The 72,089-nt window shown below is 40.4% G+C and overlaps 1 protein-coding gene across 2 annotated transcripts; it reads left to right on the forward strand.

Annotated features, from left to right (window-relative positions):
• The first annotated feature begins 14,345 nt into the window (after positions 1–14,345).
• LOC109933200 (myosin regulatory light polypeptide 9) lies at positions 14,346–49,748 on the forward strand. 2 transcript variants are annotated; one of them, XM_020532262.2, is made up of 4 exons: positions 14,346–14,608; positions 38,465–38,665; positions 41,865–42,026; positions 49,131–49,748. In XM_020532262.2, exons 2-4 carry the CDS (start codon positions 38,482–38,484, stop codon positions 49,301–49,303), a joined length of 519 nt encoding a protein of 172 aa, XP_020387851.1. In that variant the 5' UTR covers positions 14,346–14,608; positions 38,465–38,481; the 3' UTR covers positions 49,304–49,748. The 2 variants fall into 2 exon arrangements, with proteins under 2 accessions (XP_020387851.1, XP_020387784.1); XM_020532195.2 differs by lacking the exon at positions 14,346–14,608 and adding an exon at positions 17,130–17,244.
• Positions 49,749–72,089: the final 22,341 nt, after the last annotated feature.

The following is a 72,089-nucleotide window of genomic DNA, read 5'->3' on the forward strand; positions in this document are numbered from 1 at the left end:
TATTTGGAGACGTCAAAAAAGACAAAGCAATAGACTACAATGAGCCGATACAAAGAATTGTAGAAGAAATGCATGCCCACAGATCCTTGAAGATAGCAGGATAAATGAATAAAGTGGTTAAAGTAGGCATATGATGCACATTAGTTTATTAGCCAAGACACACAATAACAGAGCACGGAGTTTATGTCAATGCTATATGAAATACTACTTAGGCCAAATCATGAGTATAGCATGCAGTTCTGACCATCTCATTTCAAAAATGATGTAACTCACTAGAAACAGTATAGAAGAGATTTACGAGGGTGTTGCTAGGACTGGAAACGTCCAAGTATGAAAAAAAGATTAGATAGACTGGGGTCGGTTCTCATTGGAAGACTGGAGACTGAGGCAGATTTGATTGAGGTGTACAAGGCTGTGAGAAGATTTGACAGATTGAATGGGAATGACCCATTTCCCTTAGATGATGATGTCATTGACTAGGAGACGGAGGTTTAAAATGAACCGTAGAGGAGTAGAGACAAGGAAACACTTTTCATCTAAAGGTGGCAGGAGATACTGGAACTCACTGCTTGGAAGTCAGACAAAAACCCTCAACTCATTCAATCTGCATAGTCCCCTGAAGTCCCACAAACTCCAGAGCTACGGACCAAGTGCTGGAAAATGGAATTAGGCTGGGTGGTTCATGTTTTTGGCAGAGTGGCCTCTTTTTGCACTGAAAGTTTTTATGCATTTTCAAAATAAGCTAACTACGTGAAAAGTAGGCACATGCAGAGATTGAGGAGAGGACTGCAGAGTCCTAATACATGAAATGCTCCTCAGGAAACAAAAACACAAATGGGTAGAAATGTCTGTGCAGTTACAATTCATAAGTTTTTTCCTGACGTTCTGTAAAATATCATTTGATTGAGTACTAATACAGCATCCCTTTTTAACATGCAACAAAATAAAATGCTATGAGGTAGTGAACTTTCAGTCTATTCTCTTTTAGGACTCATCTGCCAAGGAATCCAGTTTTGCATAAACATGAAAACGTGCATTTGCAGAACATGGTCCTTACTAGAAAGAAAGTGATGAAATGTTCAATGCCAAGTATAAGTTAGGTGTGTAAGCAAGCTATCTTGTGAAGACACAGTATTACACATATATCATGACACTTCTGACCCTAAGTTTGCACAAAATAATGATGCTATGAGAAGCACTAGAGTAGAGAAGTCACGACACTGCTTCACAACATCACCAGCAAAATGAGCAGCTACTGCTGAATCAGGACAGTTATCCATCCCAGGAACAGTAATAGAAAAAGTCAGGAAAACACAGCAACTAACTGATTCTTTTCCCTGTCTCTTCATTTTACATAGGAACTGCACAATAGTGGCTAGCGGCCAAAATACGTTTCTACAGTTCTATGATAACAGATCTTTTAAAGCTACACCTCAAAAGCAATTAATAAATAAGCATTGTCTTGTCCAACTTGACCTCAGTAATACATTTCCCTTGTATATTATCATCCATGAAGAATATGCACTCAGGGGACAGAAGTGATTCTCAGATTCTCTCTAAAAATGCCTAATGTAGTCTTTTACAAAACAAATAATGTATTCTCATTTATTGGCAGATATTCCTTTGCAACTCATTTTGAGAATTATCCAGCTGGTCCACATTCTCTAGATCAGATGGAGTGGCAGACCTGCGGGTGAATCTGTCATGTCTGTCACTGTACCACATTTCTTCCTGGGAAATTAGGTTAGGTTGCAGATGGGTGGTAATGTGTAACTACAGTCTATCATTTAAAAAAAACAGCAGCTCTGGTGAAACAGCAGGAGTGCTATACCACAGCATGCTTCTCAAACATTATGGAATGATTCACAAGAATAGGTATTCTACACCAGGTCAATGCCAAATGACTATAGAAAAATACTGTTTTTCTAAAAAAAAAATGGAAATGATAGTTATGCTACATGTTAGGCAGCACAGGTTCTAAAGGTTTTTAAAGTATTGCATCCTGTGTGAGAGGGCACTGCAATGTATTTTAGATGAAATACTGTAGCCAAAATTTAAAATATTCAATACGTACAAAATGGTCAGGATAAGTGTAAACTTAAAATACAAGCCACAGCTTAAAAAAAATTCTGTGCCAGTGCCAATTAACACATGGCAATATCATCTGGGCAAACAGAATGGTGACACAATCTAGGTTTCACTGGCTTCTTTAATTCAGAAAGAAATCCAAGGGTTGTTTATACTTGTACTGGAAGTGAGGATGGAGCAGGTGGGGAAAGGTATTTGGGCAGATGGTTAGTCTTGGAAAAAGAACCTACAGTTCCTACCCAGGAGAAAACTCAGTAGCGATCATTATGACCATGATGACTGATATTGGGCTCTGTCAATAATGCTCAAGTTTCTGCTCCTGACTTAAGGCAACAAAGATGAGGGCTATAACAGGGCAACTGTCAAGGGTAATAAATAGTGACTGATGCAAAGGAAACAAGGAGTTCGAAAGTAGAGACAACGAAATAGTTTATCAGATAGAGATGATTTTTTAAATTCCTCAATAGGAGAATGGTGAGGAAGCAGAATTGAGGACACGTGAAGGTAAAATGCAATGATAATAAAAGGGCAGAGTAGGAGAGAAAGTTAGTGGAGTTTGAAGTAGACCACAATCAGAGGCAGAGGGGGAAGGGAAGCACTCAGTAGAAAAGTCAAAAACTGATGAGAATTCTGAGTGAAAAGTATAAAGGATAGAGTTGGGCAAAGTACTTGAAGAAAGGGGAAGTGCCATATATAGTCTGGCAAAAGTGGCTATAACACTGCAGTAATTAAGGCAGGATAACTCTTGCAGAAACAGGTACAGGCATTTCAATGTATTTGCTAGTATCAGGGTGTAAACAGATTCAGCTACAAAGATAATGAATACCAACATCACTGTGCAAGGATGTAAAAACACTACTAGATAACAAAGAGGCACAGTGATCCTGTGGTAGGGCAGAGAGGACTGAATTGAAATAAAGCAGCATTGCAACGTGGTTAGTAAAATTAACAGTACGGCACAAGATTGTCATGAGGAAACAACATAGGCTGACAACAGTGATGGACGGCATGGAGGAATATGCGAGGCAAGGTTACAATGAAAATGGAGTTCAAAAGGGGCAAACGTGAGAAAAAGTGAATAGAAGACAAGATGCACATACTAACAGCTACAAAAGGAATTTTAAATTTGCCAGTTATCAATGGTCTTGACAAAATCTTTAAGAAGAGAATTAAAAAGTATATCTAAGTATGCCTAATATAAATACATAAAATAGTATCACTTATCACAAAATTACTTTTATCTAATGATTTCGACAATGTTCAACAAAATGGGAGGGTGAAATTGGGCATATAATTTGCCAAAGAATAAGCTGGTAAACATAATTTTTTCTTCAAAACGAATGTATCTCAAGAACCATTTGGCTTTGTTACAGAGCACTCCATAAGGCCTATAGCATTACCGGCACGGTTACTGAACAAAGTAATCCATGTACTATAACATCTTGATTTATTACTGAAGTAAAAAAAATCCTCAAACCTCTCATTTTGAAATAAAGGCCTCTATTTTAAGTGAGTCGGAGTACAAGAGTAATGAAATTTCGGCAGACGTTGCTGAAGAATATACAGGGCTTTTGTAAGCAAACTGTTCGCAGTTTTGATCTCCATACTGTGATGAAAAGTGTCTGAATTGTATCTTTAATAAGATGTATTTTAGAGTTTGGACTTTTAACTACTGGCATGTGGATTTTCGTCTACATGACAGAGTTTAATGATTAACATCAGTATTTCTAGAGCCATGACTTCGTAAAACCAGTATGAGTGGCAGTCCCTGGACTAATAACAGGATTTGTTTGCATTGGTAAAGCTTTATGAGGGACAGAGTAAACACTAAAAAGCATCAGCTTGCTTTCTGTCCCAGCATCATAATTTTTGTTTTGCTTAGGGCTAAATTCCATAGCTTTAAAAACTTTTTATTTCAGTTGACAGAGGTCATAGTGGAAGGTAAGAGTATGAAACAGTTTTTCTCTTGAAGATAGGAAACTAATTAGAATTGTTACAAAATAGGCTCAGTGTAAGGGTTTTCATTTAAAAGTTCCAGGTTAAAAGTATTTGGTTTGTGCTCCAAAGCTTATTTGAAGTTGAGAAAGTCTAAGCTCAGTTGTGTGAACAATTAACAAAGAGGCTACAAAACTCAAGGCCGGGAACTGAAAGAAGCAGTTAAGTCAAACCGAGAGATGTGAGACAAAGGATTTTCTCTGATGTTTGAGTACTATAACATGGTAGTGTTGAAATAGATGGAATTGTATTTTTTACTGCATGCTTCAAAATCTTTCAAAGGGTCTAGGCCCGAAACGTCAGCCTCTCTGCTCCTATGATGCTGCTTGGCCTGCTGTGTTCATCCAGCCCTGCACCTTGTTGTCTCTTGTTTACGTAAATAGTTTGGTTTATTCTACAATTTTTTTGCACAATAAATTTCCATTTTATTGTTAAATCTACAGCATTGCATGCTTGCGTTTCAGTGAAAGATCACCTCGTTTAAAACAAAAGAAAATGATCTATCAAGTCAGATTTCAGTCTAGGATCGGACTTGTCCAGTAATGATATAAGATCCGATCATAACAATACAAAAGAAAGAGATTATTTCCAGGGATAAGAGGATTGTCTTATGAGGAGAGATAGAACGGGTCTGTGCTCTCTGAAGTTTAGAATAATCAGAGATGATCTTACGCAAAATGCAAGATTTTATGATAGAATTTAACAAGGCAGGTGTTGAGAAGCTGTTAAAACCAATTGGGGAGCTTATACCTCAGGAGATGGGGTCTGCCATTTAGAACTGAAGAAGAAACTTCTTCAGTATTGTAAAACTCCATCTACAAGAAATATCAAGAAAGCCGAGTGTATGATGCCATGTTTGTCACTTACTTAGATAAGTTTAATGATAAGACTGTAAAGATAAGACCATAATAAACGAGAGCAACAGTAGGCCATATGTCACCATGCATATGCTCTGCCATTACAGATCTGATTGTGGCCTTAACTGCACTTTCCTGCTCAAGCCTAAGAACACTTAATTCCCTCAATCAAACATCTATTCAATTTTTTTTTCTTTATTCATTCACGGGATGAGGGTGACGCTGGCTAGGCAGCATTTATTGCCCATCACTAATTGCCCAGAGGGCAGTTAAGAGTAAACCACATTGCTGTGGGTCTGGAGTCACATCTAGGCCAGACCAGATAAGGATAGCAGTTTCCTTCCCTAAAGGGCCTTAGTGAACTCAGCCTTGAATATATTCAATGATCATTGGTCTCTGCAGAAGACAATCCAAAGACCCACTCAAATAAGAAATTTCTCTTGATCTCTGCTTTAAACAGGAGACTCTTTATTGTAAAATGTTCTTCCCAGTTCCAGGTTCCTCCACAAGGGAAAACATCTCTCTAATATCTACCATGTCAAGACCCCTCAGAATCCTGTATGTTTAAATTACATCACCTCTCATTCTTGTAAACTCCAACAAGTATAGGCCCAGTCTGCTCAGGTTTGATTCAGAAGACAACCTGTTCATACTTTGAATCAGCTGGTGAACATTCCATGAACTGCTTCCAATGCAAGTATATTCTTCCTCAAGGAAGGCAGTGCAGTCCACAGTATTCCAGCTGAAGTCTCATCAATACCCTATACAGATGTAGCAAGACTTCCCTACCTTTATATTGCTTTGCCTTTGCAATAAAGGCCAACATTCCATTTGCCTTCACAATTACTTACAGTCATTGTATACTATCTTTATCATTCATGTTCAAGGACACCCAGATTCCTCTGTACTTTTCTGCAGTGTCTCTTTATTTTAATTAATATTCTGTGTTTCTATTTCTTTTCCTGGCAAAGTGGATAACCTCATATTTCACTCCATCCAAATTCTTGCCCACTCTAACATTTTTATATTGCTTTGCAGACTTTTTTTTATGCTCCTTACAACTCACTTTCCTATCTTTGTATCATCAGTACATTTGGCTAAAATCAGTCCCTTCATCCAAATCACTAAAATAGAGTGAAAGCGATTGCAATCCTCTACCCACACAGGTATATCAATCCTAAGGCGATGAACTCGTAACTTTTGTGCAGTAACCTTTTAAATGGCAAGTTATTGGATACCTTTTGGAAATCCAAATATACTATATTATTGTTAGTTCCTACTTATCTGCCCTGATTGTTACATCCTCAAGAGAACACTAATAAATTTGCCATAGTTTCTCTTTCACAAAACCACAGTAACTCAGGTCAAATGTATTTTGATTTTCTAAACATCCAACTACAACTCCTTAATAATTAATTTTGGAATTTCCCAATGACAGGTGTTCATCTAAATGGCTTATAATACCTTGCTTTCTTGAACAGTTGCGCAACATTTGCCAATTCTCACAATCTGTTGAAACCTTTGCTGAATCTCAGGAATATTGGAAGATCACAACAAACATATCTACTATCTTCAAAACATTCGGATGCAGGCTGTCAGGTCTGTAGCTCATGTTGCTTTTAGTCCCATTAATTTTTCTACTTTTTTTCCCATCAGTTATTACGATTGTTCTTTTTCCTCCCTCCTTTTTCTCCTGCTTTTTGACTATTCTTGCGTGTTTTTCTGATTTCTACTATGAAGACATACAAAATTTGTTCAAAATTACTGCTATCTCCCTGTTTCCCATTATTATTCCCCCAGTCTTACCCTCTAATGGACTAGTATTCACTTTTACATTTCTTTTTATCTACTTGTAGAATATTTTACAGTCTTTCATTTTTTCTCATTTTCTCTCATACTTCAATTGTCCCTTTAATCCTTTGCTAGTTTCTAAAAGTTTTCTAGTCTGCTAGCCTGTCCTAATTTTTGCAGCACTGTACATCTTTCTTTCAATTCAATACCATGGTCGGCTTCTTTAGCTAGCCACAGGTGATGCACTCTCTCATAGAACCATAGAATCCCTATAGTGTGGGAACAGGCCATTCGGCCCAACGGGTCCATACTGACCCTCCGAACAGCCTCCCACCCAGACCCATCCCCCTACCTATCCCTGTAACCCTACTTATCCCTTAATGCTGCATTTCCTATGGCTAACCCACTTAGCCTGCACATCCCTGAACACTATGGGCAATTTAGCATGGCCAATCCACCTAACCTGCACATCTTTGGACTGTGATAACAAGGTGTAGAGCTGGATGAACACAGCAGGCCAAGCAGCAGCAGAGGAGCAGGAAGGCTGATGTTTCGGGCCTAGCCCCAAGAAGGGTCTGGGCCCGAAACATCAGCCTTCCTGCTCGGCCTGCAGTGTTCATCCAGCTCTACAACTTGTTATCACAGATTCTCCAGCATCTGCAGTTCCTACTATCTCTGAAACATCTTTGGACTGTGGCAGGAATCGTGAGCACCCGGTGGATACCCATGCAGACACGGGGAGAATGTGCAAACTCCAAGCTGACAGTCACCCGAAGGTGGAATCAAACCCAGATCCCTGGCGCTGTGAGGCAGCAGTGCTAACTATTGAGCTACCGGGCCGTCCTCAAGCATTTTGACAAGGCAAACCATTCACTTAGCAAAACCATTGCATCAAGGGTAATATGGTGGGACTGTCATATGAATAATGCCCCAGTTGACATATCTATGATGGGCCTGCTTGCATATTGTGGACCATTGTCAGATAACTTTTCAGATGTACCAAACAGACTGAATATTGCAACCTCTTCTTTCTCGTGGCATCTTTTTTCCAAATGGGATATATTTTTGTTGAGAGTTATGAAATTTCAACTTAAATGTCTACCATTGTTTCCCTACCATTTTACCTTTTAACCTATTCTCCCATTCTTTGTTCAACTCGGTCTTCCTACCCTTGTAATTGCAATCAGGTTTAAATCTCTTACCCTCAAACTGAATGTAAATTCTATCATCAGAAAATTTCTGGAAAAACTCAGCAGGTTTGGCAGCATCTGTAAAAAGAAAGCAGAGTTAACATTTCAGATCCAGTGACCTTTCTTCAGAACTGATTTTCAGATTTCCAGCATCCGCAGTTCTTTGGGGTTTTTTTTTTGTAAATTCTACAATGCTGTGATCACTCTTACTTAGTGTATGCTTTACTATAAGGTCATTAATTAATCCAGTTTCATTACACATGGTCTAAAATATTAAAATAGCCAGTTCCTGGATGGTTCCAGAACATGTTGTTTTAAGAGACTGTTCCAAACAAACTTGATGAACCCATCTACAAGATCATCTTTGCAAATTTGATTTGTCCAATCTACATAAGGATTAAAATCTTGCTTGATTATTACAGTACCTTCCTTAGAAATATAGAAAATAGGAGCGGTAGGCCTTTGGCCCTTCAAGCCTACTCCATCATTCAAATCAGTGCCCTGTTCCTGCTTTCTCCCACATCCTTTGAACCCTACAAGCCATCATTTCTCTATTTATATTTTGTCCTACAACATAGTTGTCAAGGGGGCGATAAACCACTCCCCCAGAAACTTCTTTCCTTTTGCATCTATCTTTACACAAAACAATTCTATACTTTGATCTTCTGAAGCACGATCATTTCTTTGCAGCGTACTGAATTAAACCTTTGGTAACAAAGCTACCCCATCAGCTTTTCCTTTCTTCTGTCCTTCTGCAATTTAAAATGCCTTGAACATTCAAGCCCCAACCACAGTCATTTTGCAAGGATCAGAGGCTCTTTTCTTAATATTGGATCCAACAGCCTTTTAAGAAATCATGTGATTTAAGCTAAATGTCTAAGCAAATCAGCTGGTAAGATAGTTGTTTATGTTTGCTAACTTAAGATTTGTGGCAAGAGAGGGGCAGATGGAGGGGGGGTCACATCCAGGTCCAGTTCAGAAGAAAAAAATTCTATTCTAGCAGTCAGAGGGCATTACAGCTGGAAAGAAATCTGAAGCATTTTTAGCAGCCTCAAAGTAATGAGAGAGTTAACCACCTGTGTCTCTCAGAAAAGATAGAATCACATTTCGTGAAGGTAGAGAAAGTGCCCAAAAGAAAACACTTGCGACCTTATCAAAATTCACATTAACAACAGTATTGATAAGCCATTGTTTAAACTGCAGACACATTTATAACTTGTACATTTCTGTACATTTCTTAAACAAAAAAAAGGGGTTAGAAACCTATGTTTTGGTCAGGGCAGGCAATAAGTGGCTTTTAAATCTGGCAGCAGGTGCACAATTAGAAAGTTAGGCAACCTAACAAACTTAATCAGCACTTTCCTCCTGTAGGCTAAGGACACCTTAGTTAACACAGTCATCAGCAAATTCCTCTCCAAGTTGCACTTCAATCAGATACAATTCATTGTCCCTGAGTCACTTTTCTGAAATTCCCTATCACCATTGTGACAACATCATCACATGGACTTCTGCAATTCAAAGAGAAGGCTGAACTCAGGGCAACAACGTTGTGGAAATAAATAAAACATCAGCAAATTCACCCACATCCTGCAAAATCAAAATAAAAAGTCACAAGTTATAAACCAGATAATTAGGATCCTTGATCACTACTGGACACCATGACTCCAAGGACTCAATCAAGTCACTTTCTACATGGGTAACTAGTTGCTCTTACCATGAATACAGTTCTCAATATCAAGACCCCATAAACCAGAATCACCACATTTAAAAGCCAGGTCACCAGTACCAAAACAATGATCGGGACACTAGCACCACTCAAATTGCCCAATTATCAACCATCTCCCCACTTCTCCAGTGATCTGGCACAAAAGGTCAGAACGTTGCATGTATAAAACAATTTAACATTGTCCATGAACACTATAGAATATTTTTGATAAATAAACAGAAAATGCTTCCCCAAATCCAATCCCTTAAACCGCCCCTCCATCATCCTCATCCATTGACCCACCCAATTAACTCTGTCCCTTCATCCCTCCCAAACAAACCCATCCATTTAACACCATGCTGTCACCCCCTCCCTCCAATGACCCTTTCCCTTGATCTTGCCCGTCCCTTAGCACCTCACTCCACCCACCCCGTCCCTTAGCACCTCACTCCACCCACCCCGTCCGGTAACACCTCCTTCATTGACCCTGTCCTTTGACACCATCCTCTATTGACGCCGTCTCACCATCCTCATTTACCCCATCTCCGGACTCCGCCCTCCCAAAGGCCTGTCCTCTGGCCGTCTCCATGTTGTTGCCCTTTGTTTACAGACATGGACAGTGTGTTGTGGTGGGGAAGGGCAAAGGTACAAAGTTACTCCTGGAGCCGCACTTACCGCCCCACAGCACGTGACACCTCGGTAGAAGTTCCTTCAACGGTGCCCCAGGTGCACAGAGAAAGAGAGATGGCCCGTTCGCCGAGTTTGTGAGCCTGTCGCCGGGTACCGCGACCGATGAACGTTGACAGCCCGGAACCCGAATCCGGTCACGGGAGAGGGAGGGGAACCGAACGACGGCCAGACCCCACGGGCACGCATGCGCGAGCGCCGCCGTCACGCCCGTTGACGTCACCACGTCGTAACGTATCAACCTTAGTTCACCTTCCTTGTCTACACACGTGGTTTCTTCTTCAAGATCAGCTTATGCATGAGGGTCACTTCCTCCTCCTGCTGTTTCCCCCACCTTCACCCTACTCACACCAAATCTCTGACTCCTCCAACTAACGACCACGATGACAGAAAGTGCTTGAAAAACTTAGCAGGTTTGGCAAAGAGAAACAGTAAATGTTTCAAGTCCTGCATAACATCTTCACTTTGTTTCTCTCTCCGCAGATGCTGTCAGACCTGCTGTGTTTTTCGAGCACTTTCCGTTTTTGGGTTTCATTTTTACAGCGTCTGCACCGTTTTGATATTATTTAACTACTGGCGTCAGCACAGCATTTTTAAAATTGCCCTTGTACGTTCTGTTCTTGAAAATAAGTGTCTTGGTATTTTACTAAATGTCCAAAAGCAGACTCAGCAAGTGATTAGAAGGATAGCTGTAATGACATTCATTAATTGGTCATGGAATAAAGAAGTAAAGATATTTTCTACAGTTTGATGGGGTATTGATGAGAGCACATCTGTGGTAGTCTGCCAATTGTTTTGGTCAATTATTTCAAGAAAAGACATAATTGCATGAGAAGCAGTTCAACCCTCAACAACTTCTCTTTCAATTCCTCCCACTTCCTACAGACAAAAGGGGTGGCCATGGGTACCCGCATGGGCCCAAGCTATGCCTGCCTCTTTGTAGGTTACATGGAACAATCCCTCTTCCGTACCTACACTGGCCCTAAACCCCACCTCTTCCTCCGTTACATTGACGACTGTATCGGCGCCGCCTCGTGCTCCCACGAGGAGCTCGAACAGTTCATCCACTTCACCAACACCTTCCAACCCAACCTTAAGTTCACCTGGACCATCTCTAATACCTCTCTCTCCTTCCTGGACCTCTCTGTCTCCATCTCTGGCAACCACCTAGAAACCTATATCCATTTCAAGCCCACCGACTCCCACAGCTACCTAGAATACACCTCCTCCCACCCACCTTCCTGCAAAAATGCCATCCCCTATTCCCAATTCCTTCGCCTCCGCCGCATCTGCTCCCAGGATGAGGCATTCCACTCCCATACATCTCAGATGTTATTGTTTTTCAAGGATCGCAACGTCCCCCCCTCAGTGGTCGAGAATGCCCTCGACCGTGTCTCCCGCAACTCATCCCTCACACCCCCTCCCCGCAATAACGACCAAAACAGAATCCCCCTCGTCCTCACGAACCACCCCACCAACCTCCGGATCCAATGCATCATCCTCTGACACTTCCGCCATCTGCAATCCGACCCCACCACCAAAGACATTTTTCCCTCCCCACCCTTATCTGCTTTCTGGAGGGACCACTCTCTCCGTGATTCCCTTGTCTGCTCCACACTCCCCTCCAGCCCCACCACCCCCAGCACTTTTCCCTGCAACCGCAGGAAGTGCTACACCTGCCCCTACACCTCCCCCCTCACCCCCATCCCAGGCCCCAAGAAGACTTTCTACATCAAGCAGATGTTCACCTGCACATCTGCTAATGTGGTATACTGCATCCCCTGTTCCCGTTGTGGCCTCCTCTACATTGGGGAAACCAAGCGGAGGCTTGGGGACCGCTTTGCAGAACACCTACACTCAGTTCGCACTAAACAACTGCACCTCCCAGTCGCGAACCATTTCAACTCCCCCTCCCATTCCTCAGACGACATGTCCATCCTGGGCCTCCTGCAGTGCCACAACGAGGCTACCTGAAGGTTGCAGGAACAGCAACTCATATTCCGCTTGGGAATCCTGCAGCCCAATGGTATCAATGTAGACTTCACAAGCTTCAAAATCTCCCCTCCCCCTACCGCATCCCAAAACCAGCCCAGCTCATCCCCGCCTCCCTAACCTGTCCTTCCTCCCACCTATCCCCTCCTCCCACCTCACCCCCACCCCCATCTCCTACCTACTAGCCTCATCCCGCCCCCTTGACCTGTCTGTCCTCCCTGGACTGACCTATCTCCTCCCTAACTCCCCACCTACACTCACCTTTACTGGCTCCATCCCTGCCTCTTTGATCTGTCTGTTTCCTCTCCACCTATCTTCTCCTCTATCCGCCTCCCCCTCTCTCCCTATTTATTTCAGAACCCCCTTCCCCTCCCCCATTTCTGATGAAGGGTCTAGGCCTGAAACGTCAGCCTTTCTCCTCCTGTGATGCTGCTTGGCCTGCTGTGTTCATCCAGCTCTTCACCTTGTTATCTCACCTGACAGATTCCTGGGATGAGGGGGTTTATCCTATGAGGAAGGGTTGAACAGCTTGGACAAACATCCATTGACATTTAGGAGAATGAGAAACAATCTTATTGAAATATATAAAGTCCTGAGAAAATTTGACGGGATGGAAGCTGAAAGAATGTTTTTCCTTGCGAGAGACTTAAGCACAACAGGACATAGTTTTAAAATGAGACAGCGATGAAAATTTATTTCTCTCAGAGGGTCATGAGTCTTTGGAACTCTCTTCCTCAAAGAAAGGTGGATTCAGTGTCATAGAGTCATAGAGATATACAGCACAAAAGCAGACCCTTCGGTCCAACTCATCCATGCCGACCAGATATCCTAAATAAATCTAGTCCCATTTGCCAGCATCTGGCCCATATCCCTCTAAACCCTTCCTATTCATATACCCATCCAGATGCCTTTTAAATGTTGTAATTTTACCAGTCTCTACCACTTCCTCTGGCAACTCATTCCATACACACATCACCCACCCTCTGCATGAAAAAATTACCCCTTAGGTCCCATTTAAATCTTTCCCCTCTCACATTAAACCTATGCCTTCTCGTTTTGAGCAACCCCCCCCCGCGACCCTGGGGAAAAGACCTTGTCCATTTACCCCATCCATGCCCCTCATGATTTTATAAACCTCTAGAAGGTCACTCCTCATCCTTCGACACTCCAGGGAAAATAGCCCCAGCATTTAATATTTTAAGGCAGCGGTAGTTACATCCTTTACTAACCAGGAAGCCAAAGGGAGTGGGTGTTGACACACAGGAAAGTGGATTGAAGGCTACAGTCAGAACAGCCAGTAATTTTTTGACTGGTGGAGTAGGTCTGAGCTGTTGAATCGCATCCTCCTGCTTCTAAATTTCATGTAGCTCTGTATACTTATACACTTTAGCAAAGTGACTCGATAAGGGTCGTGAGATTTGATGTTATCACTTTAATTATGAAATACTGCAGTTAATTATAGATGTAGCTTGCGAATTCTGATTGAAATCTTTGTGTTTAGTTCAGACTTCAGAATTCAAACTATTCTGCAAGGTAAAGTTACTCAATGGATAAATCTACTGTGGACAATCAAAGCCAATGCTTCGATAAAAAAAAACACATCGAACAATCATTTTGCATAGTTTTTAAACTCACTCTGAACATGTTGATTAGATGTTTTAAAATGAAGTGAGATTGGTTTGAGGTTGGTAAGTTTGGAAACGCATTCTTATTTGCTAAAATGTCCGGTCAATTAAGTCCTTATTGTACATATTGTACAAAATCCGCTTGTTGAACATTTATAAACTGGACCGCAGTTTGTATAACATATTACTAATTATTTATTCTAACAGCGCTTTTATCAAAAACTTGCTAAATCAGTCCTAATTGCGAATATTATAACGTACACTGTCTTGTTAAATTCAAAGTTTCCTGACACAGATAACAAAGTTGGTGGAGATGGCGGCTAATTGTTTCTGCTCCATTCCCGCCGGAAGGGTGGTAACAACGTTCCCTTTCACTGACTCAACAACTAGAGTCAATCATAGTGTTATCTACGGCTAGCTGAAAGATTGTGGATTGTAATATAAAGCTCGAAGTGAATTCGGTTCTGCACGCTGATCAGTGAAGGCGAAATTGTAACCGATTGTTCTCGGAGTTTTTGCTCGGGTTTTGTTTTTGAACTTCCAGCACACAGCAGCAGACTCTGTGTCCTGAATTGATCCATTCATTAAGTCGGTCGGAGTTCGATGCTCTGAGGTGTACTTTACCATTCTGTGCACGGATCAGTTTCCAGGCTCTCATCAGATCGGGTATCTGCTCATGTAAGAATGAATAACCTTAACCAAATCGGACAATGCAGTATCAAGGACCGGATATAGGAACATCAAAACTGAATTTCACAAGATTGCTTGAGATTGAGAGAGGAATTGTAATATAAAACTCCTTTAGTCAAAGATAGGAACCTCAAAATTGTAATCACTTGATGTCAAGAATGGTCCAAATCTAAATAGTTTCTTGTCATGTTTTCAGATTATTTCCACACCTTAAATGGAATCAGATTCCAACAGTGTCACTTTATTTATGTATGCATCAGTTCGAACTATTGACTTAGCATAGCTTCAGGGAAATTTTTTTTAACATTTAGAGCGTTTTGAAACAAACTAGTACATTATACTTTTAAAAATCTTTTCTGATATCAGATTTAATATTATATTAAAAACAAGCAGAATTTATTTAAATTCCTCTTTACATTAATAACAAGTGCAAAACTAGGAAGCCAGTGTGTAGACATCCTACTAACCCCAATGTAAAAACAGCCAATAAGATGTAATCCATGCAATCAAAATTGGCCTTTGCTTATATAGAAAAGATATGTGATGCAAAAGTAGGCTTTTTAAAATTTATTTATGGCATGTGGTCACTGACTGGTCCACCATTATTACCTATTCCTAGTTGTCCTTAGGAAGATACTAGCATGCTGTTGTCTTGAACCACTACAGCCTATCTGGTGTAGGCAAAAACACAATGTTTGCAGTTCCAAGATTTTGACCCAGTGACAGTGAAGGAATGGCAATATATTTCCAAGTCAGGATGCTGGGTGGCTTGGAGAAGAAATTGCAGCTGGTGATGTTCCCATGCATCTGCTGCCTTTAGTTATTCTCAATGGTACTGTCAGAGATTTGGAAAGCGCTGTCTAAGGAGCTTTGGTGAATTTCTGCAGTGCATCATATTGGTGGTACACACTGTAGCTACAGAGCATCAGAGGAAAGAGTCATTTTTTGTTAATTTGATACCATTCAAGGGGGCTGCTCTGTACTGGATTAGTGTCAAATTCTTGAGTGTTGTTGGAGCTGCATTCATCTAGGCTATTCCAACACACTCCTGCCTTGGGCCTTGTAGATAGTGGGCAGGCTCTGGGGACTCAGGAGGTGAGTTACTTGCTTCAAGGTTTAAGCCTCTGACCTGCACTTGTAGCCACAGTATCTATAGACTAGGTTAGGGAGAATAGTGAATTGTGAGGATGATGCTGATTGACTTCAGAGGGACATTGACAAATTGGTCACATGGGCAGACATTTGACAGATGAATTTCAATGCAGAGAAATATGAGGTAATGCATTTTGATTGAGGAAACACAGGGAGATGATACAAGCTCAATGGTACAATATTGAGGGGAGTACCGGAGCAGAGGGCTCTCGGGGTTCACCTGCATGATTCTTTGGAGGTGGTCAGGCAAGTTTAAACAGTTGTTAAGGCAGCTTATAGAATCCTGTGTTTATCATCACAGTCATGAATTATAAAAGCCCAAGGAAGTAATGCTATGCCTCTACAAATCATTGGTCAGACAACATTTGGAGCATTGTGTTCAGTTCTGGGCACCTTATTGAAGGAAGGATGTTTAGGCCTGGAGAGAGTTCAAAGGAGATTTACAAAAACAATACTAGAAATGAGGGACTTTAGATACGAGAAAAGATTAGAGAACTTGGGTTATCCTCCCTGAAGCAGAAAAGATTAGGAAGTAATTTTATTGACATGTTCAAAATTATGCACAATGTTGACAGGATAAAGAAGGACATTCTATTTCCACTAGTTAGTATGTCAGTAACTAGGGGTCACAATTTCAAGATTGTCAGCAATGAGAGCTAGGAGTGAGATGAGGAGAAACTTCTCTGCTCAGAGAGTTCAGAATCCTGAAGGGGGAAGGGAAGACGGGTTTAGAAGTGAGATCATGCTGGAGATGCAGAAATAGTGGGGGGTGACCCATTGAATGGTGAAGGCTAGTGGAGTGGAAGGAAAGGACGAGGGGATTGCATTCAAGAGCATGGAGAAGAGAGAGCAGAACATTGGGAAATGAGACGAACACAGTCAACAGTCTTATCAATCATGGTAGAAGAGAATTGAGGATAAAATAAGACATTGGAGAAAGTGGTTGAAAGGTAGCAACATCAGAGTAGAAGTGACTCAAAAATGCATCTTGGATGCATCTGATTTCCAGTTTTTTTTGATTTATTTTATATTTCCAGCATGTATAGTAGTTTGCTTTAATAATCATACCATATCCTTTTAAAGCAAACAGGACATTTTGGTGTTATATTAGTCTGTGAAGCATAACTGTCTCTGTGGTACATTTCTACATTACAAAGACTGGCTTGGCTTGGCTTCACTGAACAGTTTCAACTATATAAGGCATGTTATCTGTTTGTGTAGATTTCCTTGTGCTAATATGCCAAAATCCATTGTACAACAAGCTATTTGGCAGGAATCCAGTCAGCATTTTATTTCCTTGTATGGACAAATGCCTGGAATGGGAGGGGAGGGAACTTAAACAGCTGTCACTAGACATTGGATGGTGTGAACACATGACTTGTACATCAGTTTAGGCAGAGCAAAAACTGGCATTGCTCTGGCACTTTATACTTGAAGAAAATTTTGTATTTCTCATCTTTTTTTGAATACAGGTAAGAAGTATTTATGGATATAGTATCTATGGATATAATTGTAAGTTATCAATATTTAGCACTTTCTCGCTGTTATACTGAGTTGGGAGAATTTTTAACTTTAGAAACTGCAGTCTTGTGTCAGTTTGCCAAATATGCATCTTTAGAGGAAGCAATACTAAAGTTAACTTTACAGGACAACTCAAAGACTTGTGAAAGGGGACACCAATAAGTACATAAATAGAAACAGATTTTTTAAAAAATAGGATTAGCAAAATGTTTTTACTACAAAATTAGAGCATTGATTTGAACTTGAGAAATGCTTGGGCGGAAACAGTAAGCAGTTTTACAAAATTTAAAACTCATGGATAGTTGAGAAATTTGATGGTCTTCACAACTGTTAATCTGTGTAAACTGTAAACTCATTCATTCATTAACTATTGGTTTTACTCTATATAAACATGTCACATTGGAGAAGATTTTCTCTGTTCCTTTTATAGTGGCATCAAAAGACAACAGGAAGATTTCTTGCAGCAACGTACTTCTGACTATGCTTGATACTGTTATCACGGGACTTTTCTTTCATTGTATGGAATAGTTAGTTGACTTTCCCCATTTAAGGTTGCAGATTTATGAAAGAAAGCTAAAGGTTATTATTTATTTTTAGCATGTTGTCAGCTTCTACTATTTAAATGTTGAAAAAATTTGTTGTGTAATCCCATGAGTCCGCTCTGTGTAGTTAGTGATTACTACATTCTTCTGGATAAAAAAAACTGCACATTTGACAATGATTACAGCAATGTTATCTCCAGGCATTGGTCTGGTAATCAGTCTAAAGCCAGAGACTATTGCTTGCATTCCTGAGCTTCCAAGGAGCATAAACATTTCATTGCAAAGAGTGGTTAGCTTGTTAAATGAACTGTGAACTTTTGGGTAGATTTCACTGGGGCGGTTTCTAAGCCGGTAAACAAGATTTCAAAATGGCTAAGAAATGAAAAAAACCTTCTTGGATCTAATGAAAAACACATTAACTTTATTCCCACATGGCAATTCTGAGCAAGGGTTAACATGAAAATATTAGCTGAACAAAATGGAGTTGGTGGGAGTTGGTTTCAAATATCGGTCAAAGTCAGAATAACAAAAACAACCTGCACTTGGGTATAAATAGCATTGTTTTATAGCAACAAAAGCTGCAGCGCCTTAAGATTTAAAAGATACCACATATAACTAGACAAAAGACATTGCACCATTTATTGCAAGTCCCAAAGCAAATTTTTTTACTGAAGCAAAACCAGAAAATGCTATAGATACTCAACAAGTCAGACAACATATGTGGAGAAAGAAAGAATGTTAATCTTGTAAATCAATGACTTTTTGTTTTATCATAACTCAAATGTTCTTCTCTGAAGGCATTGCTGATGTTAAGGTTCAGCTTCAAAGATGGCAGCCATGCTGAAGCAAGCTTTATCTAAATGTCTATTCACAAGTGAATGTCAGGAAGATATCTGACCAAAAGAAGCAATTCAGTCAAGCCCAATTCTAATATCCACACATTGGAAAAGGCACTTTATAGCAAGCAGGTCTAATGGGTCATTTTCTCTTTCCTTTGTTTTTAATTCCATTACTGGGGATTTGGTTAGCTTATTTGGCTGGATAGCTGGTTTGTGATGCCAAAGGTGTGGGTTCAGTTCCACACTGACAGGTTACCATGAAGGACTGTCCTTCTCAACCTCTCCCCTTGCCTGAGGCATGGTGACTCTTGGGTTAAAACACCACCAGTCATCTCTCTCTAATGAGATATCATATTAAAAATGAAAGAACTGCGGATGCTGTAAATCAGGAACAAAAGCAGAAGTTGCTGGCAAACCTCAGCAGGCTGGCAGTATCTGTGAAGAAAAAGTCAGAGTTAACGTTTCAGGTCTGATCCTTCTGAGGAAGGGTCACCAGACCTGAAATGTTAACTCTGACTTTTTCTTCACAGAAGGGACTGCCAGCCTGCTGAGATTTTCCAGCAACTTCTGTTTTTGATCTGTACCATACTTCCCCTACTGTCAACGTTCGCATTTACAGCATAGATTGCAGTTCAACCTGGTCTATTTTCATGTTCATGCAAAATGGTTTACTTTAAAACTGAGCTATTGGGAATCTATTTATTGATTGATTCCTGTTTATTCATTTATTCTTTCACGAATATGAGCATCTCTGACAAGGCTAGCGTTTGTCGCCCTAATTACCAAATTATAGTGAACCACTTCCGTGAATTGCTGCAGTCTAGCTGGTTTTGCTACATTCACAGTGCTATAGGAATAATTGCTTGTTAATACATAATTTGAATATTGCTTGTTGCAAAAAGTTGAAGCTTTTTGTCTTGCACTCACCAGGATCAGGACATGAGAAACAGACTTGAAAAAGGGACACCAGTTTATACAATGTAAGAAGAGGGTGCTAGTTGGTTGAGCCATCATTCACATGGAGGTGCAGCAAGAACAGTTAGCGGTCAATCTTAGCTCTCGTTGCAGGAAGGTAGACTCCAATTATATAAGGTATTGTCATGGGAGCGCAGCAGAGATTGGTAGTTCCCATAACCCTTTTCTTCCATGAAAAAGATGTAATGTATGTCAACCTCCTCTTAGACTACATAAAAAAGGGTCCTGTGTATTAATATATGTAGCTACTGACATGCAGAAATGCATCTCATTGTGAGCCTGACTAGTGATCTTAAATTGATTTCCAATGTAATTATTAGAAAAGAATTTTATTCCAGACTATTTAATAAATTATTCCAAACAGCAGAATCTTGTATATGGTGGACTTACTGTTCTGAAACTTGTAAGCATGGGCTGGTTGGACATGATCAGCATTCTGCCTGCTTTAAATGGTCAATGGGACTTGTGGTTTATTTGGGTTTACCAGACATACCTGGCATCACACTGCCACTGAAACTCATATATCACATAATTCATTTGTGTGGTAGGCAAAATGCCATTTTAGGCTTGACCTCAGCATTCTGTGAGTGGAGAAAACCATTTGAGTTTATGTGACACTTTACCTTCCAGGAAATCTGAATAGATTGGGGACCATTCAGAGCTTAAAGGGGTGGGCATAGGCCCTTTCATGAGTTTTGTGATATACTGCAAATGACGGTTTGATCAGGGTAGCCATTATCATGCAGGACAGTTTTCATAGACTCTGTCTTGGCACCAAGCTTACACAGTGGAAAGATGGTTAGGACTCTACTCACAAGGATGCCAAATAAGATTGATCTTGTAGTGTGTGGAACAGTAAGAATAATAGTGCATATGTTAACCAATGAATTTGGATTTTGGTACATGATAGTAGGGAATACAGGCAGATTTCTTGAGTAATATGTGGAAAGAAAGACCATTTGATTGCTCAATTTTAATGGCAATTTTGAGCACTTGAGTTTATTAAGCAGTGTAAAGAAATTCTTTGCAGCTACAGATTCAAGGATCACAAACATGTCATTTACGTATCAGAAGAATGGAAGTGAGAGGCTAGTGGTCAAACAACCAAAGACATGTTTGTCATGGTAACCAACAAAAATGTTAGCAAGAGGCGATACCTGAAGATGCTCTTTAAACCTTACATCTTTGGTCAAGGTTTTTGGTCACCTGTTCTAATATCTCCTTCTGCAGAGGTGTCAAATGATAAAGTCAGAGATAGAAACAGACCCGTCGGCCCAACTAGTCTGTGCTGACCATGTTGCCAAACTAAACTAGTCCCATTTGCCTGCATTTGGCCTTTGTCTTTCCAAACCTTTCCTATTCATGTCTTTATCCAAATGTCTTTTAAATGTTGTAACTATATCTGCATCTATCACTACCTCTGGCAGTTCATTCCATGCACAAACCACTCTCTGTGTAAAATAACTTGCCCCTTATGTCCTTTTTAAAATGTTTTCCTCTCACCTTAAAAATATGCCCCCAGTTTTGAACTCCCCCAGCCTAGGACAAAGACTCTTACTATTCCTATTCCTATCATCTGTGCCCCTCATGATTTTATAAACCTCTATAAGGTCACTTCTCAACCTCTTCTGCTCTAGTGAAAAAAAACCCAGCCTATTTTTATAACTCAAACCTTCCATTCCCAACAACATCCTGGTAAATTTTTTCTGAACCCTCTCCAATTTAATAATATTTCTCCTATCACAGGACAACCAAAACTGCACACAGTATTCCAGAAGAGGCCTCACCAACGCATTCTGTACAACTTCAACATGATGTCCCACTCCTATACTCAAAGGTCTGAGCATTGAAGGCAAGGGTGCTAAATGTCTTTTTAACCACCCTGTCAACCTGTGACACAAATTTCAAAGAATTATGTACCTGAACCCCTAGGTCTCTCCATTCTACAACATTACCCAAGACCTTACCATTAATTGTATAAGTCCTTCCCAAAATACTTTAAGGGGGTTATGTATTGATGTGACTCTGTTGCACATGATGGTTTTACCTGATGTAGCAATTCTTATGTTATCTTCCATAACATAAAACATAACATAACAGGCGACTGTCTGTGTGGAGTTTGCACATTCTCCCTGTGTCTGCGTGGGTTTCCTCCGGGTGCTCCGGTTTCCCTCCCACAGTCCAAAGTTGTGCAAGCTAGGTGGATTGGCCATGCTAAATTGCCTGTAGTGTTCAGGGATGTGTAGCTTATGTGGGTTATAGGGGGATGGGTCTGGGTGGGATGTCCCAAGGGTCGGTGTGGACTTGTTGGGCCGAAGGGCCTGTTTCCACAATGTAGGGATTCTATGAGATTCTATGAGAACATAAAAAAGGGTTCAGATATCATGGTATTAAAGAATCTGACAGATGTTTATTACGGCTAACCGTTATACACAAACAATAGATTAAAACAGAGGAGCATGGAGCAGCATGTTTCTAGTGGGTATCATGCTTTAAGATGGAGAAGGAGACCTTTAATATCTCAGGTCACATGCTATGATACATTTATAATATTATAAACATGTCTCTTAAAGGTATAGAAATATACTGGCAGTGATACTTAATACAACATCGCCCTTTTTACAAAGTTAGAAAGTGATCCCAAACAGATATACGTGCTCATTAAAACAAACAGAAATTGCTGGAGAAACTCAGCAGATCTGGCAGTATCTGTGGAGAGAAAGCAGAATTAACATTAATGTTTCGTGTCACTTGACCCTTCTTAAGAACTATATGTTCATCTACAGTACTGTACTTGTAGTTGTTAGTGTGACTATGATGTGATTTGGTTCACTCTCCACTTAGTACACATGTGTTGAAACAGTTTGCCAGTGTATTGAGTCTATTGTCTTATGCTATTTAACAATTTAGCCTTGACAATGAATAAACTGAAATTAGCCCTCAAGCAAGCAAATTTGGTAGAAATTTAGTTCACATACTGAGCACGCTGATAAAAGTTATAATCCTGTAAATGTGCTGCCTATGTTACAGTATAGTTAACATTTTCTATACATGCTTGAAAACTATTTCTTCAAGATGAATTGGACCAAACGTTTTAGTTAAATAATTCATGTATTGTAATATGTGATGGCATAATCCTTTGCAGAACATATGTACATGCAATGGCATAAATGACATTGGTTCAATTTTCTCTCCTTTCCACTGCATTCCAGATTTCAACTCTGCTCATGTGTGAGGCATCACTGAGGCCTTATGATACTTGACAGCTATGGAAAAATTCAAAGGGAGACTCATGCCCAATTTATTCTTGCTCACCTCCCAGACTATCTTCAAATTGATTGATTGTTTGTTTTCTTTCCTCGACTTGAAGTGTGGCCTGAGGTGATATGGAAGGGGGAACTGGAGAGAAAGAAAGGATTTTGGTGCTGACAATGAAATGCAATTAAGAGATGCAGAGGGTAAATAGAGATCTAAGTACATTGAGGTTGTGTTACCCACTGATCAAATATGTTTTTTGGCAAATTATAGTTATTTTTATATTGCGGGCAGCAGGTATACTCTTCACCCACATATATGCCGAAACAGTCCAACCAGTTTTCCTGTAAATTAGCTGCAGTGGTATTTTATGCATGCACAGACAGGCATGAACGTTTAGGCCATTTTTAAATGTGTGAAGTATTTGTCATGACATGCACTGAATGTGACTTGAATATAAGGAATATTGTGCTGCTGCTGGTAGATCAGTGTGCTTATAGAAAGATTGGCAGCAATCATGCAGAACGAGTGAAAACTTTGGCGATTACCAGCTTGCTGTACAAAACCTGCATGTTGGCAGCTGACTGCATAGACACAATGTAAAAGCAGCTGAAGTGATATTAGGTTCTTCCATAGCAGGTAATAATTTACATTACTTACTTACAAATGAAATAAACTAACACAAGGCAAATTTTATATATTAATATATGGTAGGATTATGCAGGTAAGCAATACAAAGATTTGTTTGAAATGACATTCAGATCTTCAAACCAATTATGACATGGGTATTCTTTTTGTAATTAACCTAAATGCATGCCTCATTAAATCCAGGTAATGTGGGCGTGCATGCATAGTTTCACTGTTTACATTTAATAACCGAAAGGTTGATAGTTGTGATTTAATGGACTCAGTAAGACTGTTTGTAACATGCTGCACTAAAAAAAATGGTAAATTAAATGGTAAAACATAAACTCCACCTTAGAACTTCCCACATGATAAGTTAAAATCTGTTCAAACTTCTCATGAAATTCATGTAAAATTCTTCCTAATGAAGGTAGGTTTTCATTGTATGGCATTGTAGCAGACAGAATAGATGGGAATGTGAGATAGTAGGAACTGCAGATGCTGGAGAATCCGAGACAACAAGGTGCAGGGCTGGATGAACACAGCAGGCCAAGCAGCATCATAGGAGCAGAGAGGCTGACGTTTCGGGCCGAGACCCTTCATCAGAAAAGGGGGAGGGGAAGGGGGTTCTGAAATAAATAGGGAGAGAGTGGGAGGCGGATAGAAGATGGATAGAGGAGAGGATAGGTGGAGAGGAAACAAACAGGTCGAAGAGGCGGGGATGGAGCCAGTAAAGGTGAGTGTCGGTGGGGAGTTAGGGAGGGGACAGGTCAGTTCAGGGAGGACGGACAGGTCAAGGGGGCGGGATGAGGTTGGTTGGTAGGAGATGGACGTGCGGCTTGAGGTGGGAGGAGGGGATAGGTGGGAGGAAGAACAGGTTAGGGAGGCAGGGACGAGCTGGACTGGTTTTGGGATGCGGTAGGGGGAGGGGAGATTTTGAAACTTGTGAAATCCACATTGATACCATTGGGCTGCAGGGTTCCCAAGCGGAATATGAGTTGCTGTTCCTGCAACCTTCAGGTGGCATCGTTGTGGCACTGCAGGAGGCCCAGGATGGGCATGTCGTCTGAGGAATGGGAGGGGGAGTTGAAATGGTTCGCGACTGGGAGGTGCAGTTGTTTATTGCGAACCGAGTGTAGGTGTTCTGCAAAGCAGTCCCCGAGCCTCCGCTTGGTTTCCCCGACGTAGAGAAAGCCACAGCGGGTACAGCGGATGCAGTATACCACATTGGCAGATGTGCAGGTGAACATCTGCTTGATGTGGAAAGTCTTCTTGGGACCTGGGATGGGGGTGAGGGAGGAGGTATGGGGGCAGGTGTAGCACTTCCTGCGGTTGCAGGGAGAAGTGCCGGGTGTGGTGGAGCTGGAGGGGAGTGTGGAGCGGACAAGGGAGTCACAGAGAGAGTGGTCCCTCCGGAAAGCAGATAAGGGTGGGGAGGGAAAGATGTCTTTGGTGGTGGGGTCGGATGGGAATGTAAGTTGTGGAGAGGCAGCAACGAGGTTTCAAGGGGATTTAGACAGACTAGGTGGGTGTGCAAAATCATGCAGATGGAATATAATGTGGAATCATGTGAAGTTAACCATAGTCATAGAGATCTACAGCACAGAAAAAAGGCCGTTCAACCCATCTTATCTGCGCCAGTCAAAAACAACCACCTAACTATTCTAATCTCATTTTACAGCACTTGGCCCCATAGTCTTGTATTCCTTGGCATTGCAAGTGCATGTCTGAATACTTTGTCAATGTTATGAGGGTTTCTGCCTCTAACACTCTTACAGGCAGTGAGTTCCAGATTCTCACCACCTTTTTTGCGAAAAAGATTTTCCTCATATTTTCCCTAAACCTTCGGTCGCCAGTCATTGGTCCTTCCATTAAGGGGTAAAGTTTCTTCTTGTCTACCCTATTTATGCACCCCTAATAGTTTTATACTTCTCAATCATGTTCCCCCTCAGTCTCCTCTGCTCCAAGAAAGCCAACCCCAGTCTGTCCAGTTTCCTTCATAACTGGAACTCTCCAGCCTAGGCAACATCCTGGTAAATCTCCTCTTGACCGTCTCCAGTGCTATCACATCCCTCCTGTAATGTGGATTTCTTAAGTGTTGGCAGATTGGAAAGTTTTGATATGCAAAGGGATCTGGGTGTCCTTCATTAGTCACTGAAAGCTAACATGCAGTTGCAAAAAGCAATTGGGAAGGCAAACATTATATTATCCTTTGATGTAAGAAAATTTGCAGATTGGGTAAAGCAGTGTTGCTGTAATTGTATAGCAGTGCAGTGAGAACCCACTTGGAGTATTGTGCAGCATTTTGCTGATCTTAAAGTGATGCTTGCTATGGAGGACATATAATGAATGTTCATCAGGTTGATTCCTAGAATAATCCTATGAGGACAAATTGAGGAGACTGGACCTAAATCCTCTAGAGTTCAGAAAAAATAGATAATTGAAGTGGACAATGCTCATTCAAGGCTCAATACAGCAGTTAGAGAAATGATGTCTTCCCTGGCTTGGAGAGTCCAGAACCAGGAAATGGCATACCTCTTATCCTGAGGCTATTTAGGACTGAGACATGGAGGAATTTTTCACTGAGGGTGATGAAACTGTCAAATTTTCTAACCCAAATATCTGTGGAAGCTCAGTCATTGGGGTGTATTCAATCGTCAATGGTATATTCAGAGGTCAACAGGTTATTAATGATATGAAGGGATATTGGAACAGAGCAGAACAATGTGTTAAGTAGAAGATCAACCATGATCTTTTTAAATTGTGGAGCAGGCTCCTATGTTCATGTGACTATTCAACAGTAACACAACATTGTACAATATCCCAAGATGCTCCATTTTTCACACTGGTCCATGTAAAATGCTTGATTAACAGATTGAACTTCATCTGCTCCTTAAAACCAAAGGGAAAAAGAGGAGAATGAGGAGAAGAAATTTCAAAAGAGAATTGCGGAACTTAATGCCTCAGTAACTGTAAGCAAGGACATCAATATTGAATCAGTTAAACCCCAGGGATGTCCGAGAGGCTAGAATTGGATGAGCACAGATATCTTGTGGTATTCTAGAGTTGCTGGAGTTTTGGGTATTGGGAGCAGCAATGCCATTGATGGATTTAAAAACTAGGAAGATCATTTTAAAATTGAGGCTATGTTAAATCGGGAACCAAAGTAAGTCAGGGAGCATAGGATTGATGAGTGAACAGGACTCAGTGCCTGTTAGAACACAACAGTTTTGGATGATGTCGAGTTTACAAAGTAGGTTGTTGGCCAGCACCCAGAAATGCATTGGAATAGTCCATTCTAAAGTTATGTAAATGAATGGGCACGGGTTTCTACAATGGGTGAGCTGACACAAATATGGCATTAGTAAGGTACTTAATGTTTTGTTTAAAAAGGCTCCAAAGTACATATCCTATAATTATCCATTTGATATTTGATGCTTCTAGCTATTGTTCGATATTGTAATGTGAAATGTGTTGGAACAGGATGAAAATAGTTTACTTAAGTGTGGTGGAAAGCTCCAGGAGCAACACTTACGTATGTATTTATAACAGACAACAAATTAACCACTTTCAATCAGACCTGTAGCAACTATAATAGCTTTTACAAACTCACCCTTGGTAAGATACAATTATTTTGGACTTTAAAAATTCAGGATTTTATCTTGTTTATTAGCTGGTCTCAGACATCTAGATCAATATAAGCATGAATGGGCTGTGGTGTATGAATGAATCTGTTCAATAAACTACACAGCTAAAATGTTAAAAATCCATGGAAAGAAAATAATAGAGATAATTTTTTTTCATAGTATCAAAAGGTAAAAATGGAGAGCTATTGATTATATAGTTGCTTTAAATTATTTCTCATTCATCATGACATTTGCGTTCCTTTTCACTCAAGGTTCAATAAATGCAAGAACAGAATTGTACATTCTGGTTGCAGATGTTTTAATGATTAATACTTGGTCTCCTTGAGTTTATCCAATGAACAACTCTGTTCTGCAGACCACGAAAGTCCCATATTTGTTCATCTCACCCATGATCTCAGGATGAGTGCTGGTATTGAATTCAAGAGGAGAACAAAGTTTAGGATTCACTCTCCTGATCAATGGCCTCTGACTAATGTTAGATGTATCATTGTGTACAGTTAAGTCAAGACAACCTTAGCTTTGGCAGTACTGCTTTCAGTTGTCAAACAGTTTGCCAGTATTATCCATGTTTACAGATGAAACATGATGATTTGGGTAAGGAAGTGCATGAAATGCTTATGGAAATATGTCCAGAAAAGAATCAATGACTTTGGAAGAGGTAGTCATGGGGAAAAATTGCCAACAGATAAAAATGAATAATACCTGGACCAAAGTAGTTCATAAGCTAAGCATTTCATTGAGGTCTGAAAGTTTGTATTTATAATCTCATTATCCAGTGATGTAACATTTATACGTAGTTAAAGATGAAAGTAGGGAAATTTCAGTTTGTATATATTCCAATGTTGATAAAAGTGACGAAGAACATGATTAATGTAACCCAATCCATATCAGTGATTTGAGTATTTTCCTAAATAATGCTATAATTATTGAATGTAAAACTTTTTACTATCAAGACAGCTATGTTTTTCATGTTAATAGTTATGAGACCAGTATTCCTCTAAGACAATAGTAGTGGCCAAGGACAGTAATGGCGCATGAGCTTGGATTAGATGGAAGGTACCAGTTTAAGACAGGAAACTGTGCTTTTTTCCACTATGAACTGATTTTTCTAGTTTTGAAGATTTGAATTTATTCATGGAGGTATTCTATTATTTAGAACAATTGTCTCAACTGGAAAGGTTCACAATTGCAGTTTTTAAGGCAACCAGTAAACAGAGTTTTGAACAAGTAAGTTACATTTGAAGAACCTGTTTTAGGGAATGCTTCTCAATGAATCCTTAATGAACTCTTGCCCACAATGTAGGATTATCACACATAGGTTTAACTCCATTTGGGCACTGCTCCAGTAAACATCAATCTCTTAAGAACTTAGAAAACAAGTAAAGCACCATAAAATATCACAAATAACTTTCAATGTTATTTAATACTCACAGAATACCTCCTACAACTTCCATTCAGGGCTTTTACTACCAATTGACATTACTTATTACACAGCTGTTTATGAATTAAGGCATAACTCAATGGGAATTCCAAAATGCAACACTTTTCATTCTACTCCAAATGATCAGATTTGGAGACAATTATTCAAAGATTTATAGGGAATCCAACCAATCTGTAATCTGGGGAACAAAAATAAATGCATACTTTGATGGTGATTCTAAAAAACAAACGTAGATTTTTCCTTTGCATTCTCTTTAGTTTTAGGTTATCTGCACATTAAACCAGAATCAATGTATGACAAATATTAATTTAGTAAAATGGGGCATTTTGTGGAAATATATTTTTGCTCAAGTTTTCAAATCAAGAATAAGCACATAAATAAAGTTGATACTTTTGTGCTACTAAGAATCAGCAGAAGATAACAATTTGTCTTAGTGTGACTGTGTTAGTATTAGTTCTGCAACAAAGTTAGAGCTAGCTAAACTTCATAATATTGCCCCTCTTTCTTTGGATCTTTTGATGTGTTTTTTTTTGCCCCAACTGTTTTGTGCCTAAAGGACTTATCAAAAAGATGCTACTTCCCTCAGTACTGCACTGCACTAGTGGGCTAGATTGTAGGCCTCTTGAGTTTCAAAACCAAAACCTGCTGGCAAGAGTAACCACCTAAGAAACAGCTGATGCCACTTTTCACTGTACTTCCTTTATACTTCTAGTACTAATCCTGATAATATTAACTTTTATCATTTTACTGATATTGGGTAGAATCTTTCATTTCTGACCTTGCGAATATTTTCATAATTTCCTTTTTGTGTAAAATCCCTCTTTAGTTTTAAATGGTGATGAAAGCATTGTAAATACTCAGCAAGTCAGGATCTATGAAAACATGGTTAATGTAAGTGGCAAAAAATGCATTACTAATGTACTACTATGTGACTTCAGTTACTGCTCCTTTACAAATCCCAAACACACATATATTCATGAATATGATTTACAAAAACCATTCAACACAGATCTTATGGATGGAAAAATAAAGATCAGAAGACAATTCAGTCGATAGAAGCTCGGATCAGAAGAGTGGGTTCAGTTGAATATCACTGTTCCTTTGATTTTCCTTTTTAAGTGATGGCTACATACAAAGCGACGGTCCATCTTCAGTTCAAGAGGTGATTGGGTAGACGTTGGTTTTTTTTCTTGAATTAGAATACTTTCTTTAAAGACTTTAGGTTTTTCTTTTGCTCTGTTTTCTGTTTGCTGAATTCTGGATTTTTCCTGACTGCATTGCAGTCTCAGGTCTGTAATAAATTGTAACAGGACCAATCAAAAAACTATAGTTGGGCAGGTTTACATTAACTAAAAGACTCCTGTTGCCACTGTGTCTCAAAGTTTCCACCTCATTGCTTCTAAAATATAGGGCTCAATCTTACCAGAAACTGGCTGTGTACTTTCATTGAGTTTCATGGAAGGTTTCTTTCCACAAAGCCAATCTTTGCTATCTTCCCAAACTCACCTCATCAGCGAGGTACCATGCCTCCTTAACTCTCTGGTCATCTGATGCTAGCCTGATTCTCCAACTCATCATAAGTGGAAGTACTCACCACTGCTGGGAACGCTGGCAACAGTATTATATTTAAAACTCTGTTGCACCCAATCAAATGCTGGCAATCTGGGGCTACACTACACAATTTGAGTTTCTTGCTCTGGAAATGACAAACAAAGGGAAATTAGTGCCTCACTTTGAGGACCAGGATCTGGATGTCCTCGTAGATGGGGTGGTGCAGAAGACTGACAAGAGAGGCCACTGCTCTAGACAGTGTCATCCTGAAACCGGTTCAATGCAGTACCAGCTGGCCAGTGAAACACTCAGCAATGCTATAAAAAATCAATGACCTTCTGTGCTCTATCAGGGTGAGTGCTGCCATCTTCTCTCTGCTATCTCACACTTAGCTTATCTGAATGTGATGCCAAGGGTCATGCTCTATTACTCTCATTATTGCATCCAGCATTTTCCCTCACTCCCACTTTCCCACCCAAACCCACCACATAAACAATACTGCATGGCTTCTGCACTGCCTACTCAGTCAATCAGGACACCCAATCACCTTTCCCTCACCTGTACCAGCATGTACAGCTCTATCAGCCAATTTCGTCCCACTCACTCCCAGGAGAAAACAGGCCTTAGTGGAGCAGAAAGAGCCAGGATGGCTGGTGGGATGCCTGACATTTAGACCCTCAATCTATAGGAGAGGATCTTGACCCTTGCCAGTTAGGACCGGCATTGGTCCTGTGAAGACACAGAAAATCCATGCCTTGGCAACCAAAGGATTGCCAATTACTGTCCCATTGCACATACTGTCAATGTATTCTTAACATGCCTGAACGACTTCTTTTTGTTTACGATGTATCCTCTCATTTGTCTCATGCAGATAGGAGCAGCATTGTCCATAGTGTCCACAATCAAAAGGGCAGCCCCTCCTCTAGCTCTGAGGCAGAAAGTATGGATGCCTCAGAGGATGCACCAGTAAGGCTGCTGCCTGCACCCCAACCAGCCCAGAACCTGACACCTTGATGGTTGTGTTAGCTAAGTTAGAGTCAAGAGCATCTGCTGGTAAACACATCACTGCATCTCTAAAACTAGTCAAGAGAGATCCACCACAGGTCGCTAACACTCAAAAGGACTGCTGGAGACCAGGTATCTACTCAACTCCAGGCAGGAGATAACCCCATGGTGTTGACTAACAAACACAAGCAGACATGGGGCAGCAGTTGGCTTATCGGGGCACTGGGCAATCAAACACAAAGCTATAGGACTGTGGCAATGCCATTGGGACCTTGCCTCAGATATTCAAGGCTACATCCATGGATAGGTTGACAGCTGCCATGGAGAGTGAAGTCCAGCACACTCAGTGTCTGCTGGACATGCGCACGCTCCAGTGCTCCATTGATCTAGCCATTTGTGCTCAGCACCAAGGGCAAGTTGATGGGGGAACAAAGTACTTTGGCTTCAGTCCTGGTGCTACTTTCTCACAAGGAGACAGGACGGTGCCAGGAGACACCCAGCTGGAGGAGGAATCACATACAGGCCTCCCTAGAAGTCTGTTTTCAGGACAGTCCAGAGGTGGCCAGGCCTTCCACCACTACCCTCCACCCTGTGGGAGTTGAAGCCAAGGAGGACATATTTAGCACGACTGACTCCTCCATCCACAAACAGCACCAAAGTCACCCAAATAAATCTTCAAGACAAATGGGCTCCACTCTAGGGCAAACCCCTTCCACCCCAGCTGCAGAACCCAGGATTCCACCGAGATGTAGTCCGAGATAAAGAAAGAAGAAAAGCTTCTGAGACCACATAGGTGACGTGGGTGACACATCACTGTAAATACATGATTGGACTTCTAAATATATGCTTACATCATCAGCTGAGTTAGCAATTACTTCCTATCCCTAATTGCTCAGAGGGCAATTACAAGTCAACCACATTTTTTCTGGGTCTGAAGTCACACGTAAGCCAGACCAGATAAGGATGGCAGATGTCCTTCCTTAAAGGACATTAGCGAACCAGATGCATTTTGATGACAATCAACAACGGTTACACAATTGTTATTAAGCTCGCTTTTAATTCCAAATGTTTTTAATTGAATTCAAATGTCACCCACTGCCATGGTGGGAGTCAAATCCATGTCGTCAGAATATTAGCCTGGTTTTCTGGATTACAATCCAGTGACATTACCACAACACCACCACCTCCCTGTTTGTGCTGTTTATAATAAATATAAGTATCACAAATACTTAATCACAAATAGTGCAAGAAATCCTGGACTGTAAATATCTTAATGTTAGCCACTTTTCACAAGCAGAGGAAGAATCTCTTTTTCAGGGAATAAAAACCTTGGATTCTGAAAATGCGGTTAGGTACCATAAGTCTCCATTATCCCTTCTTAATAATATGTTGCACTGTGGAACAGACAACGTGTCTTCCATATTGTTTTACCCTTCTAGAAAGGCATTAAATCATGACACAGTGTGTTCTCGATTAAACTGTCTGATCTTTAATTCTGTTGATGACAGTAATAGTGCGTGTTGGACAGGGAGTAAACGTGGCAGCCAGTGTGATGCTTAATTTGTGTTATTGTTCAATATGAATTCTATTCCTTTACGTCAATATATACTATTAATCTGAATGAAATTTTCCTGGAACTTCAATTGTGCTACTCCCACTTTAGGGCTGTTGAAAGGCTGTTAAGGGACTTGTATTTTTGGACACAGTCCTTGTCCCATCCTGGCTGAATTGTGCTGTGCATTGTTTTGGATTGGACTGGTCAGTTTAATGTTTAAATAAGACTCCTAGGCTAGATCCAGAAGTGTTAAAGAAAATTAATCTAGCACCTGATTAGTTGGTAATAAAGAGCACTAACAGTCAGCAAGGATTCTGTAGAAGTACCAATTTAAGGTACTTCATCCAGGCAAGTTGCTACTTTGTCTTCTGGGGTTACTGGTTATATTTTAGATCTCTTTTTTTAAGGGACGCAGCAGGGAGATATCAGTGCGGTCCATTCTGACATCTGGGAACAACATTGTACTGGTGCGGTGTTTATTCCGCAGAAGATCTTGTATTGTCTCAGGAACTTGAGGGGCAGCAAAGATAACAGGAACAAGATAGGCTGGGAGAAGAGGGAAAAGAAGGAGGTGCAGTGTACTGTGTAGGGGTTATTTCCACAATTGATCTTTGGGGGAAACACAGCAGGCAACTCCACAAAGGGGTGATATATAAGGCATCTTCATTTCATCAAGAAGACAGTTGTGGACCTGTGTCAACTGCAGCAGCCATGAGAGAAGCAACAACCTAAGGCACAGACAGCACTGTGTCTGACCAAGAGCAAATCTATTTAATCTAGGTGGAACATATACATTGCACGCCCCATCGAAAATGCCACATCTAGATTGCTGACTTCCTCAGGGTCGAAGTTGCAGTTGACTGCACGCATATTGCTGTGGGTGATCCCCATCACAAGTCGGAAAGCTCATATATTAGAAAACAATACCACTCTTTCAAGGTGTAGGTTGTTTGCAATTACCACTAATGCACCTTGCAAAACTATGTAGGAGCTCTGATGAAAACTTATCAGGACTCAACAATAGTTTGCTCTCCCTCCACGGAAGCTGTCCGACCCACTGTGATCTCCAGCATTTGTTGTTTTCCTTGCAAAACTATGCCTGGTTTCATAAGATATCTATGATTTATCCATCCCATCCAGGTCTGAATTGTAACCTTGAGAAAAAATAAGCTTGGGTCAGTAGAATATTTTCTCTTTTAAGCATATGATTGAGTGCTTCACAGAATTGTGATATGAATGCAACAAAGACTACCCAAAACTTGCACTTGCAGGAGGGAAAAGAAACAGTATGACGGGAATTTACTGATCATGGCTGGAGACAACCTGTCATGGCTATTTTTGGGACCGTCATCAGGATTAAGTCCCTATTACATATCCCACTGGCTGCCATCAGGATTTCTGACTCCTGGAGGAAATCTCACACTGCAACCTCTAAAGTGGGGTGGATGCCCTGCCTTAGCAGCTCTCCGATACTGACAATGCCCCCAAGGAGCAGTGGCCACTCTCGGTATTGCCGGAGAGCCATGAATGAAGATCATTGCCAGAGCCTCAAATGAACTCCAAGAAGAAAGGCCATCTTCGGCTCTTCTCGCCTTTGATGTTACTAACGGGAATCGGAAAGGTGACAGCATCTTCGTTACACAGTCTGTTCATCCCCTCCCACAGGAACATTAAAACCTGCCCTATAATCACATCCAGAAACGTGCAACATAAAAAAATTGGTTTGATACTCTTATCACCATGTGATCACTTGTGACTGACAGAATGAAATAGGTTTGATGGGATGAATGGCCTCTTCCCATCCTGTAACCATTTTATGACATCATAACTAAGTCTCAATGAGGAGTAAGGAAATCCAAGGGTTACGGGGAAAATGGAAGCAAGAAGAGTTGCGGATTATTAGATCAGCCATGCTCTCATTAAATGGCAGAGCAGACTCAACGAGCTAAGTGACCTACTTCTGTTCCTACGCCTTATGGTCTTAATGGTCCAATTTGGCAGAAGGACAAGGGTAATATAGCATGTGGTTTGGATACTTGTTGCATTGAATATTATGATCACAGCAAATCACCATTCGAAATACAATATGACATTTTACAGGATCGGTTATTTGTAAAATTCTAATAGTTCTTAGTGAATTCTGCTGCCACTGTACTCTTATCATGACCTGCACAGAATGTGCACAAAATAGCTGATTTTTTTTGGCCTGTTTTCTCCCCTAAAGGCCTTGGCGCCTTGTTTTAAATGTGGCTTCAAGTGCACTTTGAAAGCTTACTCAGTTTGTTGTTCTTGTGAGATCAAACAATGAGAGTCAGCAGGTGATTCAACTACACTGTGAATTGTAGCCCTAGATCTGATTTTGTATTTACGTGATTTCCACACAGGTACACTTGCAGCAGAGATTAGTGGAAAGTGATCTGGAGCAGGAACTGTGCTCGATTTTGATTTGATTTATTTTTTCCTCCTGCCGAGCCAAGTGGCTTTGAGGCTAACTGAAGCATTCTTTTGTTATCCACATAGAGATCAGCTAACTAAGTGCAGCCCAGGAATTAAATCTGGGTGGTATGTCTGAATACCATATATGGTTCATTTACCACTCCAAGCCACCAGGAGAACATCAATGTCTGTTTATACCCAGTTTAGAAAAATTTATTGGAACACACTGGTCATAAATTAATAGTTTCTGTTGCAAAGCTGAACCACAATTTAATTTAGTAAGTATTTCATTATTAACAGGATTTTTGAAGTCCAACTTGTTCAGTTTGGGGGCTTCAAAATGCACACTAAGTGAGTTGATCTTTTTATTTCAGATTTTTAACTCGTAATGGACAGTTTCAATCATGAATAATGAAGATAAATCAAGTGAACAACAGCTTCTTTCTGACTTTCTTTCTGGCTTTCAGTCTTGGCCTAGAGATAGCTGATTAATGCTTGATTCTTTTTGACATGAAGTAAGCCACTCTTTCAAAGTCTCTTCTAATGGGAGACAGCTGTAGAATTGAAGTGAAACTAATGCTGTAATAAATAATCCTGGCAATTTCATTTGAAACAAATTACTGTTAATGAAAAGTGCAATTGTATATGATTAAAAATTGACCTCATACCCAGTCAGGCTCCAGAGCTGTTACCTAACTTGACATTCAAAATGAATGTTCTGCTTTTACATTTTGAATGGCTTAAAGGGGAAAAGAAAAACAAATATATATATTTTTTCAATTAATTAAATATGGAAGTCTAACAACAACAGAATAGGCTTAGGAAGCACCTACAACCAACCTTAGTACTGAAAGCTGGACTTTTTAGTTTTCCCATTGCTTTAGCCTACATTGATCAGACAGACCCTGTTCAATCCTAAATTTGTATTATAGTGATGGTGGGGCAACCACACCATCCCATTTCTGGAGTGAAATATAAAGGGCCAAAGTGTCCTATTACGATTGTCTACTGTTCAAACTGCACATGTGGAGGACAGGATGAAGCACATTTGGGTAGGTATCTCAACTGATAATTAGCCAGTCCACCAGACTATGTGGGAGTGAGGAGTAGATGAGAACTTTCAGAAAGAAAAAAACAAAACAAAAAAAAAGGGCAAAATGTCTGAACAGAATTGCTTCTTCTATTTCCACCCCTGGACTGTTGGGTGAAAAATGTTGAAAAGTGATCTATAACTTTATAGATGACCACAAAGTGAAATGTGTTCCCTCTGTAACTACTCTTAAAGATTTGACTATGGCAGGGAGGCTTCACTCAACTGCTCTCCACTGATGCAGTGCCAAGAACTATTATCCTGATAACCCGGAAACTCTGCAGAACCCTCCCTTCCCTCAGACAGAGATGCAGCAGCCAGCTGTATCCCCTACTGCCTCAGCTAACACTGTAAAGCCTCAAGATCAAATCTTGACCTAGGTCAGGATGTGTCAGTCACAGACTTTAGCTCAGGGCCATCCAGGAAACATGAACGCACAACTGAGTGTTTCTCCATGAATGTCAAAGTGAACAAGAAGCTGATTGGAGCTGAATAACTCACCTACGATGTGGAACTTTTGACACCGTCAGTTATTTTAATACTATATGAATTCTGGTGCTGAAATGGATAGTGGCTATAATTCGACAAATTTGAATAGAATGTTCCAACAATGTGTTACATCTCACAGGGGTGGTATGCTGGGAATCAAGCCCCACTATTCCTGGAATTATTTTAAAATTTAAAGATTTTAAATAAAACACAAATTTCCCATTGTCTTTTAAACCCAGGTTGACAGAAAGTATGGGCAAGTTTCTGTAGGTAACAAGAATTAATACTTTTTTAAAATAAATACATTCTAACTACAGGGAAATAATTATGAACCATCAACACATTATCTTGTGAAACTCTAACCCCACTCCTTATAAACTCCCCCTACATACACATACATATAGACATAGACAGGGAAAAAACATGTTTATTTTAGGCAGAGGGGTAAAACTGAGAAGGTAATTCAATGGTCTCTGTCCCCAGCTGAAATTATCACTGAATCACACTAATTTGCACTGAAATTATTCTTTTGGCTTGTCAGAACCAGCTGCTGCTTGATCACCCTTCTCCAGGTACTCTCACTTGCTTACAGGAGGCTCAGGATGACTGGTTCACATTTGTAAAGTCTCTAACCTTTTAATTGAAAGACACAGGCTACAGCAACAGCTAGTGGGAGATAATCTGACATTCCCTGGGCTTGAAGTGTTTTTTGCTGCAGAGAGGGGGACCGCTCCTTCCCCTCAGAAATTTGATGGCGTCTCCCCAAATATTCACACCCACAACTGCTCAGCTATCTCGGAACCAGTCTTACAGTTGTTAGCAGGCAGAAGGCTTCTGTCATCGTTACTTGGTCACCAATTCATTGACCAGTGATTTGTTGCTGGCCAAATCCATTTGTACAGCCCCTCAGCTCCAGTTCGGCTGTACTGACTTTCTCCGCTGTGTAAACAGCACTTACAATGAGTAACCAGTAACTTGCTTTCCAAAATTGCAGCAATTCTTCAATAATCCTGGGCTTTTAAATCAGTCTTTTTCCCATTTCAGTCCACAGTCAAAAATCCAGAAAACTAAAAAGTTACAGTATTTACAAATGTAACAATTAATTATCATGAGTTAACGTGTACTTCTCCAGATTGCAATTTTTTAAACTATGTATTAAAATATCAGAAAGTAAATTAATCTTTTAATCAAAATCACAAATCTGGATCCAGTAAAGATGACAAAATTGTTTTTAACAAGAAATATGTTCCAGCTTTAAGTATTTTGATGTAAAATCAGCTTTCTCAACTCAATTAGCATCCCACCGAGTTTCAAAAAGATTTGATTTTAAAAGTGAACATCTTTCTGATAACTCAAAGAGTTTAATAATGAATCAAAAATGAAACAGGTTAATTATTTTCAGCAAAACCTTTAGTTTCTGGGAGAAACAAAAAGTGTTTTTAATTGTATTGTGTAATCTTATGATTTTAATATGGTGAGGTTCGCTAATTAAGAGATTAATCCTAGTAATTACCTTCCAGAGAATGCTACTGAATGAGTGTATAGTGTGTTTAACTCCTTTATGGATTCAGTGATTTAACAGCATTCATACATTAATTCTCTTCTACCCATCAAACTGATCCAGATTTACTAAAACGTGATGCTGATATGCCTTGTAGCCTGGCTATTACTTCAGATGTTTTCCTTAAAATGAAGCTTTTACCTTCTGCCCTCTTTATTTAGGTCACTAAGACATCAACATGTCCAGCAAAAGAGCAAAGGCAAAGACCGCAAAGAAGCGCCCTCAGCGTGCGACTTCCAATGTGTTTGCAATGTTTGATCAGTCTCAGATCCAAGAGTTCAAAGAGGCTTTCAACATGATAGACCAAAACCGTGATGGCTTCATTGACAAGGAAGATCTGCATGATATGTTGGCTTCTCTCGGTAAAGAAATGAATTGTCTCCTAAAATTCACAGCACTTCCATGAGAATTATGGTCTACATTTTGGTAATCAATTTATGAAATAGGAAGTAACAGCAGGCCATTCAGCCCCTTGAGCCTGCTCTGACATTCTATGAGATCATGGCAAATCTGATCTCATTCTGATCCACTCTGATAACCTCCCATTCCATTGCCTAGCAACAGACAATCCACCTCTGCCATAAAACCATTTAGTGATCCCACTTTCACTGCCTTCTGTCACAGAGCGTTCCAAAATCACTCAAACCTGTGAGAGAAACAATTCTCATCCCTATCCTAAAAGAGTGACACTTAGTTTTAAAAGAATACCCCCAGCTCAGGACTCATACATCCTTTTCAAGTCCACTCTATCAAGATGATTCGGAATCTTACAGACTTCAATCAAGCAACCCCTCACTCATCTGAACTCCAGTGAAAACATGCCCAGCCTGTCCAACCTTTCCTTATAAAGACAACCCACTCATTCCAGGTATCAATTGAATAAATCTCCTTTTGAATTGCCTCGAAGAAATTTATATCCTTCCTTAAATTAGAACAGAACTGCACATAGTATTTGAAATGTGGTCTCACCAACACCCTGCATATTTGAAGCGTAGCATCCTTATGTTTATGTTGAATTCCTTTTGTAATGAAGGATAGCATCCTATTTGCTTTCTTGATTGTGTGCTGTACCTGCATGCTAACTATTTGTGACTCGTGCACTGATTTTTCTTTTGTTTGATTCATTTAAAGGATGTGTGCTTTGTTGGCTGAACCAGCATTTATTGACCATCTCTAATTGCCTTTGAGAAGGTGGTGCCGAGCAGCCTTCTTGAACTACTGCAGTCTATTTGGTTCAGGTCCATTCATAATGCTATAAGGGTGTAAGTTCTAGGATTTTGACTTATTGACATTGAAAGAATAGTGAAATATTTCCAAGTCAGAATAGTAAGTGGCTTGGAGAGAAATTTGCAGGTGTTGGTGTTTCCATCGATCTGCAGCTCTTAGGCCACCAAAATGTTAGCGGTCATGGATTTGGAAGGAGCTGTGTAACCAGCCTTGGCGTATTTCAGCCGTGCATCTTGTACATTGTACACATTGCTGCTACTGTTCTTGATTGGGAGGGCATGAATGTTTGTGGGTGTGTGCCCATCAACCAGGCTGCTTTATTCTGGATGGTATTGAGATTCTTTTGTTGTTAGAGCTGCATTCATCCAGGCAAGTGGGGAATATTGTATCACATTAATGACTTGTGTCTTCTCACTCAGCCTATCTATATCGGTCAGTGAATTCCTTATGTCATGTGCATAACATGTTTTCTTATCTATCTTTATCATCTGTGATTTTAGTTACCATGCTTTCACTCCTCTCATCCAATCACTGATGTAAGTTGTGAAAGGTTGAGATGCAGCAGTACTCCACTCAGCACCAATCAGACAATGGCCTTTTATGTAGATATTTTAGAATTAACCTGCTCAGAGATTTTAGTACACACTTCTGGAGTAGGTGGGACTTGAGACTCCTGGCTCAGATGTAGGGACACTAGCAGTATACTCTCAGTTGTCTGCCAGATAGCCAATTTTCAATACATGCTAGTATGTTACTACTAAAACATGTACACCTACTTTGTACAATAATCATTGCTGCAGCACCTTGTCAAATGCCTTCTTAAAATCCAAGTACAGTATATCTACCAGCACCCCCCCCCCCGCTTTATCCACATCATATATTAAACAATCAAATCTATTAACTTGATTAAACATCATTTCCTATTCATAAAATTGTACTGACCCTTACCAATCATGTTCAGTTTTCCTAAGTGCCCAGCTAATACGCTTGAATCATCTTTTCAAACCGAAACTTTAAACATCTTTATGTTCCCAACTCTGAATTAAGAGTGTGAAATATAACTAGTAAAAATTCAGACAATTCGATTTACTCCATGTGATATCAAGAAATGGTTGGAGGCACTGGATACCGACAACATTCGGGCAGTTACACAAAATACTCCAGAATTTGTTGCTCCCTAGCCAAGTTGTTCCAGTACGTTTACAACACTGGCATCTACCCAACAATGTGTAAAATTGCCCAGGTATGTCCTGTACACAAAAAGCAGGACAAATCTAACCCAGCCAATTATCGCCCCATCAGTCAGAAATTCAGAAATGCCTCTTAGACAGCATCATCCAAACCTATGAACATTACCACCTAGAAGGACTAGGGCTGCAGATAAATGGAAACACTACCACCTATAAGTTTCCCTCCAAGCAAATCACCATGCTGACTTAGAAATATATCGCCGTTCCTTCAGTGTCCCTGGGTTAAAATTCTGGAACTCCTTCCCTAATAGCATTATGGGTCTAACTACACCAAATGGCTGTGACAGTTCAAGAAGGCAGCTCACGAGCCCCTTTTCAAAGGCAACTTGGGATGGTCAATAAATGCTGGCCCAGCCAGCAACACCTACATCACGGAAGTAAATATGAAAATATATGTTTGTGCTGTTTGTATAGCAAATATTTACAGTTCAGTGATATAAAACTGGTTAATTGTCAAATGCACGTGTTAACTATGGGGTCATTCACAACCATTCTGGGAAATCCAGTAACATACAATCACAAGATACAAATACTTCTCAAATGTTAATTTTTGAAGAAGATGTTTATTTTAAAAACAGCCTATTTTGTTACATTAAGATGCATATTTTCCACGTGCTGCAAAACCTCTTCAGAATAACTCAGTCGCTCCATAGTTTTTTATTTATTTATTCATTCACGGGATGAGGAGGTTGCTGGCTAGGCCAGCATTTATTGCCTATCCCTAATTTCCCAGAGGGCAGTAAAGAGTCAACCACATTGCTGTGGGTTGGCAATCACATATAGGCCAGACCAGGGAAGGACAGCAGTTTCCTTCCGTAAAGGACATTAGTGAATCAGATTGGCTTTTCCCAGCAATTGGCAATGGATTCATGGTCATCATTAGATTCTTAATTCCAGATGTTTATTGAATTCAAATTTTACCATCTGCTGTGGTATAACCCAGAACATTTCCTGGGTCAGTAGATTAACAGTCCAGTGATAATAGCACAAGGCCATTGCCTCCCCACTTAGCTACTCTCAGCTACATGACTTTGTATGAAATAATACAGGTAGTTCACTTTCAAATTTGAACACCTCTGCACAGGAAAGAACCCTACTGATGAGTACCTAGAAGGAATGATGAATGAAGCTCCTGGTCCCATTAACTTCACCATGTTCCTGACTATGTTTGGTGAGAAACTAAATGGCACAGATCCAGAAGATGTCATTCGAAATGCTTTCGCTTGCTTTGATGAAGAAGGGACAGGTAAACAGCTTTTTAATAAGATGCAGTAATCTCTGGAGTCTCTCCTAGAAGCATAAAGAGAAAGAAGCTGCCAGCAGTTCAACAGCTTTGGATCAGTAAGCATCACTGGGCTGACAGCAGATTGCATATAATTTGATTACATGTTCAGTTTGTTTTTTTTTTAAGTCAGTTCAGCTGTATAACATCTTACTCATCCTATAGTATGACATGTGCTACATTTTCCACTTCTCATGCTTAGCTGATGGCAGAAGAAATTGCTTGGGTCCGACAGAACCACACAACCATAATAACCAGGAGGCCCAGGAACAACTGTCATAATTTTAAAAGCTGCTTGGTTATTCTTCCCAATTTAAGAATACTCTTATTAATTCTAACCCTGAGTTCTACTACCTCACGTGGATAAAATGTGTGGATCTAATTGAAAGGATATGTATGATATATGATATAAACGCTGCAAAGATTCTACTGGAAACCACATGCTTGATGTTAAACACCATAGGACAAGACAGGATTGAAGGTACGGTTGAAGATTTAAATTTCGGACGTGCCTGTCCAATATGTCATTTTTTCATGGTTATTGGACCTTCCTATTGTCCTGCATGAAAAGGCAGAGCACTTGAATTGGCATACTTAAACTGTGCTGCACCAATACATTTGAAAGTCCAATTTACAATTCACTACAGCTGCATGGGTTTCTTACAAGTTGGGAAGCCCAACAGTAATAAGGAAGTGGATCCATTCACAAGTTTAGTGCATTGTCCAGCACTCCTTGAGGGGCTTGGAGGAGTAACAGCCCTGTTTTCCAACCTCTTCCCACCACAACCTCATGTGTCAACCTCCTTCCTCCAATATGCATTTTGACCTATATGTCAAGCCAATTGAAAAGCATGCTCCTTTTCCGATTACCAATGATTGTTCCTAACAGTAAGTCAATTTACTGGCCACGTGTTAATTTAGCTGCCTGCCAGATGAAACAGAAGGAGAAATGATAATGGAACCCAGCCATTAAGTTCAGCCTTTAGATATCTTGGACAATTTCAGCTTCCCCATTTGTACAGGAACCAATATAGTTCCTGCTTGAGGGCTCTTGTGGTGCAGTCGTAATGTCCCTACTTCTGAGCCAAGAGGCCTAGGTTCAAGTCCAGCCTGATCCAGACCTGTGTAATAACAAATAAAAATGAACAGAACTGTGGATGCTGTGAATCAGAAGCAGAAGCAGAAACAGAAATTGCTGGAAAAGCTCAGCAGTTTTAGCACATCTGTGAAGAGAGATCAGAGTTAACGTTTTGGGTCCGGTGATCCTTTCTCAGGGTGTGTGTGTGTGTGTGTGTGTTTGTATTTGTGTGTGTGAGTGAGAGAGAGAGAGAGTGAGTGTGAGATAGAGAGAGTGGGTGTGAGATAACTTCTCTGAACAGGCTGATTTAAAAATGTCTATAATTCCTGTTTGAGGTGGTTTTGAAAGAATACTTTACTAGACAAAGGATTGCATTTACTTTGCCCTTGAACTGGCAATCAAGTTACTTGCTTCTAAAGGTGTGCAATGGAGACTTGATTCCCTGAGAACCCATTGCAATTTTAATTCAATTTTACTGTAGAATAATTTAATTTGATATCTTTTGTGATCTAGTTACATATGTAAAGCTTGTGAACCATGGTCCTGAATTCACAAATTACAGACGCTTAACTGAACAGTTCACAAACCTTGAAATTATTAATATACTATTTCTTACTCTGCTACTAAAACCTTTCATCAGAATGAAAAATCTAGGAATTGGAATCCCTGGACTCTGGGAGACACAAGGAGAATTGAACAAATACCTCAGATTACCAATTTGAGTCAAGTTTCCATTTTTCTCTGTATTTAACCTATTACAAGATAAATTATTTATCAACATCACATTTTCCAGTCATAGTGATATTTTATATTGGGTAGTATATATCATCTTGTGAAAGTTTTTTATTGTAATACTTGCATAGGTTTCTTTGGAGATGTTAATATGTTTGCATATCCTCTGTGCAAAAATAATTTAGAATAATTCATTGAGTACACATGGTTAAAACAATTCTACTTTGTGAAAACATTGCTATTGTCCAAATCATTCTAAACTTTTCAATTCAAAAATTGTGATGGCTTGGATATTATAAAATTGCAGCGGTGTGTCGATAGCTTTTGCTTCCCAACTATTGACCCTAAATATTAAAACACAGTAATGTACCTGTAATCTGCCTGTAAAGTCACTATAGTCTGATCATACCATAGCTCTCCTCTCTCATGAGAGAGAAATGCAACGGGTGGTGGTTTAACCTGTGGGTCACTGTACCACAGCTGATGGGAGAGGTTCAGAAGGAGAGTCTTTCATGGTAACCTTAGCCAGTGCAGAAATTGAATCCATGCTGTTGATATCACTCTCTATACTGTGCAAACTGACTGTCCAGCCAACTGAGCTAACCAAACCCCATGCAGCCTTTTGTTTGCTGTGCAATTAAGTATGCATCACCCAGTTCTGCTGTTGCTTTGTATTGTTGGTAAAAAGATCATGCTGTGAATGACATCCAGATGGAAGAATAAACAGCAGATCAGTGTATTCATGCAGTTCAAAACTATGGTCACATCATCAAAGTTGCAAGGACTGGAGTATTAATACACCTAAGAAAAACAAGCTGCTCATCTCATATAAGAAAGGAATTTTAATATAAAAGTTGTTTTCATGCAAGACTAAGTAAAGAACTTGCATTTATATCATGCCTATCACAACCGTAGATCATCCCAAAGTGCTTTACAGCTTAAATAGATACTTTTATCGTTGCAATGCTAACAAGGAACTTTGCTTGCAGCATGTTGTGACTAAATTTTACATCGTATATAGACAAAAGTAGTAGCCACAATAGGGCATAAATATTTCTATTTATTATTTTAAAAAGAAAATCCTTGCCACATAATTTGTTAATTTGATTGCTATCCCTATGGTTCAGTGATTTTATGGAGTCAACAGTTGAGTCTTAAAGTATTATATAGGCTAGAGTCTCTAGTCGTATAGGTCTGTGGTTTGACCTCAATTTTATGCTGATCTAGCAGAGGTCAGGTCATTGAGTAAACTCCATTCAGGCTCCAGATCCCAAATTAAGAAAATAAATAAATTGCCTGACAATGTTATTATCTGGTATCATTTGGTTAAATGGGACCATGGACTGATAAGAGTAGGTAGTGATAAGAGGATTGGGCCATCTAACATAATAACCTTCACAGCTGATAAGCCTGCAGTGTTGACACTATAAATGATCAGACAAGAATTAGGGTCATCTGAACAAGGTACCTGCAAAACTGTACAGAAGCAGGAGAAGATTAAAAACAAGGAAATTGGCCGTCAGAAGGGGGAATAAAATCTTGTTGTGATTACATTTTGGATGGTTTTATAGATTTTTCCCTCTCTCTCTGGTAATTATGTGCAAATAAAGCAAGTCATCTATGATCCAGATGCAGCACCTTTGCAAAATCTAATTTTACTTGATTGTGTGGCCTGAACCATAAGGCCATAAGATGTAGGAATAGAAGTAGGTCACTCAGGCCAACATGTCTGCTCTACCACTCCAATGAGATCACAGCTAATCTGATAATCCTCACCTTCCGTTTTCCTGTCTTGTCCTCATAACCCTTGATTCCCTTACTCATTAAAGATTTGTAGTTTCCAATATACTTAATTACGCAGCCTCTACAGCCTTTTGCAGTGAAAACTTCTACAATTTGACTACCGTTAGAAGGGGGGAAAAAAACCTCTTCCTCACCTTAAATGGGCAATTCCTTACCCTGAGACTATGCCTTTTTGTAAATCCAAATATATGAAGGGTCTAGGCCCGAAACGTCAGCCTCTCTGCTCCTATGATGCTGCTTGGCCTGCTGTGTTCATCCAGCCCTGCACCTTGTTGTCTCATATTATATCTAGGCTTCACACAAGGGTGAATAATCGCTCCAAATCCACCTTGTCAAGCTGCCTAAGAATCTCGTGTTTCAATAAGGTCACCTCTCATTCTTCTAAACTCCAATGAATTCAGGCCCAACCAACTCAACCTCTTTTCATAACCAGAATCAATGTAATGATCCTTCTCTAGACTTATTCCAATACCAGTAAATCTTTCCTTGGATAAGGGGACTGCAACTGTTTACAGCATTCTGGCTGTGATCTGACTAGTGCCTTACATAATTTTAGCAAGATCTCCCTAATTTTATACCCTGTTCCCTTTGATATAAAGGCCAACATTTCATTCACTGCTGTGAGTGACCTTTATATAGGTTTATAAAATCATGAGGGGCATGGATAGGATGAATATCCAAGGTCTTTTTCCAAGGGTGAGGAAGTCCAAAACTAGAGGGCATAGTTTTAATGTAAGAGGGCACAGGTTTAAGATGGGAGGGGCAAGATTTAAAAAGGACCCGAAGGGTAACTTTTTCATGCAGAGGGTGGTGCGTGTATGGAACAAGCTACTAGAGGAAGCGGTGGAGGTCAGAACAATTACAACATTTAAAAGGCATCTGCATGGGTATATGAATAGAAAGTGTTTAGAGGGATATGGGTCACATGCTGGCAAATGGGACTAGATCAGATTGGGATGTATAATCGGCATGGACAAGTTGGGCCAAGGGGTCTGTTTCCAAGCTATATGACTCTATGACTCTATCACCCGCTGAAGTTGGATGCCTTTTTTTTTGTGATTCATGCACAAGGACCTCAAATCCCTCTCTGCTGCAGCTTTCTCCATTTAAAAAAATTCAGTTCTTCTATTCTTTATGCCAAAGAGAATAACCTAATGTTTTCTCACATTAGATTGCATCTGCTAAGTTTTTGCACTTAACCTGTCTATGTCTATCTATAGACTTTTTGTGTCATCCCCACTACATACCTTCCCACCTATTTTTTTTTGTCATCTGCAAACTTGGCTATAGTGCATTCCCTTTCCTTATCCAAGTTATGAAAATATATTGTAAATAATTGTGGACCCAGTACCAAATCCTGTGGAACTCCACCAATTACAGGTTTCTATCCTGAAAATGCTCCCTTTATCCCAATTGTTGGTCTTCTATTAGTTAGCCATTCCTCAATCCATGAGAATGTACCACCCCCAAAGTCATGACCTCTTATCTTACTAAGTAGCCTTTTGTGTAGTAACTTATTGAACATCTTTTGAAAAACCAAATATATTACATCTACTGATCCCCGTTACCTGTTCATGGATGATTTCCCCTTCACAAAGCCATGTTGACTCTGCTTGATTATATTATGTATTTCTAAATACTCCGCCTTTACATTCTTTCTAACAGACTCTAAACATCTTCGCAATGACAAATGTTAAGCTAACTGTTGAACTGTTCTTTTTTTTGTCTTTCTCCCTGTTTGAATACGGGTGTTAAATTGGCAGTTTTTCAATCCTCTCAGACTTTCCACAATCTAAGGATTCTTGAAGATACTATCAGTATCTCTATAATCAGCCTTTAGCCCCATTTACTTCTCTAGTAGATAACAAGGTGTAGAGCTGGATGAACACAGCAGGCCAGGCAGCATCAGAGGAGCAGGAAAGCTGATGTTTCAGGTCTGGACCCTTCTTCAGAAATGGGGGAGGGGAAGGGGACTCTGAAATAAATAGAGAGAGGGGGAGACGATGATGGAAGGTGGATAGAGGAGCAGATAGGTGGAGATAAGATGGACAGGTCAAGGAGACGGGGATGGAGCCAGTAAAGGTGACTGTAGGTAGGGAGTCTAGTAGGTTTTCTCTAATGATAGTTATTGTTTATTTACTCCCTCCCCTCATTTAACTCCTTGATTATTTCAAATTTTTTGATACTATTAGTGTCTTCTACAGTGAAGTCTGATGTGAAGTATTTATTCAACACCTCTGTCATTTCCTGGTTCCCCATTATTATTTCCCTAAGGGGCCCATGTTCACTTCAATCTCTCTCTCTAGCTTTTCATATATTTAAAGAAGCTTTTGCTTTCAGTTTGTATATTATTTGCTAGTTTGCCCTCAGTTTGTTTTCTCCCTCTATTCATTTTTTGGTCATCTTTTGACAGCTTTTAAAACTTTCTCAATCCTCTGTTTTAACATTAATCTTTGCCACATTATTTTTTTTCTCTTTCAGATTGTTAGTCTCCTTAAATTCCTTAGTTAACCATAATCAGTTTATTTGGTCATCTTTCTTATCTGTCCTTCTTTCCTGGGTCATATCTTTGCTGTGAGTCATTAACTATTTTCTTATATCTGCCATTGTTCCTCAACTCCTTTCCCAGTCCTCTCCTGCTAACTTTGCCTTAATTCCAATACAATTACCCTTTTTTTTAAGTTTAGCACAGATTTTCCAACCGAAGTTTCACATTTATCAAACTTAGGATAAATTATGTCTGTGTTGCGTCAAACAAAGTGCATTGCTACTCAACACTCTCTTAACTCGGAGGCATTTTTTTTTGTTTTTGATTGAATGTGGGTGTCGTTGGCAAGGTCAACATTCTTTGCCCATGCCTAAAAACTCTTGAAAGTTGAGGTTTACTAGGCTGCTTCAGAGAGCAGTTAAGATCAACCATACTGTCCGGAGTTACGTGTTGACCAGGTCAGGTATGAAAGGCAGATTTTCTTTCTTATGGGACATTTGTGAGCCTGATAGGTTTTTACAACAATCACTAACACTTTCATAAAAACTGAAAGAACTGCAGATGCTGTAAATCAGGAACAAAAACAAAGTTGCTGGAAAAGCTCAGCAGGCCTGGCAGCATTTGTGAAGAAAAAAATCAGAGTTAACATTTTGGGTCCGGTGACCCTTCCTCAGAACTACTGTTTCATAGTTTCATGTCTACATTATTGAGATTAACTTTTAATTCCAGATTCTATTAACCGAATTTAAATTCCACTACACTGTGGTGAAATTTGAACCTGTGTCCTCAGCTCACTAAACTGGATCTTTGGCATATTACTCCAGTTATATTACCAATAATCCCAAATTAGTTCAGGTTTTGCAAACTGAAGTAAGCAAGTTTTTTTCTAAAATTAAATAGAATATGATACCCAATGGTTGAACAAATAATAAAACTATAATCTGTAAACAATTTTGATTTCCTGTAGGCTTCATTCATGAAGACCACCTGCGTGAGCTGCTGACCACAATGGGAGACAGGTTCACAGATGAGGAAGTTGATGAACTTTTCCGAGAAGCACCAATTGACAAGAAAAGCAATTTCAACTATGTGGAATTCACCCGCATTCTGAAGCACGGTGCCAAGGATAAGGACGATTAAATTTACATATTGTAGCTGCTTTTAATCTCACCATATTTCATTTATAGCACACACCATGCACCACAAAGCAATCCATTTACATTAAGTAGCAACTTTGTTTTCTAAATGTTTTGTATGAACTTTTAAGACGGTGTAGGCTGATATCACATTGTATGAATGTTAGAAAATGTGGCGATCTAATAGGATGAAAACAATTTAAAATATGTAAGTATCCTGTTGACCTTACATATAAATTGTTTTGATAACTGATTACTCATCATGAAGAATAATAATGGAAATTCCTGAAAAGCAATAGAGTGAAAAGAGTTCTGACCAAATATTTTACAACGAAAAGCAGTAACATGATTCTAACAGTATCTATGACAAGATTCGGTACTTAAGTTTTATATGGAACTTTGTACTTTTCCTGAGTATTATGTGTCGTAATAAAGGCTCCATTACTCTTGTGGTGGCTCCATGTTCTGTATTTATGCACTTTTACAATGGATTGATTCAGAGTGCACTCCTTATCTTTTTGTTAGGGTGTTACCCACACATAATATTTACCAAGGCCTTGGGTTATTGGTGTCTTCCTCTGTACTCTGAACCGTTACTCACAATCAGCAATCCAATTTGAAGGAATTATCTAAAAAAAGTGATTCAACATTTTTATTTTAATATTTAACCATAAATTTTGCCACAGCCTCTGAAAGTGCACATATGTTAAGATATCAGGGCCTTCATAGAATATAGCTGGTTTGACTAAGTATTCTATTTCTTTAGATGAAAGAAATAGAATTGATTATGAAATGTTTCATTTGATACCTAAGAATAACTCAAATTTCTAAGAACAATTTGCAATTAAACACAGAATGGTCTATAATGCATGTCATGGTTTGGTGCAACGACTCTTGCCCTCCACTCTCACACTAGCTGGATGCAGAAACAAAGTCCTGCATCTACGTATATCCTGAAATAGCAAGACACTCATCACCTCCAATGTTAGCAAGAATCATATCAGACTTGAAACATTACCTCTGTTACTTTCTCCACTGATCTGCCAAACCTGCTTAATCTCTCCAACATTTTCTGCATTTCCATCAGAAAGTATTCCTAGGGCAAGTTGAAAGGAGAGAATTTTGGGAAGGTCTTATCATCAGGAAGAAAGGGAATGCTGAGATAGGAAGACTTCAGTTTTACTTGTACAAACAAAAAGAGGCATCCTGCTCCTCTTGGCACCACAAGACAAGTTAAAAAATGAGAAGGAACATTCTAGTGCCAATCCATCTTTCCAGGAATTCCACAATGATTTCCATACTTATATGACAAATTAAAAATAGCATTTGGGCCCAGATAATGTCTCCAGGGCCTAATTTATACAGAACATAGAACAATACAGCACAGTACAGGCCTTTCGGCCCACGATGTTGTGCTGACCTATTATCCTACTCTAAGATCAAACTACCCTGAATATCCCACATTTTACAATCATGCATGTGCCTATCCAAGAGTCGCTTCAATGTCCCTAATGTATCTGACTCCCCTACCACCACCAGCAGCACATTCCACACACCCACCACTCTCTGTGTAAAGAACCTACCTCTGACATCTCCCCTATACCTTCCTCCAATCATCTTAAAATTATGTCCCCTCGTAATAGTCATTTCCGCCCTGGGAAAAAGTCTCTGGCTATCCACTCTATCTATGCCTCTCATCATCTTGTACACTTCTATCAAGTCACCTCTCATCCTTCTTCCCTCCAATGAGAAAAGCCCTAGCTACCTCAACCTTTCCTCATAAGACCTGCCCCCCCAATCCAGGCAGCATCTGGTAAATCTCCTCTGCACCCTCTCTAAAGCTTCCACATCTTTCCTGTAATGCGGCGACCAGAACTGAACACAATATTCCAAGTGTGGTCTAACCAGGATTTTATAGAGCTGCAGCATAACCTCATGGCTTTTAAACTCAATTCCCCTGTCAATGAAAGCCAACACACCATACGCCTTCTTTACAACCCTATCAACTTGGGTGGCAACTTCGAGGGATCTATGGACATGGACCCCAAGATCCCTCTGTTGCTCCACACTGCCGAGAATCCTGCCATTAACCCTGTATTCTGCATTCAAATTCGACCTACCAAAATGAATCACTTCACACTTTTCCGGGTTGAATTCCATCTGCCACTTCTTGGCCCAGCTCTGCATCCTGTCAATGTCCCATTGCAACCTAACAACAGCCCTCCACACTATCCACAACGCCAGCAATCTTCGTGTCATCAGCAAACTTACTAACGCACCCTTCCACTTCCTCATCCAAGTCAATTATAAAGATCACAAAGAGCAGAGGTCCCAGAACAGATCCCTGCAGCACACCACTGGTCACCGAGCTCTAGGCTGAATACTTTCCATCTACTACCACCCTCTGCCTTCTATTGGACAGCCATTTCTGTATCCAGACAGCCAAATTTCCCTGAATCCCATGCCTCCTTACTTCCTGAATTAGCCTACCATGGAGAACCTTATCAAATGCCTTGCTGAAATCCATATACACCACATCCACTGCTCTGCCTTCATCAATATGTTTTGTCACATCCTCAAAGAATTCAATGAGGCTTGTGAGGCATGACCTGCCCCTCACAAAGCTATGCTGACTATTTCTAATCAAGCTATGCTTTTCCAAATAATCATAAATACCATCTTTCAGAATCCTCTCCAATAATTTGCCCACCACAGAAGTAAGTAAGACTGACTGGTCTGTAATTCCCAGGATTATCCCTATTCCTTTCTTGAACAAGGGAATAACCTTTGCCACCCTCCAATCATCTGATACGACTCCAGTGGACAGTGAGGACGCAAAGATCACTGCCAAAGGGCCAGCAATCTCTTCCCTCGCTTCCCGTAGTAACTTTGGGTGTATCCCGTCTGGCCTGGGGACTTATTTATTCTCATGTTTTTCAAAATTTCTAGCACATCCTCCTTCCTAACATCAACCTGTTTGAGCATATCAGCCTGTTTCATGCTGTCCTCAAAAACGTCAAGATCCCTCTCACTGGTGAATATTGAAGCAAAGTATTCATTAAGGGCCTCCCCTATCTCCTCCAACATCGCGCACAAGTTCCCTCCACTATCCCTGGTTGGCCTTACCCTGACTCTGGCCATCCTCTTGTTCCTCATGTAAGTATAGAACACTTTGGGGTTTTCCTTAATCCTACCCACCAAGGCTTTTTCATACCCCCTTCTATCTCTCCTATGTCCATTCTTCAATTCCTTCCTGGCTACCTTGCAGCCCTCTAAAGCCCTGTCTGATCCTTGCTTCCTCAACCTTAAGTAAACTTCCTTTAAGCTCTCTGCTGGTTTTCACCAGAAAAAGTGTAGGCTGAAGGAAGGGAGCAAACGTTTGATAACGGTTGAGCATAACGGTTGAGCATAATGATTGATAAATCAGTCTTCCAGCCCATTATAACTGGCCACCCATGCAATTTCTGCCAACTGAGCAGGATTGAACTCACTCCAGTCTACTGAGATTATATTAGGGTTTAGACCTCACATACAACATCATATTCCAATCCTAGACAACATATCCCCAAAAGACTATGCATGTACTTGAGAAACTGAAAGAGGATCAAAATGCAAAGGTGAAGTTATTAAGATGAGAGAATCCAAGGTAGCCATTATCTAGAGAGAACGTTGAAGGGAGTATTAGTGAGATGTGGTGACTGTAATGTGGTCAGCCACCTGGACCTCATAGAATATGGGTTCCCTAATTGAGGCTGCTAATCTGGTCTAATCAGGATGCCTTGGCTGATATCAAAGGGATGAGTGTCAGGGATACTGGCGCCCTGGTGTCTGACTCTTTATGAGGCAGTACTCTCGCCAACGACTGTTCATGTGGAAAGGAAGGGTAACTTGATGATGGGATACTAGCCTCTGTGGAGTTATTTCAGAGATATATGAAGTGTCAAACTTGAGAGATCTGCAAAACTCATAATAATATTGCAATAATAATATTTAATAAGTTAGGTCAGTTCTTTATACAGAATTTTAAGAAAAAGTTAATATCTTTACTCAAAGGGAAATAAATACTAGGTAAAACAGCAGACATAAATGCATTAAAGGCCATTCAAAGAGCAGTTAGACATTGGGCTGAGTGAACTGAAATTACAATACTAGTAAGAGGTTAGTGGTAAAAATGGCCCATTCCATTCTGTGACCTAGAGCTCAGCTAATGATTGGCATTGGCCATGTGTGCACATCAGATAAAATAGTGTCCCTGTGGTATTAAACATATAATAATAAAAGGGAGTTGTTTCATATTATTTTCTCAGAGAGCATCAGTCTTAAATGCTTCCTTTGCTGTAAGCTGATTGAAAATTTAATAAAGAAACCCAAATTATAATGGTTACAATTGTTTGGTTCAGTTAGTCAAACAGTTAAAACAGACACATATGTCCATCATTTTTTGAAGCTGTTTTCGTAGTGGTATCATTTTAATTTTAATTTTGATCCTTAGTGCTAACTCCGCACATTAAGTTGTTAAATCTGGCACTTATCCCCAACAGACCCAATAAGAGGATAAAACGAAGCACGTAGCACCACAAAAATGGGGTCTAGTATTTGTGCATATATTTCTGATAGAAAGTGAACAGTGTACTGTCTTGTTGGGGCACACATGTCAAACCCCTTGCAGCTCAGTGAGTCAATGGGTAACACTGCTGTAAAGTCACTGTAACTAGTGCTTCAGCCTACACCCTGTCAGAAACTTATACAGCTGAACTCAATGTGAAAAGATGGGAAGCATCCCACGATGTCCATCAGTGCTATTTAAGGTGACCACAATGTATATGTAGGTTAGATATGCTGCAATTGTGCCTTTTTCAAGGATTCACATCAATACTCTACAGAAAGCAGTCCACTCAAGCTGGTCTTGTAGTACTTTGGTGTCTTTTAATATATGCTTCCAGACACAGTTAGAGCATTCGCCATTCCTGTGAGAATTGAACATGACTGAGAAAATAAATTGGGGCTACACATGGCTTCTTAATGGTGCAGAGAACATTTGTGCACACACTATCCTACATGGTCTTCATCTAAACTTGGTCATATTGATTTCAATGGCTCAGTGACTGTGTTGACATACTATCCTAAAGTGTGTGGCACATCTGTCTCTGAGCTGGCCCCAACTACAAGCTCAAGTGATATTGTCTCTTCATTATCACTACTTGTTTTCCTAACTTCCTCTGACTAGAATTTCCAGTTCTGTGTTTTTAGAATGAAGAAGAGACGAGGATTTGGTTATGTTGAAGGGAGAGAAGAAAACACATGCTTATGTATTTGTTGGCAGATTATGAATTAGAAGACAGGGTATAGGAGAAGTGGGAAGCAAGAAAGAGGATTAACAATTAACAATTCATAGTGCCATTAATGCATTAAAACATCTGAAACACTTCACAGGAATGTTATTAACCAAACTTTAACTTCGTGTCACCACATAAGGAGATAAGAAGGCAGAGGAAGAGGTTAATCAAGGGAGGTGGTTTCAGGGAGTGCTTTAGGTAGAAGCATTGAGAGGTAATTCTCGAGTTTAAGCCTTTAACAGCTGCAAATACAGTCACAAATAACATACCAAATAAAATTGGGGATGTTCAAGGGCCAAGAATGAGAGGAAAGCAGATAACTTGGAAGGTCATGGGGCTGGAGAAGATTATAGTGAGTGTGGCTATGGCGCAATTTGGAAACTCATGGCAATTTTTTAAAAATGAGGCATTTGAAAATTGTACTTTTATTATTCATTCAATGGATGTGGACGTTGCTGGCTAGGCCAGCAATTATTGTCCATCCCTATTTGCCCAGAGGGCACTTAAGAATCAACCAAAATTTCTGAAGAAGGGTCTAGGCCCAAAACATCAGCTTTCCTGCTCCTCTGATGCTGCTTGGCCTGCTGTGTTCATTCAGCTCTATACCTTGTTATCTCAAAATGCTGTGGGTCTGTTTCACATGTAGGCAAGCCTGGGTACAGAGGGCAGATACTCTTCCCTAAGGAATGTTAGTGAATTGGATGGGTTTTCACAACAGCCAAATGGTCACCATTGGGCTAGCTTTTAATTCCAGATTTTTATTGAATTCCAAACTCATAATCTGCCATGATGGGATTTGAACCCATTTCAGCACAACATTAGCCTGGACCTCTGGATTACTAACACAATGACAATATCACTACATGCTGATCTACATTGGCTCTCAAAAGTAATAGGCGAATGTGCTTGCTGTTAGCTAGGACACAGGCAGTAGAGTTTAGATGTGTTCAAGATTACAGACCGTTGTTATTTATCCCTCTGGCACTGCCAGTGAAAATGACTGCCACCATCACTTCCATGGTGTTAAAAGCATACAAGCACACAGTCTTTTGCTTATTCTTCTTGTACACACTCCATCATCCAGCCAGAAAGAGTGAAGTATGACTCTCGGTTCTCTGCAATACTCTTGGGGTAATGTGGCTGCCGCAGCCGAATAGTTGTTGTGAGTTATAGATGTTAGCTTTGCAACTGTGCTGTGTGAAGTTGAGGCAGACCATGTCAATTAAATGGGTGAGTACTGATTGCTAAAAATTGTTGATAGGCGGATGATGGGGCCGAAATGAATCAATGAAGTTCATGGTGCAGCTGGGGTAATATGCCATTTGAGAATTGCACTCAGACACTTTCATAATTTGTGTCAGGTTAGGTTCTTCTTGTACTCTATCCATGGTCTTGGAGGTACATTCCTAGCATTTACCTCTTCCACTACCTCTTCACAGTGCCTTCTGAGGACATGTCTGGAGTCATCAATGTCTCTCCTTTCTCCAGAGTGTGTTAGCAGAAGCCCTGGTACATTCTTTCTAGTAAGCTGAGCCGCCTTGAAAAAGTTCTTCAAAATCTATTTACTCCTTGACACTGGCATAATCCGCCTGTCTTTATGAGATGCAGACTGCTTTAATGTGCTAACACTGCTGCCAGCCTGTTTTAAGAGGATTCTTGTTTTCAGTAAGTTTTATGAGCACATTGCACTGTCTCTGGTTTCTCCAGACATTGGGTGCATTTTTAAGGTTACTCCCTTTTTTATTAAGCTGCCATTCTTCTAGTATTCTTAATTTATCCTTACCCAAGGGTTAATCACTCTCTTTCTCTTTCTTTCTTGCTTCAGTAGTATAATGTTCTTTATTTACACTTTTATATATATTTACTAGTGTCTGCGTTACAGGTCTCTAGTGTAATTTTTAATCCCACTCTATTACGTGCCTCTCATTGGCTTGTTCTTCTGCTTGAACTTCAACAACATTAGTCATATTCCATTATATTACACTTCCACAGGTCTCTCTTTTGCTTCGTTTATATAATTCCAGTAACTTTTTTAAATGGCATTGTGTCATTATTAAAATTAATACCATTATCATTACCAGTCCCCCACCATTTCTCAAAATCTAGATCTCAGAGGTAGAAACAAATTGAAAATCCGATTGGTCACCCTGACCCACTACCCTTGATTTCCAAATGAGGATGATGGCTCTGCACCATTCCTGGCCCTGCTGTATCATCCTGTACCATACTTGATGTGTTACAGTTATGTCTCTCCCACACCTGTAATAATCATACTTGGTCTTGTTTCCTGGTTCAAGTAAGACCAATGCCTTTTGTTTCATGTATATTCTTTCAGGTTGATGGGCTATATATGACCTCACTCATTCAGTTTCTTTAAGGATGGTTGCCTCTGTTTGTCTGCCCTTATCCACACTTTATGAACTGGTGTCAAAGTTGACAATGTTTTTGCGCCTTCTGTCAAGTGATACCACTTCTGCCACTTTCTTTACTATCTCCTTGACCTTCTCATGGTCCTGAGATGTTATAATTGTCCTGAAATTTCACCCCAACCATGGTATTTCTGGTTAAAGCTTCTTCCCAAGAGTTGGTCTACCAATATTTATCCAATGTTGAATGATGTTCTTTAGCTGCGCCATGCTCATTCCCAATCTGCAATCTTCAACATTAGCAATGTTATGGTCTTGATTATCCTCTCTGCTTCTCGATTTGACTGAGGATGAAATAGAGGACTTGTTGCCTATTGATATACCTTCTTGTCATGAACTTCCTGAACTCCTTATTCACAAATTGAAGTCTATTGTCTGAAACTACTTTCTCTGGAAAACCATGTAAAAATTATTTCAGTGTGCTCTCATCACTGATTTTGCTGTAACTGCATGAAGTCTTCAAACTTCAATCTGTCTCGAGCAATAGCCTACCAGGACTAAATGCGTCTCTCCTCATTCCTTATTCAGGGTAACAACAGGTTTATTCAACATTTCTCAAGGCATTGTTGGAAATTTTAAAGACCTTAATGTCTTGTTAACACCTTAATCTTGATGGCACATGCATGACATAGTGCAATAACATTTTCTATTTCCTTTGAAATGCTGGGTCACCAGAGTGATGAAACTCTGCTGGCCCTCTTTGACTTCAATTAATAATTTTGGCTTTCTTTGTTGATCTTTTTCTGATCCAAACACTTTCCCTCTTTTAGGACTTTTTTTCCTTTGTTGGACCTCTTTTTGTGGTGATGTCGGAGGTGCTGATCTGCAACGTTTTTTGCAGTGACCTACTCCTTCACATTCATAGTACTCAGCTCCCTCTGCTGGACATTTATTGCACTGTGTTGTTGCCTTGAACAAGACATTGAACATTCTGATATGGACAATGATGTTGTTTCCTGCTGTTTTGGTGAACATTTGGGAGGGTGATGTTTCCATCTTGCAAACACCAATCCAACTGAATCTAAAGAATCCTTTGTGACTCCCCTCAGAATTGATTGACTCCAGTCCTTAATTTGAAATCACGCAGCATATTGAATTGCTTACTCTAACGTAAGACCCTCATTTGGCTGAAGAAAATCTGGCAATTTTTCATCTCTGATACCTACAACAAAGTGATCTCAAGTAAACTCTTCAATCAGATAGAATTTCAATTCCCCTTGTCGCTGGGACTATTGATTAAATCTCACTGATTCAATGAGTAGATTTCTCTTTGGACTAAAGAATGTATTGGACACTTTGATTAGGATGTCAGGGTTAGTAGCAATTTGATTTACACCCTGCCTCATCAACCATAATCTAGCTGTAAACAGAAATGTACTGTTATGATGCCATTTCTTCTTAACTTGTATGAAACCGTATGCAGTCCTGCATCTTTGAACTGCTACTTCCAGGGCTCCAATTTCTAGCCTGTTATGGGTGCTCACATTTTCCAATGCTCTGGCAACAGCAATAACAATGTCTTGACAGGAGCTGCCATCGTACTTAATTACTGCACCACAATTACATAGACAAGTACTTGATTTTTTTTTTCTTTGCTCCAAGTCTTTTCTGACCAATGTCATCTGTTCTCTGGAGTCTTCTCATTGTACTGCTCTGACTTTGGAATCTTCTGAAGTTCTGTTTTGTCTGTTGGAGTCTTCCCTCTTTTTTTTCCCATGTGCCTCATGCGCTGTGATCTGACTTCAATTTGATAATTTTGAAGTCTCCTTTACAGTCACTACACTTTATTATTCTAACACCGCAGTATGGTAGCATGTTTTAATATGATTCTTGTTTTCAGTGTGCTTTATGAGCACATTGTACCACCCCTCCACTCTCTGAACATTGGATGCCTGTGCATACACTCTGTGAGACTGTTCTTCTTGGCCTCCAGCTTCCCTATTTCATCCCTATCCTGGAGGAAGACTTTCTTGCTCTTTCCAGTACTGTAGCACACATGATTTATACGTTTTGGATACAGGTTACAGAAAATGGCATTCTAGTGTAATTTCTTATTCCTGCTGCAGCTATGGCAATATCAGAGCAACATCATCAGTTACATGATCATGATTAGCATGTTCCTATCCCCTTGTACTACACAGACTACCTCAAAATAGCTCCAGCCATATGCAATAGTGGGCACCTGGCTGAATTAAGCAGCCAATGAAAATCACTGGCTTCAGGAATTATGGAGATCAGTGGGCAGTACAAATCTAACATGCTGCTTGCATGAGTGGATATGGATCAGTTGCAGCTAGATATCCCTACACCTGTTATGAGGACTGAACCAATCGATGCCCGTAGCATGGAAGGCATTTTGTAATTAATAGGTCTATCATAATCATATTGTGTGGAACATGCTGCATCAGTTGCATATTACTGCAGCTTAGAGGAAATATTGGTCATCAGTAATTAGGAACCCAGAGGTCTGTCTTCTGTACAGTGTGTGGGTCTGTATGTAATGGTCTTGACCCCTAGAGGGTCTCATATTGGCTGGTTCTGCCACCCTCTCTTGCACAGTTCGAGACATTTACCCCACCCACTCCAGGTTTTTTTTTCGATTTCCAACACTGTGGAGGGTAACAGTGACTGCTCTTCAAGCAGTGACTACCAGCCTCTGCCTAAACCTGTTAGTGAGCACACGACACCTTCCCACAAATCCCACAGATTTCTCACCTCCCAAATCCCACCCAACCTGCCTACATTGATCCTCTCCAGCCCACCTTCACCTTCCCACCCCCCCCAACCCAAGCCCCTGGGACAGTGGCTCAGTGATTCACATTGCTGCCTCACAGCGGCAGGGACCCAGGTTCGATTTCACCCTCAACCGACTGTTTGTGTGGAGTTTGCACATTCTCCCCATGTCTGCATGGGTTTCCTCCGGGTGGTCCGGTTTCATCCCACAGTCCCAAGATCTGTAGGTTGGGTGGATTGGCCATGCTAAATTGCCCAGAGATGTGCAGGCTAGGTAGATAAGCCTAGGAAATGCAGGGTTACAGGGATAAGGTAGGTTGGTGGGTCTGGATGGGGTGCTCTTCGCAGGGTTGGTGTGAAATCGATGGGCCGAATGCCCTGCATTCTATGATCTGTGGTGCCCCCTGAATACAGCTCTGTGCTTCCTAAGTGAACTGCAAGTGACTCGGAGAGATGCCTCGAGGATCTAAAGGAATTGGCAAATCTCAGATGCCAATGTTTGTGGATGAGGGGTGCATGTGACCAGTGCCTATGGATCACACCCTGACATGCCGTTTGCTGCTGCTCAACACGGATGCTTTTCACAGCCAGTGGCAAGTTGAAGTCCACAGGAAACCATTCTGACTTTCATGTCAAGAATTCATGACATTGTACTTGTTTAGTGTGTTTGGCAGGTTAGAAAGCTGCATATTAATGAGGCAAGATGTGCAATTAATGAAGCATTTGAAATGCAATAATCCCCGTTTAATAGGCAACTTGTTGCCTAACAAGAAGTTCTCCTCAATGCCCAACTGAGAAAAAAGATGCAGTGAGTTGCACCCCATATCAGGTTACACGTCACTGGACTTCTCAGCCAATTCTGTCACAAATCTCACCATCGCCCATGTCATTCAGGCCGCTTTAAGATTCTGCCTAATTTTTCCTTTCTCCCTGGTGGCTGAACTAGAAATCAAAGAGTTCCTTTGAAGAGCTGTGTTCTCTCATCCCCCAGCACCTGGGAGAAGTGTCCAGGCAGATGAGCTCTCTATTCCCCTCCCCTCCAAACATCAATTCTTTAAAATTTTAAGGGAAGGCAGGGAATACTGGAAACCCCCAATAAATCAGGCAGGATCTGTAGTCCAGGAATATGAACAGAAAAAGCTAGGAACGGGAGTAGGAAACTCAGCTCCTCGAGCCTGCTGCATGATTTGATCCGATCATGGCTAATCTCATCTCATCCTCAACTGCACTTTCCTGCCTGCTCTCCAGTACCCTTCAACCTATTACTAATTAAAAATCTGTCTATCTCCTCCTTAATTTTACTCAGAGTACCAGTATCCACCACAGTATGGAGTAGTGAATTCCCACAGATTCACGACCCTTTTAGAGAACCAATTTGTCACCAACTCTGTTTCAAATCTGCTACCCCATATCCTAAAACTATGAACTGTCCCCAGTGAGGATGAAATCTTTCTACATCTACTTTATCAATCCGCTTTAGCATCTTATGTACCTCAATTAGATTTCCTCTAATTCTTCTAAACTCCAAATGGTATAGGCCTAAACTGCTCAATCTCTCTTCATACGACAAACCCTCATCTCTGGAATCAATCTAATGTGTCCACATAGACACAAAGAAGCATCAGAAAATGAACAGTTAGGATCTGAATTTAATTCATCCAACACCTTAATGAAAAAGTCAAGGATGAATATATATCCAGAGAAGGGAAGAAAGTCTAACACAATTTCCAACTATTTCAGCCCCCACAATATTTAGACTATTTATTCCCTTACTTACTTAGATAACAATGCAACAAAAATTCATGGACTTGAACGCTGGGGTGGATTGCTGATCAGCAGACAGACAAATAGATAAAGGGGCTGATTGGAATGACAACATTAAAACAGGTTCTTAGCTGAAACAATTGATGTTGCAGTCCATTAGATCTTAAGACACAGCAAGAAGTGCAGGCTATTTGGTCCATCAAGTCAGTTCCACCTTTCAGTGGAATCATAGCTGATCTGATAATCCTCAGCTCCACTCTCCGACCTTATTCCCATAACTTTTAATTCCCTTGCTGATTAGAAGTATATTCAAAACGGAGATAAATTTAACAACCCTGCCTCAAAAGTCCTCTGCTGTAAATAATTCATTGGCTTCACCACTTTCTGAGAAAAAGATTCCTTCTCATCTGTCTTAATTGGATGAGCCCTTACTCTGAGATTATACATCTCCATGTCTATCCTGTCAAGCCCCCTAGGAATCATATATGTTTCAATAAAGGTCTCTCATTCTTCTAAATGCCAACCAGTACAAGCCAAACCTACTCAATCTTTCCACAAAAGAAAAGTTCTCTGTATCCAGAATTAACCTAGTGAACATTCTCTGGACTAACTTCGATGCCAGAATATCTTTCCTCAGAAAAGCGGAAGATAAGTAAAATTGCAAACAGGCATCACCACTCACACAGGTAAATGTGCAGCTAATCAGTTAATAACAACTAACACACAGGCCCATTCAGGTCTATTGGCTTCTAGAGTTATCTGGCTATGGTCACCCTCTTCATTGAGAGCTGCTATCAACTCTTATTATCTCCCATATCACTTAGAAGATGTCCAGGAGGTCTAGCTTCAAATCTGAGATGCCCCTGGAAAATGTTCCTGGGTTGCTGACTCTTAAGATGACAATTGACCCTCATATAGGATCATAGAATCCCTGCATAGAATATGACTGCATATGACCCAAGTTCTGTAGTTTTGTTTTATCCTCCAATTTTAAAATTAGTTTATCCAGTTAGCATTATGCAAACTGTCATGCATTATTCTATTCCTATGCTGGTTAAAGCAAAATACTGCAGTTACTGGAGATCTGAAATAAAAACAGAGATAACACAATGTAGAACTGGATGAACACAGCAGGCCAGGCAGCATCAGAGGAGCAGGAAAGCTGACGTTTCGGGTCGGGACCCTTCTTCAGAAATGGGGGAGGGGGAAGGGAGCTCTGAAATAAATAGAGAGAGGAGGGGTGGGGCTGAGAAAGGTAGGTGGGATGGTGATAGGTGAGTGCAGGTAGGGAGTGGTGGGGATTGGTCAGTGAGGTGGGAGGAGCAGATAGGTAGGAGAGAAGACGGACAGGTTGTGTCAGGTCAAGGAGACGGGGATGAGAGGGAGAGTTGGTCATGGGATGAGGCCGGGTTTGAGGAGATTTTGAAACTGGTAAAGTCCACATTGAGACCATTGGGTTGTAGGCTTCCAAGGTGGAATATGAGGTGCTACTCCTCCAGTTTCTGGGTGGCGTCATTGTGACACTGGAGGAGGCCCAAGATGGACATGTCATCCAGGGAGTGGGAGGGGCAGTTGAAATGGTTCGCGACTGGAAGGTGTTGTCGTTTGTTGTGAACAGAGTGCAGGTGCTCTACAAAGCGGTCTCCAAGCTTCTTCTTGGTCTCACTGATGTAAAGGAGGCCACATCGGGAGAAGCGGATGTAATAGACCACATTGACGGATGTGCAGGTGAACCTCTGTCTGATGTGAAAGGTTTGTTTGGTGCTTTGGATGGGGGTGAGGGGAAGGTGTAGGGACAGGTGTAGCACTTCCTGCGGTTGCAGGGTAAGGTGCCAGGATGGTGGGGCTAGTGGGGAGTGTGGAGCAGACGAGAGAGTCACAGAGAGACCGGTCCCTACGGAAGGCAGATAGGGATGGGGAGGGAAATATCTCTTTGGTTGTGGGGTCGGATTGCAGGTGGCAGAGTGGCGGAGAATGATACGTTGAATCCAGAGGTTAGTGGGGTGATATCTGAGGTCAAGGGGGATTCTGTCTTTGTTTTTGTTGCAGGGAGGGGATGTGAGGGCAGGGCGCGGGAAACGCAAGAGATGCGGTCGACCACCGAAGGGGCAAAGTTGTGGTCCTTGAAATACGAGGATTTCTGGGATGTTTGGTAGTGGATCTTGGGAGTAGACGCAGCAGAGGCGGAGGAATTGGGAGTAAGGGATCACATTCTTGCAGGAAGGCTTTTTGGAGGATCTGGATGTTGTGTATGTAGATGTTGTCATGGTCAGAGCCAAATTGGGATGGCCTGAATGTAGATTGGAGTCCATCTTTTTGAAGGAGCTGGTACAACACCTTCCGGTCACGACCCATTTCAACTCCCCTCCCACTCCCTGAGAGACATGTCCATCCTGGGCCTCCTCCAGTGTCACAATGACACCACCCAGAAACTGGAGGAGCAGCACCTCATATTCCACCTTGGAAGCCTACAACCCAATGGTCTCAATGTGGACTTTACCAGTTTCAAAATCTCCCCACCCCTCAGCCTCATCGCATGACCATCCTCCCTCTCATCCCCGCCTCCTTGACCCAATACAACTTGTCCACCTTCTCTCCCACCTATCTGCCCCTCCCACCTCACTGACCAATCCCCACCACTCCCTACCTGCACTCACCTATCACCATCCCACCTACCTTCCCGAGCCCCACCCTTCCTCTCTCTATTTATTTGCCGGCTCCCTTAACCCTCCCCCATTTTTGAAGAAGGGTCCCAACCCGAACCATCAATTTTCCTGCTCTTCTGATTCTGCCTGGCCTGCTGTGTTCCTCCAGCTCCACACTGTGTTATCTCTGACTCTAGCATCAGCAGTTCTTACTATCTCTGAAATGAAAACAGAAAGTGGTAGAGAAAAACAGCATCAACACAGTGTGGAGCTGGATGAACACAGCAGGTCAGGCAGCATCAGAGGAGCAGGAAAGTCGATGTCTCAGGTTTACACCCTTCATCAGGACTGGGGAGGGGAGAGGGAGCTCAGAAATAAATGGAGGGGATGGGGCTTCACCCAGCCCCATGCCTCTCCCTCTATTTATTTCCAAGCTATCTCTGAGAAAGACAGCGTGTCTGACAGCACCTATGGAGACAGAAACAATCTTTATACTTTGAGTCCAATGGCTTCTTCAGAACTAAAGGTGGATGGAAAACTATGGGGTTTATATGGTTGACAGATGGGGAGGAAAGGTTAGTGAAACAAATGGTGAGGGTGCCCAAAGTAAAAGATAAAGGGAAAGCTAATGGTAGTAATGGAGGGATTGAGATGCAAAATAGCTGTTAATGATTGGTGTGAATAGTAGACAATATACAGATATGTTGAGAGCAAAGTCATGCAACCAAGGCATGAGGGGAGTGAACAATGTAGATGATGATTTTTCCCTCCTCAAAAGCATAGAAAACATAATTTTTTTATCCCCCTTTAATTCCAAAGCAGAGTCATTAGACTCAAAAAATTAACTTTGTTTCTATCTTCACAAATCCTGTCAGACTTGCTGAGTTTATCCAGCACTGTTTTTATTCCATTACTAAACTAGATACATTGTTTTTGATAAAATTGCAGGGCATTTGTCTCAAGACTCCATGTTAGGTGACAGAAATTTGTGCAAGGGAGTTTTTCCTGATTTTGTTATTTATTCATTTTGTGGGATGTTGGCGTCGCTGGCTGGCCAGCCATTATTGCCCATCTCTAGTTGCCCTTGAGAAGGTGGTGGTGAGCTGCCTTCTTGAACCGCTGCAGTCCATCTGCTGTGGGCTGACACACAATGCCATTCTGGGGGGAATTCCAGGATTTTGACCCAGTGATAGTGAAGGAACGGGATATATTTCCAGGTCAGAATGGTGAGTGGCTTGGAGGCGAACTTGAAGGTGGTAGTGTTCCCAGGTATCTGCTGCCCTCATCCTTCTAGATGGCAGTGGTCATGGGTTTGGAAGGTGCTGTCTGAGGATCTTTGGTGAATTTCTACGGTGCATCTTGTAGATAGTACGCACTGCTGCTACTGAGCGTCGGTGGTGGAGGGAGTGAATGCTTGTAGATGTAGTGCCAATCAAGTGGGCTGCTTTGTCCTGGATGGTATCAAGATTCTTGAGTGTTGTTGGGGCTGCACTCCTCCAGGCAAGTGGGGAGTATTCCATCACACTCCTGATATGCCTTGTAGATGGTGGACAGGCTTTCAGGAGTCAGGAGGTGAGTTATTCATTGCAGTATTCCTAGCTATGACCTGCTCTTGTCGCCTCTGCATTTATGTGGTGAGTCCAGTTGAGTTTCTGATCAATGATAACTCCCAAGATGTTGATAATGGAGGATTCAGTGATGGTAACACCATTGAATGTCAAGGGGCGGTCGTTAGGTTGTCTTTTTTTGGTGATGGTCATAGCCTGGCATTTGTGTGGCATGAATGTTACTTGCTATTTGTCAACCCAAGCCTGGATATTGTCCAGATCTTGTTGCATTTGGACATGGACTGCTTCACTATCTGAGGAGTCACGAATGGTGCTGAACTTTGTGTAATCATCGGTGTAATCATTTCCACTTTTGACCTTATGATGGAGGAAAGGTTATTGATGAAGCAACTGAAGATGGTTGGGCCTAGGACACTACCCTGAGGAATTCCTGCAGAGATGTCCTGGATCTGAGATGAAAGACCTCCAACAACCACGACCATTTTCCAATGTGTCAGGTATGACTCTAACCACCAGACTGTTTGCCCCTGATACCCGTTGATTCTAGTTTTGCTAGGGCTCCTTGATGACACGTTCAGTCGATACAGCCCTAATGTCAAGGACTATCACTCTCACCTCACTGCTGGAGGTGCTGCACTAGATTGCTACATTGAAACTCTTCCTATGAGATTAAATGTTGGGTGAAGGCATGATTGACTCTGGCCACAATCCTTTCCAAACACCAACATCTGATAATATTCACTACCACAGCTCAAAAATGAATCATGACAACTTGGAAAGTATATGTGTATACATGTAAGGTGGCAACACAGATGAAGAGAGCAATTACAGCATACAATTTTGTAGACTTTATTATTTGGTACATTAAGTACAAAAGTAAGAAGGTTAACTTGAACTTGTATTCAATACTAGACTGCAGCCAGTTCTGGCACCATGCTTCAGAAAAGATATGAAGTCTTTGGAGAGGGCACAGAAGAAGTTTATGAGAATGATTCCAAGGATGAGGAATTTCAATTAATAACACTGGTGAATTTGGGACTGTTTCTCTCAGAGAGAAGAAGGCAGTGAGGGGATTTGTTTAGAAGTTTTCAAAATCATAAGAAATCTGGACAGAACAAATAGGGAGAAACTATTCCCACTCATAAAAGAATTGAAAATAAGAGGGCACAGATGCCAAGTAATTAGGAAAAGCAGCAAAAGTGATAAGACAAAATTATTTTTCAGAATGAGTAGCTAGAGCTTGGTGTGCACTGCTAGAGAATATTAAGCAGGCATGTTCAATCAAGACAATTTAAAGGGAATTATATGGTTATTTGAAAGGAACATGTGCAAAGTTACAAGAAGGCAAAGGAGAATGGTATTGAATGGATCGTTCCTTTTGAGAATGGTAAAGACGAAATGCCTTCTGCTACACTAATTCAGTGAAAGGGTACGTGCAGATAAAGAGAAAATTATCATCAACTGCAGTAGCTCTTCCGACCAAATGTCCAAGGCTTTAAGAATGTAGCGGAGAAAATAAAATGTCTGTTAACTTTCTCACCTTTTCCTGCAAAAATGATGACCAAGTCTGAGATGGAGTTTAAAAGCCAAAAGAACTGTGGATGCTGTAAATCGTGAACAGAAATAAAGTTGCTGGAAAAGCTCAGCAGGTCTGGCAGCATCTGTGAAGGATAAAACAGAGTTAACGTTTCAGGTCTGGGGATGAGATGGAGTTTCATGGATGCCACCAACCCTTGCACAATTGTTCAGTCTTCATGCATGAACAAAGGCGATGAAGAATTTTTTAAAAATTGCTTTATGAGGCAGGATGAAACAGATGATGTTTTAAGATCAAGTCCACACTTAGATAAATGAGCATTAAAAGATTTTATTAAACATTGCACTGTAGTGGAATTAAAAGATGGTGTGTCTTACACCCTTAGGTATAGGCTCCTTCTTGCTCTGACATCATATCATTAATGATAGTCCAAAATGATCATAGTCTCCCATAATGATTGCAGCGAAAATGGATGATCAATAATTAAACTTTGATCACTTGACAATAATTATCTGACACTTTCATGAAGTTAAAAATGGGTTATTGTCACCAGACAAGCTCAGGCATCACTTAAGGAATATATAAAACAAGTTGCCTTGGAATTACCATGTTCATCAAGAGGCACTGAAATTTAGTGAGTCAATAAGAAACTGTTTTACTCGCTTGTGTGAAAACTGCACCTATTGAAAGATGAGAGGTTGCCTGTAACTATCCAGATTGAAATGAAATAAAGACATACACCAAAATCCACAAAAAAAACAGAACATCAACACAGTCTTTGAAGAGCAAGAAGGTTCAGAAAGCAGCAATGACTGATAGCAGCAAGGTTACTGGAAGCTGTTCTTTCCCCACAACCACAGAAACTAGTACTGTGAAAAAGCAACTTGGAAAAATCATTGCTCTCAGAACAGAAGATCTGCAAACTTCACCATTGTTAAATAAACAGGATAACATCTATTAAATATTTGGACTTGGGGATTATCATTCTTGCAATCTAAAGATTGTTTTTTTACAATTCTTTCTGTCCACGACACCTCCTCTCTCCTTTGTAAACTCATTACCTGTATTTGTCTGTGTTTAGTATTACATTCTATTGTTTAATTCAGGATAGGAGTCACTTTCACTCAAGAAAACTGTGGAATTAACTTTCCTTCATGATTAATTCAATTAACTATTGAATAAGTGACATGCTACATGCTAAAAATTGACAAAGTATTGCAACTGAATAAGGTTTAAAAGAGGGGAGCCACAATGACCCCTCCTCACACGGTCATAGATAGAAAATTGACACACTATTCCACATTGATCTCCATTTCCTTTCCCCTTCAAACCATTAACCAAGCAGACTGTTAATGTAAACACTTTTGGCCAAAACCAATTTCACCCCAATGTCAGAATACCAAAGACTTGCAGAAAGAGAACAATACAATAAAACCAAATTCTAACCTGATTGAATATTCACACTCAAACTTTTGAGTAGAGATCAGTGATGCTTTTGTTAATTCAAAAGTCCTGGCATTCACCAAAAGATTTAAGCCGCAAGGTTTCCTGTTTAAAACTAAAGAATTTTACCACTCAAATCAGAACATGAATACTACTATCACACTGAATCAGTTACATTAAATTATTGAGAATACAACAAACAGTGATTGATACACTAAGTTAAAATTCCCAATACAAATTTCCTTCTGCACCAATTTGCTTTATATCCCAAACTCAAATCAGATATTTATCAAATTGAAATATTAATCACTTGGTCACCGTTCTGTTTTGAAAGACTAATTGCTCATTTATTTGCAGCATTGTTATTCTTTCAAAAGTCTCCGTACTTTACCTAGTTATAGTCTCTTAGTTCAATGTAAGCATCACTAGCATCTTAAATATTGGCTCAGAACTATGCTTGTTCTAAGATTATTCCACTCTAGGGTCTTGTTTTATCAAACACATTTTTCTCAGTTTAATTACCCCGAAAGTCTAACTCACTGTTAATGGAAACTTTCCATTAAATCTTATCCAACACTGAAATTCTGTTGAATCTTGCTTGATGGAATTGTTCCCTGTAAACTTAACCCAAACATCTTAGACACAGAACCACATCCAGAAAGCTACACACCCCTGTGGTCAGTTTCACATGGTGCACTTACTTATAGTAATCAGACATGTTAAGACAAACATCTAGGGCAGGTTGGATTTGAATCCAAATGTAGGGACATTACCACTGCACCACAAGACCCTCACATGATGCATTTATTCATTAAGCAAACTATCATTCATCCTATTGAGGAGATTTTAAGCCACATGACAAAGTTTAAAATCTCGTCAGTGGAAGTGTTTAAGGAATTATTTTTTAAAAATTATATTTTTAAAAATTACTACTTTTATGAGGTGAAAAAAATCCCAGATCACTAAACCTATGCCTCATTAAGATGTGATGTTCCAATTTATTCTCAGTAAGCACAAACGTCAATTTGAATGGAATCTACTTTGCAGCAAAATTGGTGATTTGATTCCATGAGCTCACATTGATCGCAAGATCTCTTTCTTGACATATCCTTAATTCATACAGACATTCTGCATTGTAATCTTCAACAGCATCTGCCTAGGTCACATTTTTCAATGCTGAAGAACTTAAAGTAAGTCATGTTCTGTGCTGAGTGAGTTGATTTTAACCATGAGGATGCTACAACAGAACATGGAAACCCAACCTAACCCTACACTAAATCCATTCCTGCTTGATGTGCATTAGAGATAGGAGGAGATTTGGCTGTGATGTCCCTCAAATTGAATAGAGTAATAGAGTCATACAACAGGGAAACAGACCCTTCAGTCCAACCAGTCCATGCTGATCATAATGCCAACTAAACTAGTCCCACTTGCCTGCGCTTGGCCAATATCCCTCCAAATATTTCTTAATTATGTAGTTATCCCAAAGTCTTTTATTTGCTGTAACTGCAACTGCATTCATTGCTTCTTCTGGAAGTTCATTCCACACATGATCCACTGTTGTTTAAAAATGTTTCCCCTCATGTCCTTTTTAGATCTCTCTCCTCTCAGCTTAAAAATATGCCCCCTAGTCTTGAAATCCCCCCTCTCCAGGAAATGACACCTGCCATTTGCCTTTATCTATACCCCTCATGATTTTATAAACTTCTACAAGGTCACCCCTCAACCTTCTGCACTGCAGTGAAAGAAGTCCCAGCCTATCCAGCCTTTCCTTATAACTCAAACTCTCCATTACTAGCAACATCCTAGTAAATCTTTTCTAAGCACTCTCTACCTTATTAATATCCTTCCTGTAACAGGGCGACCCGACTGGATACAGACCTCCAGAAGAGGCCTCATCAACATTCTGTACAACCTCCACATGACGTCCCAACTCCTGCACTCAAAAGTCTGAACAATGAAGGCAAACATGCTAAATGCCTTCTTAACCACCCTGTCTGTATGTGATGCAATCTTCAAAGAATTATACACCTGAACCCCTAGGTCTTTCTGGTCTACAACACTACCCAAGGCCCTACTTTTTGTTTTACCAAAATGCAATACCTCGCATTTATCCAAATTAAACACCGTCTGCCACTCCTCAGCCCATTGACCCAATTGATCAAGATCTCCTTGTAATCTTAGATAACGTTCTTCACCAACCACTATATCACCTATTTTGGTGTCATCCACAAACTTACTAACCATGCTTTCTATATTCTCATCTAAATTATGAACATAAATAACAAACAAAAGTGAACGAAGTGTCGATCCCTGTGTCATACCACTGGGTAACATGCCTCCGACAAACAACCCTCCACCACCACTCTGTGTCTCCTGCCATTAAGCAATCTTGTATCCAATTAGCAAGCTCATCCCAAATCCCATGTGACCTAATGTTATTACATAGTCTACCATACAAAATATTGTCAGAGGCTTTACTAAAGTCCAAGTAAACAACGTCTACCGTTCTGCCTCATCAATCTTCTTAGTTACTTCCTCAAAAAACTCAATCAAGTTTGTGAGACTTGATTTCCCACACACAAAACCATGCTGACTATTTCTAATCATTCCTTGTCTCTCCAAATGCATATAAATCCATTTTTCACCAACAACTTATCCATCACCGAAGTCAAGCTCACAGGTCTATGGTCCCTAGGCATCTTCGTACATCTCTTTTTAACAAAGGCACAACAGTAGTCACTTTCCAGTCATCAGACACCTCACCTGTAGTTATGGATGATACAAATATTTCTGCAAGGAGCCCCACAATTTCTTCCCTAACTTCCCACAACGCCCTGGGATACCTTAGATCAGGTCCCAGAGATTTATCCACCTTAATATTTTCTAAGACCTCCAGAACTTCCCCTTCTGTAATGTGAACTGTTTTCAAAACATCAATATTTATTTACGCGTGTTCTCTAGTCTCCATTTCTTTCTCCACAGTAAAAACTGACACAAAATATTCATTTCGTATCTCTCCCATCTCCTGAGGTTCAACACAAAGATGACCTCTTTGATCTTTAAGGGGCCCAACTCTCTCTCCAGTTGATCTCTTGCTGTCAATGTACTTGTAGAATCTCTTTGGATTATCCTTAACCTTATGTGCCATGGCTATCTCATGTCCCCTTTGTGCCTTCCTGCTCTCCCTCTTAAGAATGCCGTTACATTCTTTATACTTCTCAAAAGATTCATTTGAACCCAGATGTTTATATCTAACTTCTGATTCTTTTTAATTCTTGACTAGGACCTCAATATCTTTATTCATCCATTGTTCCCTAATCCTACCAGCTTTACCC

Source organism: Rhincodon typus, chromosome 19, assembly GCF_021869965.1.
Source record: "Rhincodon typus isolate 14 chromosome 19, sRhiTyp1.1, whole genome shotgun sequence".
Classification (NCBI taxonomy): Eukaryota; Metazoa; Chordata; class Chondrichthyes; order Orectolobiformes; family Rhincodontidae; genus Rhincodon; species Rhincodon typus.

Bases quoted from the DNA above. Each gene is read 5' to 3' on its own strand.
- LOC109933200 (XM_020532262.2), top strand. From the start codon at position 38,482: ATGTCCAGCAAAAGAGCAAAGGCAAAGACCGCAAAGAAGCGCCCTCAG. The intron at 38,666-41,864 runs GTAAAGAAATGA...ACCTCTGCACAG, and splicing joins TGATATGTTGGCTTCTCTCG to GAAAGAACCCTACTGATGAG. The intron at 42,027-49,130 runs GTAAACAGCTTT...GATTTCCTGTAG, and splicing joins CTTTGATGAAGAAGGGACAG to GCTTCATTCATGAAGACCAC.